The 72,089-nt window shown below is 42.4% G+C and overlaps 1 protein-coding gene across 1 annotated transcript; it reads right to left on the reverse strand.

Annotated features, from left to right (window-relative positions):
• Positions 1-26,865: 26,865 nt before the first annotated feature.
• On the reverse strand, positions 26,866-59,121 carry LRRC28 (leucine rich repeat containing 28). The gene is made up of 10 exons (XM_075273212.1): positions 59,034-59,121; positions 51,136-51,357; positions 48,243-48,283; positions 40,418-40,455; positions 38,409-38,546; positions 35,533-35,739; positions 31,492-31,594; positions 30,142-30,317; positions 29,189-29,348; positions 26,866-27,946 (listed from the first exon to the last, which is right to left on the reverse strand). The coding sequence occupies exons 2-10, from the start codon at positions 51,301-51,303 to the stop codon at positions 27,874-27,876; spliced, it is 1,104 nt and encodes a 367-aa protein (XP_075129313.1). The 5' UTR covers positions 51,304-51,357; positions 59,034-59,121; the 3' UTR covers positions 26,866-27,873.
• Between the last annotated feature and the right edge of the window lie 12,968 nt (positions 59,122-72,089).

Here is a 72,089-nt window from a genome sequence, read left to right on the forward strand (position 1 = left end):
CACGCGTATTCTTGATTGGCATCATTCGGCTAAGACTAAGCTCTGGGTTTCCCTCGAGGACTCGTTGAGCCCTGTCCCCCTCACTGCACTTCCCTGGCTCCATGAGAAATATTGGACCGATGATAAACGGTATTCGCTTCCCTATATAGCGCGCCAGACTATGGGAGTGTGCCGTAGATATAGTGCCATGCGTCTCCTCTATACGAACGATGGCCCCATGACTCCCATATCGGGGAACCCGGACTTTCCTGCAGCGTTGGGCTCTTCCTCCTTATCTTATCGCGTCGGCTCTCCCACCCTTCGCTTTAAACAAGTCACTTCTGCCTCTTCGCTTCTTTCCCACTCTGAGATTTTGGCTCAATCCTCTGGTTCAGATACATCTCTCTCCTCTTGGCAATACTCCCAGCTTTCTCATTTCTATTCCTCTTTACGGTCCTCTCGGGATCTTCATAGATCCTTGTCGCTGTTCGAACGTCTCTGTATCTCTTCCACTCCTCCCTCCCATACTGTCTCCCTTCTGTATGGTCTCTTACTGGACGGGTCTGAGGATTCGCTTCCGTCATTTACTGGTGGGTGGGAGAGGGAACTGGGGACCTCATTCCCTCCTGATGTGTGGTCTTCGGCATTTCGTGCATGTCATACTTTCTCTATATCATGCAGGGCGCAGGAGACCAATTTTAAGATACTTTCCAGATGGTATCGAGTTCCAGCCCTCTTGCATGATATCTACCCCTCCACCTCTGATAGGTGCTGGAGATGTCTATCCGACCGCGGCACGATGGCACACGTTTGGTGGGGGTGTCCTCTATTACGCCCTTTTTGGACTGGGGTCAGACAGGTTATTCGGCAGGTGACGGGGATTGACTTGGAGGACGACCCGGCCCCGCTTCTTCTTTCCCTGTTCTCCCGGACGTTTTCTAAACCTACCCGTAGACTTCTTGGATTTTTGTTGGTGGCAGCGCGCTCTGTCATTCCCAGGTTGTGGAAGTCCACGACCCCTCCCTCGCTCATTTGCTGGCTGAATGAAGTGCTAGCTCTTCGAACGATGGAGACCCTGGTTGCTGAGCTCCGACAGGATGATACTAAGCATCGTCAGACTTGGGCCCTTTGGAACCATTTTTACTATTCTGCCGACTTCCGTTCCCTCTTCCCTTCTGTGTCCCCTGTGTAGTGTCCCCCTGTGCGTTTTGTCTGCTCAACGTGTTACTACTCCCTATGATACTTGATTTCCATTTGCTCTGAGATTTTTTGAATATGCTTTGTTCTTCAGCTCTGCTGCGTCAGAGCGTTTGCCTGTTTTGGTTTATTGTTTTTCTTTATTGGTTTTTGACCTTGTGACCCCCTTTTCTTTTTTTTTTCCCCGCCCCCTACCCTCCCTTCACCCCTACGTTCCGCTTTTATTTGACTCCTTTGTTTATTATCCCCCCCTTCACCCCCTCCCCCCCCCCCCTTTCTTTCCCCAGTTTTGTAAAAATTTGTAAAACTTTCAATAAACTTCTAATGTTGAAAAGATATGATTACATTTGTTTTTTTTTAAGGGGCTTTCTGGTAGTTGAATATTGGTGAACTATCCTTAGAAAACTATCCTGGTTGGTTAGGGGCGTTCCAATACCTGGGACCATCACAGATCAGCTGCTTGATGCAGTAGCATTGCTCAGGTCAGCGTCACTTGCACTCCTGTTACCTATTTGCAGTTCTGTCATATTTAAGTGAAAGAGACAAAGCTGCGATTCCAAACACAGCCCCTACATAAGCTATGGTGCAGCGCTGACCCAAAGACTGTAGACTCTTCAATTAGTGGACCGGCAAGGGGCCTTAGGTCTCGGACCCCCACTGATCAAATATTCAGGAATATTAAGGATGGGTTATCAATATTCAACTCCTGGAATTTCCCTTTACGTTAAGGGAAAATGTCGAACCCCCACAACATCGTGGAAATCCAAATTTGTCACCCACTAGCCATTGGCCTCAACTTTTGGACACAAATTGAGGACTAATGAGGACTACTTCTATAATAGTTTTATATGTCATAAAAGTAGATTTTTTTTTACAAGACCTTGCTGTGCTTTATCTTATTACGTATAGGCATATCACTTGTGAATAGGAAACATTCATGTACACACATCTGCTCTACATTAAGGAGCCCATATACAGCACTGATCACATTGAAAGCTGGGCACTGTGAAAGAGTTTCCTTCTGTAGCCAGGCTAGAATATTGCTGGAGGTGCCGCCATGAGGCAGGTGTTGATACTTCTGAGGAAGCTGGCCAATTCCTCTCTCATGTGCTCCACACCCATATTTTACCACAGGGAACACTCCAACTTTGTATATTCTGGAGTACAGCCCTCAAAAACAGCTGAAGAAGCACATTTTGCACTGAAGTTGCACAAGACGTGAAAAGAAGACTTAGGCCCTAAAAGTGAGCTTTAAAGGGTTATTCCTATCACATTCTGTGGAGCACAAGCCCCAATTCTTTATTTACCTAGAAAAACAATCTTTATCTCCCTGGTACTTCAATGTAAAGTAGACAAACCCGTAAGTGATGTAGTGTCCTTGTAAATAATGTATCCACTGGGATATTAAAAGATTACAATTATTAGAATATCAGGACTGTATATCCACTATACTTAACAATATATATATATATATATATATATATATATATATATATATATATATATATATAGTGAGAAGGTGACAGGCAGAGTGCTGGAGTCCCAATATATCAGCCCATATGTTTGGTGCAGGGCAGGTCTTGTGTAGGCCTCAGCCCAGGTGTGGGTCCTAGGCATGTTACTGGGCCACAAAAGGCTGCAGAGCCTGGACTTCAGGGCAGATCCTGGGAGTGAGAGGAGACGCCTGGGTCTGACCTGAAACATGGAGAGACTGGTGACACTGTACTGTGCTACTTTGTTTTGTTTATGTGGTTGGTAGTAAGCCACACGTATAGTTAGTTTTTACTGTTTAGTTATTGCTCAGATGAGCAGGGATTTGTTTGACATTTTGCCTGAAGTTAAGGCTGAAATTTTTAATTTGCCGATTCTGTGCCGGACATGAAGATTTATTTTTTTGCCGTTTTCCAAATAAACCTGTTTGCACCAGACATTGTGTCCCTGTGTTTGCCTGGTTGGGTCCACACCATTGCTGCTACTGAGCTACCTTCCCCACAAATATATATATATATATATATATATATATATATATATATATATATATTCTCAAGACTCTCCAACTGGAAGGTTGGTATTCACTTTCTTTTCTCTCTAAACTAAATGACCTCAGTTTTCCTGGTTTTGCAATTCAGCCATTTTCTTAAATGGGATGTCCAGAGAGCAATTTTGTGTGAAATAATAATCATCATTGCATTATAAAATATATAACAGTGATACTTAACCTCACAGATTCCCTGCTGATCTTGAGCACCTGTGCGCTTGCATGACTGGCATTCCATTCACTTCTATGGGGCTGTCTATTTATGCTTACATTTACCTATATAAAACTTAATTTCCAACATTGGCAACTAGCTTCCCTAAATCCCTCTGTAATATTCCATGTATTATTGCTCAACAGAGCTTAGTATCAGCAAATTCTGAGAAGGCATCTACAATGTCATTAATGTATAGAAATAACAGCGCTCAATACTTACCCCTGTGGTACCCCATTAGTTATGCTCCATTAATAACCACCTTCTGTTTCCTATTCCTTAGCCATATATTAACCCAGTTGCACTCACTTTCCCCAGATTCCAACATGAAACACTATCAGTTTATTTAGAATATAAACTAATCCATAATAGTATGAAAGGACTTTCATTTTTTAATAAAACATGCTGTATAGTATCTTAATAGTGCACCCCGAGGCACATCGCAACAGGTCATTATCAAGAAATAACTGGAAAGAGACCGTAAAGGGGCATTCCCATCTTCTAATGTGATAGCACACTGCTAGGATATGATCAGTCTGTATCTGAGCCAAGAATAAGAGGTTCTAGTTATACGCCATCACTTTCTAAGGTAGGAAAACCCCTAGAAGAGTCTGACTTTCAATTTCGCAAGAGAAATGTGAACATCTCCTATCTCTCACTCAAAGTCTCTGCTTAATATTTTTTGTATGGCAAGTAGTATTAAAATGCAGCTATCTCTGAAAGGAAAAGCTTTGGGTATAGCTGAGAGAATATAATCAAAGAATTAAGTAATAGTAATTTGCTTAAAGGGGTATTTCCACATCGCATACTCACCAGTCTTCGTTGCTGTAAAATCTTCTGTCTTCCTGCTTTGTTGCGTCATTGGTGGGCGGGGTTACATATGCAAAGCCAGCGGCGAGATGCAGCTGGCCCTGCGTGCACGCTCATAGACCAGTCTAGCCTTCACAATGCGAATACAGACCCGGCATCTGCCTCTTTCTATTACAGCGGATGCCAGGTCTGTATTCGCATTGTGAAGGCTAGACTGGTCTCACCATCTATGAGTGTGCACGCAGGGCTAGCGGCATCTCGCCGCTGGCTTTGCATATGTGAATACAGACCCGGCATCCGCTGTAATAGAGAGGCGGATGCCTGCAACATCGCTATGCTCCTGCCCTGCATGAATAGCAGCATCGCTCCTGCAGCTACTGGCTTCATGCAGGGCAGGAGCATAGCGATGTCGCAGGCATCTGTGCCGGCGTCTAACCGTCCCCGGCATCCGCCTCTCTATTACAGCGGATGCCGGGTCTGTATTGGCAGCCCCTTCCCCCAAAGGGTAAACTACCCCCCCTCCAGGCTCGCTCCGTGCACTTAGCCCCTCCTCCCTCCCCCCTCAGAGCAGCAGATACATCACTTGACTTATGACCAGATAAGTCAAGGGATGTGTCAAAAAAAATGAATAAAGTAATATAGTGGAAAAACAAAGCAGTTTTGCTGAAGCAGTGTATTTAGGAAAAGTCTTACATTCACATTAACAAGCATTATAGATAGGATCCTTGTGATGGGACAACCCCTTTAATCTCAGTTTTTAATGATAATGACCTTTTGCAGGGTGACTTGGAAAGCAAGCTGGCAATACACATTAGATATACAGTATATTGGCTGAACACACGTATTTCAGGTGGACCAGCCAACCATCTAATGTGTATGGAGGGCTCCTGTTCTATGTTCTATAAACTGCCATCAGGGGTGCCTGACAGCGGCTTGTCCCTCGGCACAGATGGCCAAGGTGAGAATGCATATAGATGGAGAACGGGAGAGCTGTCAGCTGAACGATAAATCAAGTGTGTAAGGACAGTCGTAGAGTAAAAGAAATGTAGGAAGATGCCTCAATTAGATCAGGTGGATAGGATTCCTATAACTGCCAATGCAGGGGCGTAACTTGAGGGGGTACAGAGGATGTAATCGCAACCAGGCCCAGAAACCTTAGGGGGCCCATAAGCACTGGTATAACTTATATAGTTCACATCTATAAGCCTGAGGGTCTGTAAGTCCCCTTCACCACACATCACCTTTCTGAATCAGAGGGAACACTAGTAGTTTGCACATTATAAATGTATTACCTATGTTCTCTGGTGAACTGGAGTGTGGAAATATATGGTACCTAGCCTTCAGCTGTCAGAAAAATAGAAAATTAACCTTTTCATATCAAATGGAGCAACTTGTCTGAATACAGTCAAGGACATATTCTTTGGGGAGAAGGTTGTACCACAAAAGGTGAGAAAATTGCTGTGGGGCAGGGGCCAAACTGGACTTTTGCACCAGAGCCCCTAAGCCTCTAGGTAGCCACTGTGACAATGTACTAGCATTATTATAGTATTTTCAATATTGAAGGTTTTTAGCAAAATGAAGACTGCTGGGACCTGCTAACTCTTATTTAACCTTGAGTGATGCCTACTTGAAATAAACAACTCACACACCATTAGTGGTTAAGCTGGGATTGGCCAAAGCATTTATAACATTTACAACTTAAAACGTAACTAAATATAATTACAATCTCCATAGAAACTTCCATGCACCGCTTCTTCCTCCACATCTTTACCCGGATGTTGCCCCACTGCCCGACAGCGGGCATGTGGGGGCCAATCTTCCTCTCCCAAAGGGCATGAACCTTCCAGCGCTGTGACAACTGTAAAGATAAAGAAAAAAAAACAAAAAAACCCATCCGTGAGGGCAGGGTGGGTGGGAGTTCCTCTCACCACTGTTCCTAATGGTAGAAGGTGGTGCTTTGCCCACGTGCCCTCGGTTTTGTTCCTTGAGCACCACCTCCATCACGTGACCTTATTTATCACGTCAAATCAAAACACTTAGATAAAAACACCCGCCCAACAGTCTCTGCCTTTATCAATATGCGCTTCAAGGGCACCAATACTTATGTAGGCCATGTCATATCTTGCAAATTATTGAAGGAGCAAATATACGATATGTGCAACCAAGTACTTAGGACAAGAGAGACCCATGCCATCTTCATATATATTGAACTTTGCACGTTCTGATACATTAACTAACCCTGCCATTACCAAACACAGTGACAGATGTGTTATTCTCCAATACTTGCATTTACAAAGATTAGAGCATGCACAGTAAAGTCCATGATCAAACTAAAAGAACGGGCCACATGGTGGCTCAGTGGTTAGCACTGCAGTCTTGCAGCACTGGGTCCCAGTGTTCAAATCCCACCAAGGGCAAAAAAACATCTGTAAGGAGTTTGTATGTTCTCTCCATGTTTGCATGGATTTCCATCCCATATTCCAAAAAGACATACTGATAGGGAAAAAAATGTATATTGTGAGCTCTATGTGGGATCACAATCTTCATAAAAAACAATAAACTAAAAGAATGGATAACAGTAACAGATTATGTCTCCTGAGCGGTGGCTGCACAACAATGGAAATGTTGGACTAGCTCTGTACTTTCCTTATTCCTCCTGATCATGCAAAGCTATTACCTGTTGATTGATGAATATTAAACGTTTTCTTCAAGACCTATATATCAATGCCAAACGATTGTAATATTTCTATTAGTGCGGTCCTTCGTGACTTTATGTTAGATTTTGTCGTGCTTGTTATTCCTTGAAAAATTTCAATAAAAACTATTGAAAAGAAAACCACTGTGCACATACAAGAATATGCTAGGAAGCCACACAGCCATGAGGGAGTTGCATACTACTGAGTCTAAGGTCCCTATATATTTTAATACACAGGGGCCCCCTGCAGGGACTGAATATCCCTGTATAGTGGCATCACTTGCATAATTTGTTTACTGATCCATTAAGACAAGCATTACAGCAATTGCTGATAAAAACATTTCTAGAAATCTGGATTTTTCATTACGCATTTCATTGTGGCTACAAAGAAGAAATTCCTTATTACTTGTAGATTCCTAACCTGCATGGACTGATGTGTTATAAGACATGCTCTACATAACATTGGTGCTATCTATATATTAGATTACAGAGATCTGCAGCACTTACCAATGTTATATCTTGAAAATATCTAAGTACCGGTATAAGAGAATAAATAGAGTAAATGAATCCTCTGTCAGCTTGTTATACAACATTGAAATGGTTCATTTAAATAGATTTTTCGCATTTCAGTATTTTTACCAGCTGTATTACAGTACTTTCCTGCATGTAAGCATACCAGAATCAACAGGGGGTCAAAAGGCCTCTGACCCTCTGTACACGGGGTCAGTTATGGAAGGGTGTGGGACAAGTGTAGGGTAACAGGGCATTACATTTCTTGAAGGATGTTAGAGTCCTGACTCATGTTAACCCCATAAGCTTCTTAGGATTCTCTCAATCACAAAATAGTATTACACTACAATGAGCTTACATAGACGGTACTTGTACTTGCCATATACAATAACTATGGGTTACATGGATAGATCACGGCATCAGTGGCATAACGAGGAATGGCGGGGCCCCATGGTGAACTTTTGACACTGCCCTTTCCCCTGTAAGACCCCGTCTGACTGAGCCCCCACCCCCTCCACCCCCACATTACTGCACACACTACTATGCCCCATGGTGGCCCCTGTACACAGTATTATGCCACATTGTGGACCCATGAACAATTATTATATTCTGGGATTTTCAGACCTCAGAGTATAATGATTGGAGACCCAGGGGAGGATACAAACATAAAAAGCAATGTTACTTACCTCTCCTGGGTTCCGGCGCACTCATCACTGATGTTGGCTATCTTCAATGATGGAAGTGACGTTACTTGAGCCAGGGCTTGTGTCATGATGCATAAGGACGCAAGCCCCAGCCCACGTGACGTCTGTGATATCACCAAGTAGGTGTGAAGCCTTCTGGAGCCAGGAGAGGGAAGTAACAGTGTTTTTTTTATGTTCCCTCACCTCTCCTAGCCTTCTGATTATTATAGTCGGGCATCTGATAATACCCCCAAAGTATAATGATAGCGTTTGTGGGGTTCACAGGCCCACAGCCCACAGCCTTACTTACCAATCCCAGCTCTTTCTCACAGCGGCCTCCGCAGAAGGGGAGGTGCCGGCGGCTGTGAGCAGGAGCCAGGATAGGCAAATAAATATGGCCTGTTACCTGCTGGAGTTACTCCAGGCCTATTTAAAAAAAATATATATATATCTGCAACGGTAGCAGCTGCTACCAGGCCCCCTAATGTCCCGGGCCCTGTTGCAACTCTGCACAGCGTAATAATGACAGTTGTGGGCATAAATATCTCACACTTTATTACTCACTACCCAGAAGTATAGCTATGTTAAAGACAATTTCTGATGACTCCTTAAGAGGCGCAGTGTACAGCTTGGCATGACACAACCTCCGCTCATCTCACCATGGGCATGACTCTCACCTGTCTTCTAGGAACTATCCCACTGTAACTAGATGGCAGTGTCAGATACACTAAAAACACAAGTCATGTGTGGTAGATAAAGAAATGCAAAAACTACAGTATATGTGATTTTATCACGCATTGCTGTGGTTTTGCAATACGTTTTTTCGGTTGTGGAACTTAGGCAGGTGAAGTACAGAGAAACTACTGTATGTTTCCTGTATCCAAAAAACATGGACAAACTCCATATCACAAAACGGTGACAATCTGTAGTATGTAAATGATATGTAGTGCTGTCAGTCACATGGCACAAACAAATACTGAATGTATACCAGCACCGTAAGATGAACATGCTGCAGAATTTCCAGGAACAGCCGCAGTGATAAAACCACCCAAAGACCAGGCCCGCACTGCATTTTTGTTGTGGTCCACTACATGGGGCCTTAGCCACAATAAGATGTCTCTCTGCAATATAGCTACTGGAATATCTGTGGATCTCCTGCAGCTTTCAACGTTTGCAATGCAAAGGTAAACAACAATGGGTGAAACTCGCAACAATAATTTACATGCTGCTTGTTTCAATCCTGCATTTTAGTTGCAGCATATGGATGGGATCATTTTAATCTTATTGACTGTGCTGCTACTGTAGCTCACTGCAGGTTAACCTTAGGTTAACTGATAGATATGGAACTTTCTAACATACTTTATGTTTCAGTTCCTCTCCATTATAAAGTTTGCTGTGAGTGAAATAGAACAAGCGTAAGGAAAGGACACTGGACGAAAAGGTTTAGTAAGCAAAATATTCCGGAATTCTGGTGTCACTTGCACTAAAAAACTGTCTAAGCGCTAGTTCACACGGGGTTCCGTGTGAACACATTCACACACTGCACCAGCATCCCATCGCGGCCTTCCGCTCCGGATTAGGCCCAAGTGAATGGGCCTAGTCCGGAGGGTGCTGTTGCGATGCAGACACTGCGTCTGAATGAGCCGCGGAATCCGCCTGAAGAAAGGGCAGCTCACTTCTTTTTTCCATGGGCGGGAACAAACCGCTAGCGGTAAAAAGAAGGAAAGCGGTCTACATAGACCTCGATTGTGAGGGGGCAGATTTTGAGGTGAATAACGTGTCAAAATCTGCCCCTTCTTGCCCGTGTGAACAAGCCCTAAGGCCTATCTAACGATCCTCCTGAATGGACTAACAAACGCATTGGCAAGCAGTGTGCAGTGAGAGCACATGGACCCCATAGACTATAATGGGGTCCGTGTGCTTTCTGCACGGTCCCCGAATGGAACATGCATACAGAAAAGTAGTTCACAATCTACAAGACTCATGTGGACACTGTGCAGAAAGCACACCAACTGCATTACAGTCTATTGAGTCTGTGTGCTTTCACTGCACACCGCTTGCCAATGCGTTTGGTAGTCCATTCAGGAGGGTCCCCATGCAGACTCCCCCGAACGGACTACCGATACAGATGTGAACCAGGCCTAAAGCTAAGGCCCCCACTTTTTGGCAGCCACTGTAATGGGGTGTATAATACTGTATGGGGGTCACCATGGAGCATGTAATACTGTTTGGTGGCCACTGTGGAGATGGTAATACTGTTTGGGGACCATTGTGGAGCATGTAATACTGTATGAGGGTCACTATGGAGCAGATAATACTGTATGGGGGTGACCATGACTGTTTGGGGGCCATTGTGGAGCACGCTGTGCTGCTTACTCACCGTATTCTTGATAGCTGCAGTTGTGAGTACTAAAGCTTTATCACTTTCAAGTATCTGAGATATCGCTTTAGCGCCCATAACCGCCACTATCAAGAATTTGCTCTAGGAAGGGGATAGGGGACCACGGACAAAAGTTTGCACCCGGGCCCGCAAAACTTTAGTTACACCAATGGCAACTGCCCTGGGCCGCCATTAATATATCTTACTTTTAACTAGATTGACTGTGCGGATATACAGACGTCCTGTGCTTGGACGTAAAGGAGGCGGTGACTCCGTTCATCAGGATCGCAGGTAGGTGAGTATAACTTATTTTTTATTTTATTTTATTTTAGCTTAGTTGTGGGTATTTTAATAGTACAAAGGGTTGTTTGGAGGGGGAAATTATAACTATAAGGGGGGGGGGGGGCATTATGAACATAAGGGGAGGTCATTTATATAAGGGTTATTAGTAGAGATGAGCGAGTACTGTGCGAAAAAAGTATGTACTGTATATCACAGTCAAATAATAAGGGTTCACATGTTGTTGCAAGTGTGGCAGTTCCAAAGCAGATAGAAATATCCCATAGGTAAGAATGCACATCAGAGAGACAGATGTGAAAATTATATACATAGAAGGTAAAGCACCAACCCTAAGACCATAGTTATAGTGTGAAGCACCTACCACCCGTACCGCGCGCCAATTATTATTATTTGACTGTGATATACATACTTTTTTCACCCTAGACCTATATACTATTTATTACCACACACCACCCGCCTTTTTGTGAAGCATTTACCCCCTGTTGTTTATGTGTAATTTATGTTTTCATATTTATTATCACTTAATAAAAATAGTCATTTTATTTATTGTGTTGCTTCTGTTCCTCCTGAGTCCGATAAGACTATATTGTGCCTGTTAAGGTTAGGTTATCAGTTCTGTTTAGTTAGTTGCTCAGACAAGCATCTCTTTCTTTTCTTTTTGCCTGAAGTTAAGGCTGTATTTTGTTTTGTTTATTTTGTGCCTAAAGTCAAGGTTTATGTATTTTCAAGTTTTTTTTTTTCTAAATAAACCAGTTTTTGCTGTATATATTGTGTCCTTGCCTTGACTGTTAGGGTCCGCACCACTGCTTCTACCGAGCTAACTTCCTCACAGTGTGTAATAAATAAATATATATATACACTACTCAAAAATAAAGGGATCACTCAAATAACCTCCTAGATCTGAATGAATGAAATATTCTCATTGAATACTTTGTTCTGTTCAAAATTGAATCTGATTGCAACAAAATCACTCAAAAATCATCAATGGAAATCAAATTTTTTAATCAATAGAGGCCTGGATTTGGAGTCACCCCATATATATTATGTCTCAGGGTAGCCCCTGCACACAGTATAATGTCCTATATTGGCCCATCCACACAGTAAAAGGTCCTGCTGTGGCCCCTCCAAACAGCATATTGTCTCATAGTGAACCCACCTCTTAGTAAAATGTCCCATTTTGGCCCCTCCACACACTATAATGCACTATAATGGCCCCTCCATCCACTATAATGTCCCATAGTGGCCCATGCAGTTTTCTTTTTAATGTTCCAAAATTTCAGACATTCTCCCCAAATTTTTGTGGGTTCATCACCCATAACCCATCATTATACTCTGGGGTCTGTTTAGTGTTACCCCTCTGGGCTCCGTCTTCTGACATATTCATAACTTTGAAGCATCCTGAACCTGGGGTGCGACTGATACCGCTTATAGTTACGCTTGTATATCTCCCTGATTATTACATACCTAAATACACCATAAATGAAAGTAACCAATATTATTATCTGGGATTATTACATGTCACTTATCATCGTTTCACCCAAAAAATACTCTGGCCATGGGTCCGCAGTCTCAATTACTGATCCTGCGCACAGCAGCCTCCGCTTCCCCTTCTGCCTTTCAGGGGGCCCAATTAACGTGATATGAGATGCAGAAGGTGAGCAGAAGTGGGGATCGATAAGTAAATAGGGCCCGTCACCTTCTAGGGTTACTCAAGCAGGTAATGGCTATTAAAAACAAAACAAAACCTGAGGTCCCCGCCCCTGTGGCAGCCGCTACTGCTTCTACCGCGGTACTTACACCACTGGCCTGTCTCCATACTATGCTGCCACTAAGGACCATGAAAATAAGGGTTAGAACACATATGTGGATATCTGAATGTTAGTCTTGTTACTGGAGAAATAAATGAGACGACACATAGTTACTGTCTAATAATAATAAGTCATTATTTATTTCTAACAATTAATATTATTACAATCTCAGGGAAAAATAACACTAAACTAGATCCCTATTCCTAAAGCTGTTGATCCAGAAGAAGGCGAAAACCTCTGGACACGTACAGCCAATTTGTGTCACAGAGGGAAAATTCCTTCTTGACCCCGGGAAAAGGCGATCAGTCCTAGGACCCCGGATCAAAGCTGCTGAAGGCTATTGTCATTTATTACTATACTTAGTTATCCTATATACTGATATAATGTGTTTGATGCTTTTTTAGATTTTTATTATTACAACATTGTACTATGTTTACTTTTATTACTATACTATTAGTACTCTTAGTATATTATCTTATGTATATATTTACTACTATTATATTATTATTATTATTATTATTATTATCCTCATTACTAATATTTATTTTATATATCTACTATGAACTCTAACCTATCCCTATCCCTAAAGCTGTTGATCCAGAAGAAGGCAAAAACCTCTAGACACATTCAGCCAATTCGTGTCACAGAGGGAAAATTCCTTCTTGACCCCGGGAAAAGGCGATCAGTCCTAGGACCCCGGATCAAAGCTGCTGACGTCTATTGTCATTTATTACTATACTTAGTTATCCTAAATACTGATATAATATGTTTGATGCTTTTTTAGATTATTGTTATTATTACAGCATTGTACTATGGTTACTTTTATTACTATACTATATGTACTCTTAGTATATTATCTTATGTATATATTTACTACTATTATTTTAATTATTATTATTATTATGATTATGATTATTATCATTACTAATATTTCTTTTATAAATCTACTATGAACTCTAACCTACACTCACCGGCCACTTTATTAGGTACACCTGTCCAACTGCTCGTTAACACTTAATTTCTAATCAGCCAATCACATGGCGGCAACTCAGTGCATTTCGGCATGTAGACATGGTCAAGACAATCTCCTGCAGTTCAAACCGAGCATCAGTATGGGGAAGAAAGGTGATTTGAGTGCCTTTGAACGTGGCATGGTTGTTGGTGCCAGAAGGGCTGGTCTGAGTATTTCAGAAACTGCTGATCTACTGGGATTTTCACGCACAACCATCTCTAGGGTTTACAGAGAATGGTCCGAAAAAGAAAAAACATCCAGTGAGCGGCAGTTCTGTGGGCGGAAATGCGTTGTTGATGCCAGAGGTCAGAGGAGAATGGCCAGACTGGTTCGAGCTGATAGAAAGGTAACAGTGACTCAAATAGCCACCCGTTACAACCAAGGTAGCCAGAAGAGCATCTCTGAACGCACAGTACGTCGAACTTTGAGGCAGATGGGCTACAGCAGCAGAAGACCACACCGGGTGCCACTCCTTTCAGCTAAGAACAGGAAACTGAGGCTACAATTTGCACAAGCTCATCGAAATTGGACAATTGAAGATTGGAAAAACGTTGCCTGGTCTGATGAGTCTCGATTTCTGCTGCGACATTTGGATGGTAGGGTCAGAATTTGGCGTCAACAACATGAAAGCATGGATCCATCCTGCCTTGTATCAACGGTTCAGGCTGGTGGTGGTGGTGTCATGGTGTGGGGAATATTTTCTTGGCACTCTTTGGGCCCCTTGGTACCAATTGAGCATCGTTGCAACGCCAAAGCCTACCTGAGTATTGTTGCTGACCATGTCCATCCCTTTATGACCACAATGTACCCAACATCTGATGGCTACTTTCAGCAGGATAATGCGCCATGTCATAAAGCTGGAATCATCTCAGACTGGTTTCTTGAACATGACAATGAGTTCACTGTACTCCAATGGCCTCCACAGTCACCAGATCTCAATCCAATAGAGCATCTTTGGGATGTGGTGGAACGGGAGATTCGCATCATGGATGTGCAGCCGACAAATCTGCGGCAACTGTGTGATGCCATCATGTCAATATGGACCAAAATCTCTGAGGAATGCTTCCAGCACCTTGTTGAATCTATGCCACGAAGAATTGAGGCAGTTCTGAAGGCAAAAGGGAGTCCAACCCGTTACTAGCATGGTGTACCTAATAAAGTGGCCGGTGAGTGTACATCCCTATCCCTAAAGCTGTTGATCCAGAAGAAGGCGAAAACCTCTGGACACATTCAGCCAATTCGTGTCACAGAGGGAAAATTCCTTCTTGACCCCCGGGAAAAGGCGATCAGTCTTAGGACCCCGGCTCAAACCTGCTGATTCCTATTAAAAATATAATACATATTATGTGTATTAGCAAATTATTATTAATATTTTCTTATTAGTAACTGATACTATTTTATACTTATCATTATTACTAATCATTCTATTGATACATTGCTATAACTAGAAACTATTGAAATAATATTAATATTCTATGTTAAATTCTAATTATTGCTATCAATATTACTCTAATTATATATTACTGTATCTATAATTTTTTTTTTTTTGCTATTATTATTTCACTACTTTTATAATATTACTTTTATTATTGCCATTCAATTTTTTTGGATTTTTTTTAAAATTATTCTTCCTAAAGTTATTGGTTTTATTTCTATATTACTCTAATAATACATTAAGTCCTATCCCTAAAGCTGTTGATCCAGAAGAAAGCGAAAACCCCTGGACATATTCGGCCAATTCATGTCACAGGGGGAAAATTCTTTCTTGACCCCGGGAAAAGGCGATCAGTCCTAGGACCCCGGATCAAAGCTGTTATAGATAATATCTAATTAAACTTAATAATGATATTATTATATACTATTTTTTTCTAAGATTACTATTATATTATATTATATTATATTATATATTACTATTATCCCTATTCTATAATTGGGCCCTAATTACTATAATTGTTAATGTGACTATAATTAATATTAGGTGCTGCTGGTGTTATTACAGGTTGGAGGGCTTATACATTACCTGCACCATTGATGGAAGAGAAGGTTTGCCATTATATTCTTCTTTCTTCCGAGACTCCTGTGGATGTAGTGGAGGAGGGAATGGCGCTGAGTCCTTGGTCTTCTGTCCTCTCTCTGGTCTTGAGGTTTCTGGCTGGTCTCTCCCTCATTCCATGTCTCTTCATTTATCTTCTTCTTCCTCTTCATCTTTTCTTCCTCTTCACTGGACTTCTTAGGGGTCTTCTCTTCTTTTTCTACCTGCTTCTTACTCACCTGACACTTTTGTTCCCCTATTTGAATCCTCTTTGTCTTGTCCTTCTCCTCTTGGCGCAGCTCAGGTTCTTCCTCATCCAGTGGAAAGGGCAAGTATTCCTCCTGGGCTTTGCGGTTTGTCGGCATGAGGCGCTCCTTCTTGTAGAGAGGTGACGGCAGGAACATCCTGGAATAAGCGAGGATTTGTCTCTCTCTTTGAATCCTCTTCGTCTCTTCCTTCTCCTCTTGGCGCTGCTCAGGTTCATCCTCATCCAGTGGAAAGGGCAGGTATTTCTCCTGTGCTTTGCGGTTTGTTGGCATGAGGCGCTCCTTCTTGTAGAGAGGTGACGGCAGGAACATCCTGGAATAGGCGAGGATTTGTCCCTCTATTTGAATCCTCTTCGTCTCTTCCTTCTCCTCTTGGCGCAGCTCAGGTTCTTCCTCCTCCAGTAGAAAGGGCAGGTATTCCTCCTGGGCTTGGCAGCTGGTTGGCATGAGGCGCTCCTTCTTATAGAGAGGTGATGGGAGGAACTTCATGGAATAAGCGAGGATCTGTAGGTTTCTCTGCTCCATGTTGCAGGCATAAGCTGAAGAGAGAACAAAACCAGATAATGGGATCAGTCATAAGATATACAGTAACTTTTATGCACAAAAAAATTACAGCAAAATTCCTTTAATCCACCAGCAATGCAGCCTGCTAGGTGCTGGATTATCAGATATGCTGAGTTATAGGATTAGCATTAAACACATATAAATAAACAATCAGTTTCATCAATGACATTATGGAGCTAAAAATACTCACTTGAGAAGGGTCCCAGTCCATATACGCGCTCCTGGCGGCGGTAGATGTGCTAAGGAGAAGAGAATACAGTAAGTGACATTGATCAGGGATCAGGGATGGAGCAGAGGACAATAGGACAAGGGATCAGGTTATAATGAAGACACTGACCTCCATATATCTGCGATCCATAACTGTCCAATCCGTAGCAAAATCTGTAACCTCAAAAACAGACTTAGTCACAGATCTGATAAAGACTCAAACACTGAAGTTTTCCTCATGTCCTGATAGGGGGTGTATGTCCAGGTGTCACCCCCTGTAATGAAACGCTGATATACTATTAATGCTCCTATGACACCTATTAATGCTCCTTAGTAGCCCCTAGACACCTAACAACGGCCCCTAATGGCACCTAGGCAATTAATAATGCTGCCCAATGGTTTTCACATTCCTAATAATGTTCCCCAGTGGCCCTCACACACCTAGCAATGGCCGCAGACACCCGGTACAGCTCCTCAGGGGCCCCCAGATAATGTTAGGACACAGATAATGTTGAATTAAGACATGCGGCCATCTTCCCACCAGCAGCACTGTGTTTGGAATTCTATGATTTATCTCCATGTCACTGCAGAAGCCTAGTGTATGGTCTACTAGGATGGGAGCAATATCAGTACATATACAGCTAGCTCCCCCTAGTGGTGGCGTATGTCATGTCCCATATATTAAAGCACTGAGGTCCTCATCAGGTTCCTGATCATGTGAATGAGGCCTCATGGGAGATAAATCCGGGCCTGTCCTATCAGATGATGGGGTGTCAGATCTTACCTGTGTCCGGCGTCTTCACTTGCGGTTGTCTTGTAACAGACTGAAGGCAACTGGCAGTTGTTTTTTTTCAAACTCTTGTCCAGCAAATGTGATATTTTAGATTGTGTATGTAGTAATACAGACAATTTGTTGTTGTTTTGAGAGAAAGTTTTTTTTATTTCAGCTGGTATATGGTAAAGTTGATGGGGGTGGTGGTGGTGTTATAGTTGGTGGGAACCTGCAATCATTTGATTGCAAGTGCCCATAGATGGCAATCCAAGTGTATGGGAGATTGCAGCTATTAGCATCGGGCCTCCGTGTGTAGCAGAGAGCCGGTTGCTATGGTGACCGATTCGCAACAAAGTGGTTGGCTATACTTTTACATTCCCGGAGGATGTCGTGGAGGGCCGGCCGCAGCATCGCTCCACTCCTGCCACTGCAAGAAGCCCGCGGTGGCAGGAAGGTTGCGATCGTGCTCCTCTACCCCTTGCCCCACCGTATAACCAGCATATAAGACGACCCCCAAGTTTTCTGAAAAGTTTTGGGAAGGGGGGGGGGGAGTCATGTTATACGCTGGAACATGCAGTGAGGTTGTATGTGGTAGTGGCTGGAGGAGTAACTGAGGAACAGGGCACTGCAAGACCCTCGGCAGATGGCAGCTAATGTAATGTTCCGGCTGTGTTGTATGGCTGGGGCGGAGGACACAGGACAAAGAGCAGGGCAGCTTATATATGGAGCAGCTGTCCATAGAAGAATGTGTGCTGCGAACTTACCGCTGAGCGTGGAGATCGTGGAAAGCAGGAGGATCGCGGAAAAAGCAAGCCAGTTAAGGTAAATTCGAGGGTTGGGGATGACTGTGGAATGCCGGCGTGCGGCCCAGGCTGTGTGTGCGCTGTAGTGACGTGTACGCAGGAAGTGTGCATGCGGCCTCCTCAGTGCAGAGTAGTTCGTCTCACTACCCAAGCAGTGTTGCGCTGATGTTCAGCAAACATGGAGGTCCCGGAGCGTCGGCTTTGGTAGGCTGCTGAGGTATATTACCGTAACGTGACTGTGTAAGGTCAGCAAATACATGTAAATGTCATTGAGTGGGGTTAGGGCTACCCTTGAGGCGATAATAAGGAGTGTGCAGGTAATTTGTGGCTGTAAATGTGAGGAAGTGTGTGTGTGATTCTACAGCTGGGGTTGGTAGTCCTGCTTTTGTGACTCTCCTGGAAGAAAGCATGTTGTTTAGCAGCACCAAAAGTAGCCTATGTTTCATTCCCAAGCGAAAACTATGTTTGTGGAAAATTTTAATATTAATTTTAATATTAGTAATATTAGTAGGATTAGTAGTAATATTAGTAGGATAAACACTGTCGGTTCATACTTAGGTTGTCAAACCGATTTTCTTTTACAGGCCTCTCCTCCAGTCCCTGATGCTGAATTCCTCAGGACCAGCAAGCACCAGATCCTTCTCTTCTCCAGAATGCTGACTCTCCAGCCAGGGCCAATTTTAGACAAAGTGGGGCCCTGGGCAAGTTTACAAGTGGGGCCCTAAATTCCAAGGAGTAATCTAAAACACATAATCACTATAAAGTACTTTTCTCTCCACATGACTTGTGCTCAAACTGTGCGGAAAACACACGGATCCTGTTATAGTCTATGAGGTCCGTATGGTTTCCTTAGGTAACCGCTTTTTTAATACGTATAGGTTTCCATTCAGGGGGTCCCCAAGTGGACTCCCTGAACGGAATACCTAACCTCTTGGGTCATATGCGGTTTTATATACCGCTAGAAAGCTGGTATTGACCAGCGTTGATTGGCCGAATGCTATACAGTGTACAGCATTCAGCCGATCAACTGGTTCTGGCGGAGGCTCATCTGTGAGGAGGCGGAGTCTAAGATCGGACCACAGCAGTCTCCATTGTGGTCCGATGTTAGACTCCGCCTCCTCACTCACAGAACCAGGGTTGATTGGCCGAATGCTGTACATTGTATAGCATTCAGCCAATCAACGCTGGTCAGTGCATTCCTATGAGAAAAAGTCAGCTCCCGCATAAACACAAGTTGTCGGCTCTCCCGACTAGCAAGGACGAGCCTGCTGCAGAACCAGCGTAGATTTGCCGAATGCTATACAGTGTATAGCATTCGGCCAATCAATGCTGGTTCTGAATCGAATCTTTACTGCGAATAGCAATAGTATTCGAACGAGTACGAGTATTTCATATACCGTAGTATTCGTTCAAATACCTACTACTACTCGCTCATCTCTACTGGTATTGATACTGCCGCCTGTTTAGATAGACCACCCAGTGGAAAAGGAAACAAACAATGTTGGCATGGGGGCTGCCACTATAATTGGTGGTGTTATCATATCAGGGGACTTTGTGTCTGTCACTGTGTATGGGGACACTGTGGATATCATTGTACTGTATTTGGGGACACTAGCTGTAGTTATTATATATCTCAGAGTAATATAACTGCTGCTACTTTAAACTGTTTGCTAACACATGACTCATTTAACCTGAATAATGTAATAGAATTTTTCCTCTATTTTTACTACAATTAATACATTTAGTGATTTAAAGATTTCCATATTTAGTCTATTCTCTAGATCCCCTGAACACTGAGCTGTAAGAAGCCATGGGGCTATATGCAGTGTTCACATGAATTAGTCTAAGAGAAGACATCAACCAATATAAAGCTGTTTGTTGCAAATGTTGCTCCGTTTTTTTTTTTTTAGCTAAAGCCGGGAGTGGATTGTGCAGGAGGGAGAAGGACAAGAACTTCCTATATATTCCCCATTCCTTTTGAAGCCAGTCAGGGCTTTGGTTAAAATCTGCAAAAGAAAATAAATATGCATCTTTTCTGCAACATGTGGCCTGAGCCTAAGGCTGTCCTGTTAGGTCTCCTTTACATATGGTCATGATACACGATTGTCAGAAGGAAATGGATGACAAAACTGATTCTATGGTTTTCTATGTGAACCATGTTGTATCCAGTGGGATTACATGTTTGGCACAAGCATGCAGCACATTTTTCTCCAGTCAACTATTCTGTCATCAACTATGTGCAATGTATAACATAACTGGCCAGTCATATATGTAAACTAACTTCAATATAATAACATATCAGCACAATGAAGCATAAACCACCTAGATGTATGGCTCCTCTTCACAGGTTTTCTGTGTCTTCTGTAAATATTCTTCCCTGGGTAGGAGGAAATCAATAGCCATTCTTCCTGTGATTAATAATGCCCTTGAATCGTTCAGCATTAATAACCTTCAGATTTTGTCATTTTTACGTAAAGCAGGAAGACGCTTTAATTGTAGGCTGAGGGGCGCCACAGGCCTCCGAATGATTTCATGTTCCTGCATACAAATGTGTGAACTAATAATTTTCAGCAACAGTTAATGGAAATCTGCACGTCACTTCATCTCGTGGACGTCAGCCACATCTGTGTGATCGGGGAGATAATGAAATAGTCCCTTCCCTTTCTGGCACATTTTTGGCTTAATGAAGGAAGGTGTTGAAAACTGAACAAATTATAATTTTACTGTGCGAAGGTATATATCTCTATTATTATATGAGCACCGATTGTGCAAAAATTAAAAAGTAGTAATTTTGGAGGGGGAACTCAGTAATCATGCCCCCTTTTGTGTCACATTGAACCATAGTTGGCGCTGCGGACCATCTAAGGTCCGCACTGGAACAGGAAGGACAGAAACCCTGCCCACCTAAAAAAGTGGTTGCCCAATTTCGGCTGATTTTACACTGAAATATCTCAACTGATTTAAGTGGAAGCACAGGCGGATTCGTCCAAATGCTAGTGTGAACCTGTTTTTTATCACTAAGGGCCGTTCACACGGAGTAAACGCGTGTATTCTGGCAAAATACACGTGTAAAAAATACACGTGTACAAATAAGATTCCCATTGACTTCAATGACATTTTTTACACGTGTAAAAATACATGTCAAAATGTCATTGAAGTCAATGGGAGTCTTATTTTTTACACGTGTATTTTGCCAGAATACACGCGCGTTTACTCCGTGTGAACGGGCCCTAAACGTTTCTTTGTCCTGATAGTGAAGGCTGTGTATCATGCATCTTCTCACTCTAGCTCGTCAGAGGATAGGGATCATAAATTTATGATGTACAAATTGTCAGCCATCAAATAAAATAAGAAAGGGGCTCAAAGAAGTTTATCCAGGTGAGAGTGACTTGGATGTCTCCTTGGTTTCTGAGCTCAGTCCTGGTTGTCAATACTGTGTATTATGCCAGAAGGTCCGACACCTAACATCCCACATCTGATCAGCGGTTCTCAGGAGCTGGAAGCAGACAGCTCTACTCACTGTGTAGTGGCAGCGACAGGTTACTACAGCACAGTTCACATTCACTTGATTGGGAGCTGAACTGTAGTAAAATCAGAAACTGCTATTTATTCCAAAATAGTGGCACACCTGAGGGCAACTTGAGGATGACATTAAACTAGACATTAATGTCCCCCTCCAGTTGCCCCCATGGTATAATGTTCCCCACCAGGTATCCCCACGGTTTAATGTCCATCTCTAGCTGTCCCCACGGTTTAATGTCCTCCACCAGATAACTCCACAGTCTAATGTCCCCCTTTAGTTGCCCCCACAGTTTAACTTCCCCCATCTGCTAACCCCACAGTTTAATAGCCACCTCTAGTTGCCCCCAGTTTAAACTGGGGCAGTTGAGGGACATTAAACCGTGGGGGCAACTAGAGGGGGACATTATACTGTGGGTGCATCAGAAGAGAAACTTAATACTGTGGGGTCAATTTGAAAAGAACATTATAATGTTGGGGCATATAACATTAGGATTATTGTGTAGGGAGCACAAAGAGTAATGGATCGGAATGGGTAGAGTCAATTCAGAAGTAGGTGGAGTTATATTTGCATATTTTGTCCCTCCTTCTGTCTTTTGAAAGTAGGGAGGTTTGTACTAAAGCTAAAAGATGGCCCAGAATTACAGCATCATAGATCAATAAAAGTAAAAGGAACCCTTTATCCGGGTAAAATCTGACTGTGTACGCACCAAAATTTCTGGACTAGAGGTTCAAGGTCTGAAACCCTCATATGATCGGAGACTACAACTAGAACAATGCAATACATCACATATAAAAATATACTTTGTTTCTATTTGTTATTGTCTGTACTACATGCGCCATATTCCTAAATGCAACTTGTATGCCAACTTTTTAACATATGTTAAGTGTTTATAAATGTTCCTCACGATCTTCTCTATCACGTGAACGTTTTTAATGCTGTATATTCATGTATGCAGTATATCGAGTGACTACAGTGTAACAGACTGATGGCAGATATCCAGTCAATATTCATTTAAAGTAACCACTAGACCTGTCTCTGAATTTTTGGGCAACTGCCCAGAAAAGAAAGCGAATTCTCTATATTCTGAGAAACTGTGGTTTCTTCTATAAAGCTAGTTTCACACACATTTATCTGTGTTTTGGTCATTTTTGCACAGAGGCTACATTTTACATTCGGGTCTGTTCGCATTTCTTTTTACAACATGTTCAGATTACTGTATGTCTGGGGAAAGCTCCCAGAAGACACACAAATCTTTACATATCTTCCCAAGTACCCAGTGTATGCCAAAAGTGTGTCCTGTTGGCGGGGTGTGCTTTGTTATGTGTCAGCATCCTACTATACTAGTACTATATAGGAACCCCAAGTCTGCTGTGTAGTGTATATAATGCCATGCGCAGTTTATACTGGACAGTGTCTGGGCCGTAGAAACTATCCACAAATTCTGGAGCGGGTGCTACTCATGTCCATACTTGTGGCACAGACTCACAGATACAAGTCTCTTTGCAGATCAGTGATTGCAGATGACATACTGATACAATGAAAACATGTTTTTGTGGACATTAAAAACCATGTCGTGTGTAGTCTTAAAGGAATTGTACAACTCATTTTTACAAGGTTTATACATACTGCAAACAGGGTCACACAAAAAAAAAAAAGGTTGTCCTGCATTGGCTGCTCCATGTAAGTCCCAGCTCATGTCTGTTTGTCAGGTGACCATTGTAGCCAATGACAAGCTCATCACTGCTCAAGTCAGCCAGTCATGTGACGTATGCGTCAGGACATAAACTTTTTATATATATATATATATATATATATATATATATATATATAATATATATATATATAGTGAGAGAGTGAAGAGTGTGGTCTGGGAAGACAAGTATGTCCCAGCCAGGCAGCTAAAGGGTGTTTGGTAAAGATTCACACCAGGGAGGTCAGCTGACTAATCAGGCCCTAATAACAGTCTGTCTGTGAAGACTAGCAGTATGGCACCACACAGACAGAGTTGAACTGTCCAGACCAGACCTCCACAGCAGGTACTGTGCCCCATCAATGTGTGGCATTATATACCGCTAGAAAGCAGTGCTTTCCCGGGAGCTGGAGATATTGGTACCATTAATTGCAGCACCAATGTCAGAAGGGTGGGCCTTTCAGTATTGATTGATGATATTGGTGCCGAAATTAATAGCACTGATATCTCCACCACAATATTGGGAAAGTCGACAGTGCGCTGAATTTAGTGCACCGTCAGCTTCCTAGGCCCTATATTGAGGACATGAAAGGTAGCCTTTAATACTAGTGATATATCCATCAGGTTATGGGGTTGTGGCAGGTAAACAATGACACAGCAGCTGATTGGTGCTTATAATTTAAAACTGATGACCTAATCCTAAAAATAGGTCATCGATATTAACCCCTTAGCACACCAGGACATTGAAGTACAATGTTCTTAGGTAGTCTATGGGTAAGTAACTTCATATACATTGGGTGCTGGTTGTTTAACATACATGAAGTCTAACCCTTCATATGTGATAGTCAATAGTGACAGCAGCAGCTGAGTAGTTAGAGGGAGGGCGTTTCTTCTCATGATTCATTGTCTCTCCATGATGATATTGCAGGGTGAGCCCAAGTTTAGTGAGAGTTCCCCAGCCTGCCATAATAGTATTAAGTTCTGCCACAGGGATGGCTTAGGCTAAGACCTCACGTTGCAGAAACGCAACTTTTTTTGTTGCAGATTTTGCTGCATTTCTTTGAACCAAAGCCAAGAATGGCTACAGAAGGAATGGGAAATATATAGGAAGTTCTTATACTTCTACCTTCCGCACAATCCACTCCTGGCCTTGGCTCATAAAACTGCAACAAAAAAACTGCATTTCCACACTATGGGGCCTCAGCCATAAAAGGGCTTTTTAAAAAATGTATTTATTATTGATGACCCTTCCTCAGAAACGCAGCTATGATTTGATGACAGGGTTATCAAAGAGGGGCACTAAATGCATGAAAAGATAGCAGATGGCTCTGTACATTATATAGTACGACATAACTGCAGATGAGCGCCCATTCACTTAACCTGAGGAAATCATGGCTGGGATTCTAACAAGTACCAGACCATAGAAAACTCCTGCATTCATGGTTGTATCAATTGGCAGTCGATGAAGAGAAAGGCTGTCACCATTTAGACGTTAGGAAAAAAAAAATCTTTAAAGCTGTTTAATGAGTGTCATTAACCTCAAGTATATGTTACGTCTTATTGCCTTTCATCCATCGGAGCTTCAGGTCAGATAGAGATGTGCGCCAGAGATGCAGCACCTCACATTTTTACTGAAAGCTACTGTATATGCCATTTGTATGCCTCTATAAATAGTGACCAATATATCATTATGTGGTTATGTGGAGCACACAGTCAGCACTAGCTGTTCTGTTTGCAGACTGCTTACGGAATAAAAATAGAGTGGCCATTCATGGTTTTTAAGGTGTTTTAGTCACAGAGGTGCTACTATCTCAGTGTTCCTCTAAGACATCTGTTGATTTATGATTTGATGTTTTCAGCTTCATTTGCTTTCTGGGTATTTTAGCACAAACTGCACATATGCCACACACATCCTGCGAGATCATTCTTTGGAAAGGCATACATATGGCATGGAGTCAATTACAAAAACCTAAAGAAATTACAACTATGGTTATAACACTGATACAGTGTTTCTGCAAAATTCCAAATTCATACTTATATCTTGGTTAGATTTTTAATAACTACTATATTTTGCTATGGTGGGTGTGATAAGACCACACAATGGGGTAGTTACCCCTAGCAACCAGATTGCACCTCTCATCGCAAACAACAACAAAAACCTAATGGGGTATATTTATTAAAGGTCTAAAACAGACCAGTCACAGCATAGCCTAATTTTTCTATTTTGCTCATGAAATATTAGTTACATTGTGATTGGTTACTATTAGAGATGAGCGAGTAGTATTCGAAACGGCAGTTTCGAATAGCACGCACCCATAGAAATGAATGGATGCAGCTGGCACGCGGGGGGTTAAGCGGCAGGACGCCAGCCCCGTCTGCCTGCCGGCTGGCTCCATTCATTGCTATGGGTGCGTGCTATTCGAAACTGCCGTTTCGAATACTACTCGCTCATCTCTAGTTACTATAGGCCACCAAGATAATTTTTAGACCATTTTAACAAGAAGTACCTTCTCTGTCATGTGGCACCCCCAACGCCGTAGCCAACTACTCACACCCCCTTAAAGGTCATCTTCCTGATACTCACCTACTATCCCAGTTCCCTTTACAGGACATCATTGGGGGGCAGGGCTTTTACAAAAGCTCAAAAAAAAAATCAGTGAACTTAAATACCATATTTTCATATTGAACATGGATATTCGGGGCTTCAGAACCAATTACTATTTGTCCTAAGCTACAATGTTTCCAACTTATAATGGGCATCCTGGAACAGGTCAAATGGTTGTCCACCATTCTACTTAAGCTCTACTTCTCACGGAGTAGAGGACCCATTATAGTGATGGGTAGAGGTCCCAGTGGCATGGTCCACAGCCGTTCTATGTTATCACCTATTCTATGGTTGGTTTGGTGGATATCTCCTTTAATTTTGATACATCAGAAACCACCCTATAGATAGGAATCTTCTTTTTAGTACAGATGAGAAGTGTGTATGCTCTTCTATCAGAAGGCATCTGAGAACATAAGGGAAAATATTCATATCAGGTTCCAGAACATAAACCAAATGCATCAGGAGACCCTCATTCATAGGTTGAAAGCTAAAAGTCTCCTTTGGACCTTTCTTTTGTCAGTGTACATTAGGGTTGTAGTGTACGGTCTACTGTACTATTCCATACAGAGACACCTAGCAAAAAAAAGTAATGTATACCTTGTTATAATTTATAAAAATATGGGCACCTATAGGTGACAAGTGCCACAAGTGTCATCCATTAAATACATAGGTCCAAGGTTTCTGTCTAAAAAGACTCCCAATAGAGTCCTTGGATGCATACTGCAAAGCACAGTGTAAATGGAGCCAAACCCTCAGTGCAAATAACCGGACACGCTGAAGTTTCACATAAAAAGCAGCTTTATTTCAGTCCATATTTTGTTGAGACGTTTCTGGGATGAGGTCATTAGAGATGATGATCTATTCCAGTGCCTTTAATAAGATGTCTGGTCAGCAGCCATGGTGTTCTGCTTAACACGCAGCGCTGAGAGATTTGCTGTCGGCACATGTGATCCAGAAAACATCTGCAACCCTTCCGATCCCAGGTAAAAGCTATGGTGTGATGATGTACATCCACTAAGAAAACCTCTCTCAGTGCATCATTAATAATGGATTTGCTCTCGTCAGTGGCAGTGAAATAGTTAAAAGGCAAGATTTTAAAATATTTCATCTTCGTGAAGCACCATTGTTACAGTCAGGGGATGGAGCATTCAAAGGCTGCCCCAGTACTAGGAAACTGTCCGGCAATGCCATCATATACAAACACACACTGGTTTTGCTTTTTTTTGGAAATTCAGTAAAGACTTTCTTGTACCTTGTGTTATGGTCATAGACGTACAATACATAATAAGCCGTACCAGAAGAAGGCCGTGTGTGCAATACATACCACAGAAAGGATTTGTTACTATGGAGGTGTACAATAAAGTCTACTCTAGCTGTAGACTTTAAATAAGTTGCCAAATGGCAAGAATATAGTTTTTATTTTATATTACAAGTAGCCTCGTCTGCTCCGTCATCCTTTAATATTTATGGTGTCAGGTTTGAGTAATGGTTAAGGCCAGCGTGGGCCTGTTTGTTAAATCACATCTTTCATAAGTGTTTTGGATGGCGGATTCATCTCCCTGTGGTATGTATGATTCATCCATAAACACACAAGGAGAAGAGAGTCTTTATTGAAGAACCTGCGGGAAAGGACAGTAAGTGTAAAGGCGTCACCAACCTGAACACTGTCAGCCTGCACATTCCTCAAACTAATTTGCACATTTAGGATATATCACTGCTGGTTGTCATTTGTAAATTAAGACGATGGGGCAAGAGAGGATAGTCCAATATTGCCGGTGAAAATAAGTATCAACTTAGTAGATCGAATGTCTGGAGACACTGGATGGAGCAGCAGTAGGCCACAAAACTGACGGCCGTTCTCCTGAAAGAGAAAGCAAGGGATGTGTCAGGAGTCAAGGTATCACCTCACTATATACATACACCTATGTATTTACCTTAATATGTGCTGTTATTAAAGGGGGGTTCTAAGCGGTTTGGTTTTTTCACCCCTTAAAATAATATATATTAGATCAGATCATAAGGTCAGAAAAACTGGAGACCCGAGTGGAGACTTTATGCTGAATCCCCAACCGAATGAGGTTAGTATACACTGTATTATTTTACACCTTGCTGGGCTGTTAAACAAAAAAATTAGAACACCCCTAAAACTGTCAGAAAATGCTTAAAAAGGAGTCGTCCCTTCCTATTACATAAATAAAAACAGCTAACAGTTGTGTAAAATAACCAAAGGCGCAGCTGCAGGGCTGGTACACTGGCTGTGACAGTCATGTCGACACCACTGAGGTCACTGCTGCAACAACATTGTAATACTACAGCAAGAAGAACAGAGACTGATGGGGGACCAGGAAAGAGTTGCATATTAGTGGCAGAAGATTGGCAAGTTTCTTCTAAGCTTTCATGAGGTTGGACAATTCCATTCAGTTAAAGTGTTGGATCAGTCTGAAAATGACTCAGAAGAAGTCGATTTACCCAATAATAAACACACTGTAAATTCTATACAAAGATACATTAATTTTGCCGCACCACTGATTTTCTCAACAAGTCTGAATCTATGATCGTTTGGCATCCTTGGATTCATCTTCATGCCACAATGTTGCAAAAATTAGATTCTGGATAAATACCAACACCAAGGATTAATGGAGTCAAAAATGTCCCATAGACTTATATCCTGCATTACTTCATAAACTGGACACTTTTTTTTTTTTCATATTTGCAAAGAGAACATTTGGTCAGTTTTGTATATGTTAATGAGCTTCTGAACTTTACCTGTCTCTTGCAGTATTATATCCAGGTTTGTATGGCTACTGACTACAGGACCATCCTCTTACATGCAGTAAGTGGGCAGTTCGGATTACAACACCAGAATGCTATGAAGCAACCCAGCTGTAGGTGCAGTAAGTATACTATATATTTGTTAACCTACACTTAAGAACCCATCACATCTTGTTTCTACTATACTCATTACAATACCAATGACTACTACACCAAAAAATACATTAGATAAAGTGCTGCTAATACTACTGAGCCTAGTTCTATATCTGGGATATCCTACACTCTTAGGATCTACAAATATTGGAGCCCATTATTGAGATTTATGGATTACCCTTGATGTAGTCCAGCCATGGGGGTCTCTCTCAAAGGAAAGAGCTTTGGATAAACGATAGTAAACATGGACTGGCTGCAGCGATGGCAGTGCCCTAGAGGACATTGCAGTAACTCCAACAGACTTCTGGGTAATGAGATGTGGGAAAGGCAGCTTACATCTAATAAGAGAGAAGCATAGTAGTCAGGTTATAATACTCCATATAATATACCCCATTGAAAATTAGCATAGCAAGCTTCTGCCCTTTTATTATAAACAACTTTCTAGAAATCATTTACTGATATAGAACTACAACAGAGACCATTTACTTGAACTAGGGTCATCTGCAAGGTAAGGCCGGGGCCTCAAAGGTCAGACCCCCCACCAAACATAATAATATGGCATATTTTACTGATATGCTAATACATTATAAAGTACGTAAAACCTGCTAAAATAGTATAACCATATACTTTTGTGATTCAATGTGATCAGCAGTCTACCAACACAGAAAAGGAATATATTTTATAGCAGACAAGCTCTCTGGATGTCACCACCGTTGCACTCCTTCCCTTTGGGGTCCAATAAGTGGATGCCACTATAACCACCACTTTATTAACACTTTGAGAATTATACCAAAATCTTCATTTATACGGTAGTTATTTGTCATACTAATCCATTACTCTAAAAGCTGGAGTGGCTGGGTCAGAATACACATGGTAGAATGTATAGAACCTGGGGGCAGCACTGCTTTATAGCTCTTCTTTCTAAAGAACATCAGCCTATGCCAGGATCTGGACGCAACTAACATCCTGTACAAACTCATTTCCTAAGTTTAGTATTTACAAACCAAAGCTCAATGCCAATGTGTAGGTGCTAGAATTAAGCTGGGAGTCGCCGTTTTGCAGGCTATAATAATATTCATGGAAAGGTTTTCCTGTTTTGCTAGTAACTGTAGGCAAAAAGATCAGCGTCACCTGGTAAGACCGAGCAGAAAGCAGCATGGAGGGAGCGCAGCGCCAGTTCTTGTAGAGGCAAAACTGAGTCAGTGGACAGACCTATGGACTTCACCTCTACTGGGAGGTGGACGCTCAGTGGCCCAGAGGTGAAAGAAAGCAGCTTTGTTTCAGATATGGGAACAGGCGAGCCACAGCTGTGAGGATGGAAGGAAGGAAACTGTTAACATCACAAGGTGTCTTTCTTTCCTGGAATTCTCTGACAAAGGCATCTACATGTCTAGAACAGCTAAAAAATATTAAACCACGCTCTAAGCAGGCAGCCATTTCCAATCACTTAACAGTGGAAAATTGTGATCACAGCCTGGCACCTATCCAGAGGGACATGGGGCTGAGGTTTATACAAGACAAGATACATCACACAGGGACTATTCAGCAAAATAAAACTGGGCCGTATTGTTTGCTACACAGTTTAATATAATGACATTATTGCTTTATCTGTCTTGTTCTTCTAATGTACTTTTTTATCTATTAAAGAATATCTGTATGACCAGAAAGCAGCAAGAGAGATGCCAGGGTGAAAAGGCTGACCAGGGGTCCTTACTAACCTCAGACCAATGAATTTAAGGCAAAATAGACAAAATATCCAACAAATGCAAACTCTAGATTAAAATTGGTTTCCTATTTATATCTGTATCTAGGGAAGTTGAGAAAAATAAAGTGAGGCACCCAGAGACTTATGGACCCTAGTGCAAAATTTGTAAGAGGGCGCAAACTTACTAAGTGCCATCTACTATACTTGAGTCTTAGGTGGTCTCCCTCAGGTATCAGGGGTTGGTTGTGACTGCTCCATGTGCATAACCCTACAAGCACCACAACAGCTCTCTCTGAGGCCATCACTCAGCTTTCTCAGACTCCTGCCTGGCAAAGTGTTGTAGTCTCCTTATCTGTTCTGTTGCTAAAAAAAGGAAGCTGGACTATGACTAGTTGGTGATCCATACAGAAGTCATAATATATATGAACCAGCTTTCCCTGGATCACGTATATAATGACTGAATAGGATTTTTAACAACTTGAAAAAAAAACTTAAAGGGTTATTCCAGCCTGAATCAATAGATAAAGTGATAAGCGGTGTATCAATGACGGTTCTAATGCTAGCCTTTAGCCACAAGCCCGCGGTATGGAGGAGTTTATATGGAGTGGTGCTCAAGTACTCAAGTATGTACCCTGCCATTATAAGCAATTCAATGCTATGGCACTGAACCGAAACAGCCAAAGACAACGCTCCCACCGCTCCAGTGATAAGTGCTTCAGGCAGGAATACCCCTTTAAGTCACTGTAACTTTACTCCAGAAGTAAAGCTGGACTTACCCACTGCAGCCAATGACTTTGTTGTAGAGATAAGAGGGCAGACCCTTCAGCTGAATATTGTTGTCCACATAAACATACTGTAGCTCCCGGGATCTTCCCAAGTCTGGACATGGAAATAAAGGAGACAATAACATCGATTAATTAGAAATAAAATTGCAATAAAACAAAATTACTGCACGTGGGAAACCTTCGCTTGCAAAATTCAATGCATGGAAAATGCAAAGTCGAATCTTACTCAATACTTGTAAATGGCAAAAACACATTGTTTTCCTGTAATTTAGTGCGGTATTAATAGAGGTTGTGACCTGCCCTAATTATTAAAGACTGAAGACAGGTGAATTTTTAACATTCCTGGTTTATATGTCTGCCTGTAGCTGGTCCATGAGTTCACTGAATCTCAGCCAAGCAGAAACATTAATGTCACTCTATTATACAACATTCCCACCAGGGTATCTGCTGTGGCCATCCGCCATCTTCAGGCTAGAGGGGGCAGAGAGTTCACTCCATAAGCTGCTTGAAGGCACAGTGCAGACCCTGTCAGCAATGATATAACCGTGTGTTAACCCCATGCATGCATTTCACCAGCTGATCCTGTATGGAGAAGCTTCCCCTGCTCTCGCGCGGTGTTGTCACTCTGCTGGCCCCTTGGCCGTAGCCCAACACATTATTTTTTATCACCGCAGCTCAGATGTTGGCAGCTGCAGTACTATTGTCTGGAGAGTAATGCTTGTGATTTACATTGAGCTATGGACTGGTCTAGTGGTGATAGCCAAACTCACACAAAGTCCAAATATGGGAACTTCTGCTAACTGTGCAGAAGGGACAAAACTAAGTGATGTTTGTACAGAGGCAGCACCTTGCCAAGAGCACATTGATGTGGTACAATAGACATTTCGGAGGGGAGGAGAAGGTAGCGATAAAAATGACTCATGCATTAACTCCTGCACTTCACATGTCACAGCAGTAAAGCATCATGGTGTACGGTTAATGTTAAAGCAAGGTTAACCCTTATTGAAACTTGGACATTTATGGATCCCATGATATTGTAATATTCTGCATATACCGTATTTTATTTCTAGATTTCTATTATTCTGGTCTTACTTTTTCTGCAGACAAAAAAGGCTTACAGGAGATTATTTACATCCCTACAACGGCAAAAGATATCACACATGGAGACCCTATAGCTCAAGAGAACGGCATTGTATTCTGTAGTATTGTCTGCCAAAAGCAATGCCCGTGTAGCACAACATCTGGAGATAACAAATGATCATTATTGTCAGATTCAGACATAATCCAACACTAAAAACTTGTTATGCCTCTGTAGACACAGTTGTATGGAGCTATAATATATTCATGTGCATGAGCCATAAACTGTTCCCATCTATCCAAGGGTACCAAACATGTAGCAGTGTTAACAAGGCAGCAGGCATGGGATTTACTAACAGCGTAGAAATTGGGCACTGAATGCCAGTAGTTAGAGTAATGCAAAGGCGCCCATCTCTGCCATTAACTTGGTTTAGTCTGAATATTACACATTGCAGCCAGGGAGGAGATATATGTGAACGTCCTTGACACTGTATATGAATGGTGTAGTTCATGGGCACATAAACACTATCTTTAATGGCCGTTTATAGACGTCTAAAGGAAGAAGTGTCACATAATGTTGACATTTACAAGCATACAATTGGCAGATGAGTTCAGAACGAAAGTAGATTCTACAGGCAGAGCTTAGACTATGTCCTTTTAGTATTTCTATTTATACACATTTCTAGGTTTAATACATAGATATAAGTTGTAGGCTAATCAGAAATATGCACATTCTTAACCCATGCTGTGCTGCTAACTACTGGCCCGTCTGTAATCTCCCCCTTATGTACAAAATCTTTGAACACTTGGTCTATTCTCGTTTAATCCGCCATCTTTCTGCTCTCTTCTTGACCCCTTACAATCTGGCTTCCGCACTCTGCACTCTACTAAAATGGCCCTAATAAAAGTCTTCAATGATCTCCTGACAGCTAAATCTAATGGGGACTATTCTTTTCAAATTTTTCTGGATTTCTCAGCAGAATTTCACACCATAGACCAAAAACTCTTCCTCCCTATGTTCCGCTCTTTCGCCTTGCGGACACTGCGCCATCTCACGGTTCTCCTCTTATCTCTCAGACTGCACTTTCATTGTATCATTTGTGGGCTTTGTGTTTCCCCTCTTCGCCTTGCTGTTGGGGTCCCTCAGGGCTCAGCTCCGGCCCTTCTATTCTCACTCTGCACAGCCCCTATTAGACAAATCAACAGCAGATTTGTCTTTTGGTACCATCTTTATGCTTATGACATTCAACTATACACCTCATCTCGTGACATCACCCCAAATACAGAACATCAGTGACTGTCTCTCTGCTGTCTCTAATATCTTGTCTTCCCTCTATCTCAAACGGAATCGCACATAGACTAAACTACTGCTGTTTCCCTCATCTATTAACCGACCTAGCCCTGTTATTTCCATTTCAGTCTGCGGTCTTACCATAACACTGAGGCAGCATGCCCACTGTCTTGGGGTTACGTTTGGACATGTGGGCGTGGGGTAAAGGAAAGCTCTGAGGCAATCACACGCATGCTCATGTCATCTGTACCTCAAAAACATCTCTAGAATTCGCCCTTTCCTTTCCATGGAAACATTAAAGACTCTTATTGTTCACTGACCATTATTGACTTGACTACTGTAACTCCTTACTAATCGGTCTTCCCCTCACTAAACTCTCCCCTCTATAATCTATCCTGAATGCAGCGGCCAGGCTCATCTATCAGGCTAGACGCTACAGCGATGCCTCTTGTCTGTGCCAGTCGCTACATTGGCTGCCTATTCATTACAGAATGCAATATAAACTTATCACCCTCATCCACAAGGCTCTCCACAATGCTGCATCTCCTTACATTTCCTCCCTCATCGCTCTCTGTCACCCAGCCAGTGCTCTCTGTTCAGCCAGTGACCTAAGACTAACATCCTCTATTATCAGAACCTTTCACTCTCATATCTAAGACTTCTCCCGAGTTGCACCACTTCTCTGGAATGCTCTACCCCAGACAATCAAATTGACTCACAACTTCTACAGCTTCAAGGGGGTTTAAGCTATAAAGGGGATTACTTATACAAACACTTACTGTATACCCTATCTAGAGAATAACATACAAGTGTCTGATCAGTATGGTTTGCCACCAATCACAAGAATAGGGGTACTTGAATGGAGCAGTATTTGCACATGAAGGGTAATGCTTTATTCCTGTCTGTGACACTTCTGGAGACATCTTATCTTTATGGTGGTCCCATAGCAAGTCCCAGAGTATATGCACCACCTGTCACTCCACTGATATGGGGGTACAATGCATCCCTGTTTTCATAACTTGTGGTGACCCCATCGATCAGAGAGTTACACCCTGTACTTTTGAGAGGTGGTGGAATAATGGGAAATTTAAGTGGCGAATATGGTTTTATCTACTTATAATCACGTGAATAAAACTAGATATTAATATTTTTCAACAAACAACAAATGTGGACATCACCTTGGGATTTAGATCAGTCTAGACTTGGTCATATACAATAATGTACACAGGATTTGTTCCCTCAACTAACCAGAAATGTCTGATTATGCAGCAGAGAAGTCACAGCCTTTACTTGCTACTCCATTGTATGACTCTATAGTGGGCACACGTGTACAACTGTGGCCAGTATATTACCATCAGTAGGATACGTGCAAGATGTCCTAATGTATAATCATCCTGTACCATTAGGAGGTTCCCTTTTGGAAACAAATCATTTGTGTATTCTAGATCTCAGGTTTGTCACAAAGTGCTTTCTGTAACTCAGCTTATGTGCTCATATCAGAAGAGTTGGAATGCTTAGCAACAATTCACATTGGAAGTATTTTTGTCTGTAATTTCTCTAAAGAGTCTGTGTGACGTTTGTCATGATTTCTTAGGCAAGTTAACTTGTGATCATTAACGTTTATGAAAAACACATTGGTTTCCATGTTTTTCTACAACACTCACCTAAAGGCAGAGATGCCAGGCGATTCCCAGCCATGGAGAGCTCATTCAGACTGGCTAGCTGGCAAAGGTGGCGGGGAATGCTGCACAGGAAGTTCCGATCCACTGTCAGGTAACGCAATGACTGGCAAAGGTGCAGCTTCTCTGGTAAAGTGACCAAGTGATTGGTGGAAAGGTCTAATGTTTGCAATTCCTTCAGCTTACCAATTTCTATAAACATGAGCACAAGGAGAAAATAAGTCACAATGACACAACTGTTCATTCACAAAAGAAGCAGGTGGAGCCTAAATTCACTTCACTGATGTAAAGAGATTCTGTAGTTGGACTTCAGAACAATACAATGTATCTTGGCTCTATGCAAAGTAAATGGTAATGGGGTTGATCCAAAAATAAAAAAATATTAAATTTACAGATTTGGAATTTATTTTATTGCTCGTACACAATACTGCTGCATACCATCGAGTGTCAGTGGCTATGTATACTCAGCAGATCAGTCCCTTAGCCTGGATCTTCTTGTACATTTGTGTCAGACTGATTGCTGCTACTATGCAGGTCAGCCAATATGGGTAAGTGAACTTACGGTATCTTTCAGCACAGCATAGCACAGGGCACCAGAAGTGGACATACTGAAGAATTAATAGAACCAGGCACCTATTACTCCTACCCTCCGGTCACACACTCCCCCATTTAGTTTCTGTCTGATCTTGTCCTGCTTGCCAGCGGATTTCTTTTGGGCTGGAGTTGCACCTGTCCCGTGGGTGACAAATAAATAGTTGGACTTTATTGTAATCGACTAACCCAGTGGTTCTCAACCTCTTCAAGCAAAGTTCTCCCTCGTAAGAAAACGTGACCGGCTGACGTCATCTCTGTATGCCTTTGGAGCAGGGGGAGCCCAGGACAGGTAAGTAACACTGTATTTCTTCGATTACCTCATCGTGGCCTTGACTAATTATATTCTGAGGGTCTGAAGAGACCCTCAGAGTACAATTGTAGTTCGTAAATAATGAACCCCACAAACTACCACTGGTAGGGGTGTTAGGTAGGGATTAGATTCCCAATGGAAAATTTTATTTTTTTTTGTTTCACAATTAAAAATGTATATTTAATCGTGGAACAACCACTTTAGTGTTGAGGTAGCAGTACATAACACAGGCTGCCCTACAGCCTATACTAGATAAATCAGAGCTCAGGTAAAACAAGGATCTGACATATGTTTCAGGAGATATGCTGCAACCATGTCACTCTATTCCCAATGTTACCCAACAGCTACTATATGTGCACGGCCGGCTTCTGGCTGTTCTAACTACATACTAGAAAGAATTAACCTGAATTGAAGAGATTAGTGTGAGTTTGGGATGTGTCTTATAGGCAGCACTGTGCACCACATATCTGTTTTACACAGATGGAGGGGTGGAAACCAAATCCTCTAGTACAGCTACCCCTCTATTAACTTTTACTAACTCTATAAATACCAGGAATATATCCATTCAAGTAACTTAAAAACTTTCATCTTATTAAAGGTGAACCTTCATACAACAGGGTATTGCTTAAAGAGGTTGTTCCATTACAGACACTTATCTCCTATCCACAAGACAGGGGATAATTAAAACATCACTAGGGGGTCTGACCACTGTATTCCCCAGCGGTCAGGAGAATAGGGGATCTACAGTTCCCCCATGAATGAAGCACCAATTCGCATATATGACGGGCCCTCCATTTAGACAAGAGCGATAGTGCTTCCTTCACAGGGTTAATGTAGGGAAACATTCAGTGACACTTATTCCCTATTCTGTTTAGATTAAGGACAAGTGCGTGTAACGGGACAACCCCTGATATATAACTTTACAACCGATTTAGAAGTAGGTGCATATTGGACAATGGATGAGAGCAACTGAAGCAAAGTTTCTGTGCTCCAGCTGCCAGCTCTGGAATCTGTGACTTATATCAGCAGAAGGTTCTTTACGTTTGCCAATAATTGGCACCTTATTCTGCTGATAAAAGGCAGCAACACTGAATTCACTTTGGTTGACTTGCTTGAGTACCCAAACCACTCAGGCTTGTAAAAGGAAAGATCAGAGTAACAACAGATTTAAAGAGGTCAAGACACCACTCCAGATCGGTTATGTTTTAGTATATACTAGGATAAACTGTTTCATATAAGAAATCTTTTGTTAGGACTCTGCATGGTGTTCTTCCACTGTTAGCAATGTCTGAATAAGTTGGTAACTGGGTCTTACCATTCACCTTGTCAAAGGTGCGAGTCCCTATGCAGTCTGGCGCGGTAAGTTCTGTTTGCTCCGAATCATAGTGTATAAGGGCACATCCCCAAATGGTAACACCCGGGTGTCAATTTATTAAACATTAATATTCAGGAGGAACAGAGGAACACTGCAACACTGAATATCATAAAAATATGATCCAGAATTGTTACTTTACGAGGAATACCAACAGGTTCTTTTTACAGCTCCTCCAAGGGCGAGGTTCACTTTAATACCATGCAATGGTTTTAATTCCTGGTAAATAAAGTAGTTTCATTTTACAAAATGCTGCTATTGTTCAGTCATTTAATACAAAGTGTGCCTGTAATGTGGTTAAAAACCAAAATGTTCAGAAAAATGGTATGTACATTTTAGTACAAAGGCATTACGCTATCAGTCTTTTATTCTCCTCCTGCCGCAATGAACAACAGATCAGGGTTAAAAGAACTTCCAGGAAATCAGACTGTACCTGGACAGTTGCAGTATTAATCACACAGCATTTCCTTTCACTACTACTTCAATATTACAAGAAGACGCAAGGTTCTGACTGGCAAGATCTCGGCGATCTCAGACACCTGCTGAGGCTCTGTGACGCAGATGTTAATGTAGGTCACAAGTTACCTGGAGGAAGGTATTTCAGGCGGTTGTTTGTTAGCCGTAAATGGCGCAGTGATTTAAGTCTTCCAATGTCAGGGCAGAGGATTTCAAGGGCATTATCACTGAGGTCCAAGGACTGCAACTTCACCAGCGAACCAATGGCTGTAGAGAAAGTTAGAAAGAACTTTGAAACTGCAAATGTGCTGAAACCTTCTGACTTCTAATCAATTCAATATTTGTGCTGAGTAGACAATGGTATAGATTTACTATTGAAAATGCACCAGAATTTTGGCCCAATTTGCACCAAAAAATAAATAAATTACTACAAAGTATAGGAGCCTTGAGAAAAACTAAGCAGACTCAGAGATGGTGTAAATGTAGAAGAGACAGGCTAAAGGTATGTTCACACACACACAAAAAAGTCTGCTTCAGGTTTTAGAAGTAGGTTATCAAAGTGTTTTTTCCAAATACTTTGTGGCTTTTGAAGTAGATTTTGAAGATTTTTTTTGAAGCAGTTTTTTTTGTTGTTGTTTGTATTTTAAGGGATTTTTCCTAGAATCCAGCGTTCGGTTTTCTAAAATTATCTTTTTCCCCAACATTTCATTGACTGTCAGCTGAAATCTACGTGAAGATGGCACATGATGCTTCTTTTTTTGCCACTGCATCCAACTGAAATAGGCAGATTTTGAGATTGAAAATGCCTCAAAGTCTGCTGCAAACATCCTACCTATACGCCAGATTTGTCATCCAGCATCATTCATTGTGATAAATCTGGTGCATTTTTAAAGCAGTCTATTGCAATTTTGCACAATTACCGTATTTTTCGGACTATAAGACTCCACCCAAATATGACAGGAAATGGGGGGGGGGGTGTTTTATAATCTGAATGTAGTGAGTGGGGTGCCAAAGGAGGAGCAGGGGTCACATCGGGCAAGAGCAGGGTTGCTCGAAGTGATATGGTTCCCCAACTGCTACAGTCAGCCCAGGTGAGGTGAACACTTCTACTCACCTCTCCTGGGCTTCTGTTCCATCCTGTTCGGGGCACTTTCGGCCTGTAATTGAGGTCACGCATTACAGACGTCACTGCTGGGACCTGTGATTGTGCCCCAGCATAATGACATCAGCACACCCCATGTGACCACTGAGGCCCAATAACAGGCCCCAACAATGAAGTCTGGGATGTGTGACCTTCGTCGCAGACTGAAGAGGACCAAAGATGTTGAAGAGAGTCGGATTGAGCAAGGATGCCCAGGAGAAGTGAGGTATGGAGTGTATAAGTGTTTTTTATTTTCCCATCACCTCCCCTGCTCCTCTGATTATACACTGGGGTCCGAGGAGACCCCAGTGTATAATAATAGCACCTGGTCACTGTGGAGCAAATTATACTGAATGGGGGCCATTCAGGGGAGCATATTGTTGGGGCCAGGCAGTGCAGGCACATTAAGAGAAGAAAGCCTGTGCCGTCCGAATGTACCTCCATCACATGACTGGAGTGTGCCACAACAACATAGTCAAATTCCATTGAAGGGCCAATGTGACCTGTCAATATAGTTTTGCAACAGATGCAGGGTCACAACTCCCATCATGTGTGGGCAGGTTGGGATGATGGAGCTATAGTTTGACAACAGCTGCAGAGCCACAGTAGTTGTGCAAAACCGCTGTCCCCAAACAAGAGTCTTACACAACAAGTGGCCCTCTAGCTGCTGGGTTTCTACTGGCTGCTAATTGACAGTTTCTCCCTATACACAGTAAATGGAAGATGCTGTCAGTCAGTGACTCAAGAGTCCACCATTCACATATGCAATTTTAGGAATGGAAAAATATAGATGGTCAACCGACAACACGTGGAAACTGAAATTGCGATTGTCACTTGTGAAAAGCCATAAGGAAAGCATGAAATAAAAGAACTGGCACACATATTTGTGACACCTACCAAGAGAGAGATGGCTCATTTATATGCTACATTTTTTTAACAATAGGTGTAACTATGTCATGCAAGCATTAGGCCACATTATAACATAAGAGACACTTACCTTCTGGGACAAATACAATGTTATTTGAGTGCAGATACCTTCAGAAACAAGAAAAAATACAGAACAGCTGTTACCCTGAAGGACTTGGACGTACATTTCCAGACATGTTAATACACTAGAAGCATCAAGGACAAAGAAGAGACACTGTTCCTGTATACTACTGAGAGGCAGGCAAGCAGAAGTAAAAGCTGTCACTTGGTTAACTCATTCTCGTGCCTTAGCACTTTTTAGACTCTTAAGTACCAAAGAGCTCATCATACAACAAGCATTTCGGATCAGCCCTATTTCACACCAGACTTCTGGGCAATGCATGCCTGTCCTATTGGAAAAAAATGGAAAAACCGGCGAATATATGGTTTCTATATGCCTGTCCTATGTAACGTATATGTGGCCTAAGCAAATGATGTGATTCTGACATGGCTGGCCACACTTACGACAAGGCTCTGTGATGTCAGAAAACTTTTCTGATAGTTGATTTTATAATATACAGTGATCATTGGCTCTGTCATTTACTAAAGCTGAAAATATATTAATATAAACCAAACCGTTTCATAAAATAGAACCCATAAGAAGAAAACTAAGGGCATGAAGCATCAAGAAACTCGTCAATACAGTTTGCTCTGACTCAATAAGCAGTTTCCAAAGTAAAAAAAAAACAAAAAAAACCTAGGCGCCATGGGCTCCTACACTGGAAGATTTAGGAGCAAAAATACATTTTTAGTTGCCAAACCGTATAAAGCTTGCCAGTGGTTCCTTTTAACAGTAAAATGCTCTCATCAGAGCACCCCCACCCAGTAGAATACTCTTCCCTGTGACATATAGTATAATGGCCTCCACCCCCAGAATATATGTGACTCACCCCAGTGCCCTCCTTCACTATATACGATACCTTCCCTAGTGGCTCACACCTTTTATAATCCTTTCTCCAGTGGACACCATCCTTTACAATGCTCTCCCGAGTGGCTCAAATACTTTATAATACAGTCCCTAGTAGCACAAACGCTTTATAATACAGTCTCTATTAGCCCTCACCCTTTATATGGCTCTTCCTAGAGACTCCCATGCATTATAATACAGTACCCAGTGGATCCCCTTTATAACGTTCTCTCCAGTGCCCCCACCCTTTATAATGCAGCCCACAGTGGCCCTTACACTTTATTATATGAAAGCACAGGCCGATTAAGATGGTTCATCCACTCTACCAGGTTTCACACAGTATGTAACCTGCCACACAAGAGACAACAAAACACTAGACTTGCTCTTTGCCAATGTAAGGGATGCATATAACTCATCTGACCTACCACCCCTAGGTAGATCGGATCACAACCTGGTGCATCTGCGACAGATTTACATGTCACTTGTGCGTAGAGAACCAGCTGTTACCCAGACAGTGAAAATTTGGTCAGAGGAAAGTGTCGAGACTCTGAGGGACTGTTTTAATATTACAACATGGGAAGTGTTGCAAGAGTCATTTCCGAGTGACATTGAGGGACTTACACACTACATAATGGACTGCATTAATTTCTGTGTAGACAGCACGGTACTAACTAGAAGGGTGAAGTGTTTCTTCAATAACAAACCATGGATCAACTCTGAGATTAAAGCTCTTCTCAAGGAGAAAAAGAGAGACTTTAGATCTGGTGACAAAAATTGCCTGGGAGAGGTGCAAAAAAGTTGAGATGGCAGATCAGAGAGGAGATGGCCAACTACAGGCGGGAGATGGAACTACAGGTGGGGCAAGGAAGGCTCAGCAAAGTGTGCAATAGCCTTAAGGCAATATCTGGCCACAAGCAGAAGGAAGGTCTCCAGATAGAAGGAGATAGGAAATGGCTTAACAAGCTTAAAGGGGCTCTATCAGCAAAATCATGCTGATAGAGCCCCACATATGCGTGCATAGCCTTTAAAGGGGTTGTCCCATCACAAGGATCCTATCTATACTGCTTGTTAATGTGAATGTAAAACTTTTCCTAAATACATTGCTTCAGCAAAACTGCTTTGTCTGTCCACTATCTTACTTTATTCAATTTTTTGTGGCCACAGCCCTGACTTAGCTGCTCCTGAGTCAAATGATGTATCTGCTGCTCTCAGGGGGGAGGGAGGAGGGGCTAAGTGCAGGGAGCCTGTGTATCTAGCTAATCCTGTGTCTACACCATGTGACCTAGCTTCCTGTTAGCAGATAGAGGAGAGGAGCTGCTTTCATTTCTTCTGTTCTCCCAGTTATCAGGCTAGCTAATTCAATTGTGTTCATTATGGCAGAGACAGGCAGTCTCTGTATGTAACACAGAATGGAGTTGCTGCTGCCTGTACTTCATAGTCCAATGTGGGTGGGCGGAGCTACACTTGAATTTGGGGGCGGAGCTAAACGGCAGGTTGCCTGTGAAACCCCGCCCACCAAATGATGCAAGAAACCAGGAAGAAAGAAGATTTTACAAGAGTGAAGACTGCTGATTATGTGAGGTGGGAATACCCCTTTAAAAAGGCTATTCAGGCACCGGTAAAGTTATATTAAACTACCCCCCCCCCCCCCGTTTTAAAATAATAACCTAAAAAAGATCGTGCACGCTGGGCGGGAATTCAGGTTGCGCTGTCTTCTTCATCCACGCCTCTTCTTCCTCCAATGTCTTCGGGTCCCGTCCTCCTCTGGCGCTTGCTCGCGGACAATGCTCGCGGGGGGGGGGTAGTTTAATATAACTTTACCGGTGCCTGAATAGCCTTTTTAAAGGCTATGCACGCATATGTGGGGCTCTATCAGCATGATTTTGCTGATAGAGCCCCTTTAATCTATTCTTCAACAGATTTGACTCCACCCCAACTATGCCCTCACCAGCAGGTTAGTTAAGCCCCCTCCCTTCACACACCAAGACCCCACCCTCATTGAGTCTCAAGCATGTAGGGAAATCAAGACAATTAAAGACAAGGCCAGAGGACCGGATGGGATAAGCACAAGAATTCTTAAAATGTGTTGAAACCAGCTGTGTGGTGTTATTACACACACGTACAATACGAGCCTGAAGCTGGGAGTGGTACCACAACTGTGGAAAACATCTTGCGTGGTACCAGTCCCAAAGAAACCCAACCTGATGGACTTCAATGGCTACCGACCGGTAGCATTGCCATTTCACCTGATGAAGGTCCTAGAGAGACTGGTCCTGATACATCTACACCCTCTAGTGTGTTCTGTTATGGACCCCCTCCAGTTTGCCTATCGGCCGGGCATTGGGGTGGATGATGCCATCACCCACCTTCTTCACCTACAAAAGTAGGTGAAGAAGGCCTCTGCAATAGTAGGCCTCATCACTGATGGTGACGATAGGGAGTACAGAGTCTTAAACCGGGATTTTGTAGACTGATGCCAGCAGCAGCACCTCAGGATTAATGCTGGGAAGACCAAGGAGATGGTCGCAGACTTTAGTAAGCAGAGAAGTGCTCTGAACCCGGTGAACATCCAGGGCACAGGCATTGAGATAGTCAAGACCTATAAGTATCTGGATGTGCTCCTCAGTAATAAACTGGACTGGGATGATCACTTGGAGTTGCTACACAGAAAGGTTCACAGCAGACGCTACCTGCTCAGGAGGCTCAGGGCCTTTGGAGTCCAGGGGCCACTTCTTAGGGCCTTTTTCAATTCTGTGATTGCTTCAGCCGTCTTTTTCGGAGTGGCCTGCTGGGGGGAGCAGTATATCAAACAGGGACAGAAATAGACAGGCTGATTCATCAGGGCCAGCTCTGTCCTGGGGAGCCCCCTGGACCCAAAACAGGTGGTGGATGACAGAAGGATACTCTCTGTGGTGAGCTCCATGCGGGAGAATAAATCCCACCCCATGTATGAGACCTTGACAGCACTGTAAGTGACCGTCTGCTTCACCCAAAGTGTGAGAAGGAGCGCTATCGCAGGTCCTTCCTCCCAACCATGGTCAGGCTGAATAATCTACATCAGACCAAGCAAAGAGAGAGCTAAATGATCCTGAAGTCTTCTTTTTTTTTTTTTTTTTACTTAGCTGCTACTGATTCCTAGTATTTTCTCAGCCTGTGTGTGTCTCCTGTAATATATTACTATTATTATCCTGTATTATCATGCTGCTGTAACACACTGAAATGTCCGCACAATGGCACTATTAGACTATTAAAGGATTACCTTATCTTATATTGTGCAGAGAGTGGGAAGGCTGTGGGCACACCTTGGCTCAGAGGCCCACTAGGGAATTTATGTGCTCACTTTTGCAATCCTGTATAATAAACAAGGCAATATTCAGAGTTGTTTTGCCATGCAGTACTTTGTGATGCTATTTACATCAAGTGGTCAGATCTGTCTATCATAAGGGTTTTGCAGATACTAAAGAAACTTCAGATCATTTTACCATGTCAACGTAGCTAGAAAATGACACAGCAAAGTCAGGTAAAATAGAAAGTGATTTCACAGCAGTCTTCGCATTCGTGCCAGAGGCATGTCATGGTAACTTTTCTGCTTTGCTTAATGTTAGGGAGGGTGTTCAGGCCTTGTCCTCCTATGCCTGCCTGCTGAGACAGTGCCCAACAAGATACCCAGGGAGCCTCTCACCCTTATGAAGGGCACTTTGAAAACCTAGTGTCTGGGATCTGGCTGGCTTCCTGCTGGCGACAGTGCCATGTTCAGATACTCGATCTTGCCTGCCCTTCACTTGTCTTCGGATGGGACAAAGCTGACTGCAATTTGTCCTACCAGTCTGAAGGACAATCTGCGATCCTCAATCCTCCTTGTCTAGTGAAGATTGTGATTTTAACTCCCGGCTAGCCATGAAGTTAGTGTATCAGGTTTACCATATGTTTTATTAGCCAAAGTTCTAAATTAAAAGCTACAAATCTTATCAGATCCGCAACTCATTGGTAATAAAGTTTAAGTGTTAATACCAACAAGACAGTCCCTTTAAGGCACCAGCTACACATTATCCAGGGTTACAGCCATGACTGTGTAGCTTTTTTTTTTTTTTTTATGGACACGTAAAAGTCATCAGCCTTAAGCACACGACAGGTGAGTGCAAGTGCAAACATTGAAAGTGAAGATAAACTTTTGTTGCACTTCTTACCCAGACAATATAAAGTACTGTAAATTAATTCCAGGCATGAAACATATACATAGCATTGTAATTCTTACCAACCCAATAATGGAAAACCAATAGTCTGAAACTAGTAATATTCCTGATCATATCATAGTTAAGGTAAATGGCATGCCAATTTTATTTTTGGGGTCGTTATGGATGTGGCAATAACAATTGTAATTTTGTATGGCAAGTATTCTTTCTGATTACGGTAATAATGGGGAGGGGTTACATCATGAACAAAGGTCCATGGTACCCTCTTCCCTGGAGTCATCTGAGGACAGGAGAATAAAGACATAATTCTCCTGTGTTTTGCACTCTGATTGGAGTGAAGCTGCGAGTATTTGCAGCTTCGCTTTAACCAGTGATATTGCAAAATCCAGGTGGGCTACATGGGTGGTACAGAATTCCAAAATGGAAAGTAATTTTACTGTAGTGATAGAAATAATCAGATTATTCTGTATAGAAATGAGTGTAGGGGGCTACCTGGAAAATGTTTATTCATATATACTAAACATGGTGATCTCAAACAGGGCTCCCCAACCGCCGGTCCGCAGATCAGTACCAGGCCGCGGGGCATGTTGCACCGGTCCGCGTACCGGCGGCGAGGAGTCAGCAGCTGACGCTTGGCTGTTGCTCATCGGGATAAGGTGAGCAAAGTGCAAGGTTGAGCCGGGACCCGCTGTATATCCGGGATTTTAGTACTATGCAGGACATGCAGCGGGTCTTGGCTCCACCCCGCACTTGCCTACCAAACTTTGGGCAACTACATTACATGTCACTTGTCCCTGTGACGTGTAATGTGGCTGTAGTGAAGTTAATAGCAGCATTAGGACTAATATCCATTATCAGTATCCATCTTCATAACAGTGTGTCATCAGTAGCCATCTTCATAACCTGTAGTGTCCGTCATTAGTAATCCACACCCCCATGCTTAACCCCGCCCCCATCCACACCCCCTTCTCCGTCCCCACCGGGCCATAGAAAAATTGTCTTGCTGAAACTGGTCCTTGGTGGAAAAAAGGTTGGGGACCACTGATCTAAAAGATAGAAATAAATAGATAGATAAATAGATAGATAGATAGATCTGCCAACAACTTGTGTAGATGGAAAATGTCCTTTTTTTGGAAAAGCAGTAAACCATGTATCAGTTCTCACAGGAACCTTTCTCAAGTGCAAGGGGTCGATATCATGAACCCCCTTTCCGCAACTGAGACAGGTTCCTGTGAGGACCGATACGTGGTGTATTGCTTTTCCAAAAAAAAGGACATTTTCCATCTACACAAGTTGCTGGCAGATTGGATTGTTTTTTACTATTGGGAACCCTTTTGGCTGGAGTAGGGTTTCTGCCGTGCAATTTATGGGTCGATACCCAAATTTGCTGGTGCTGCTACAATTTCTTTTTTAGATAAATAAAATAGAGATAGATATAGATATCGATCTATCCACCGCATATTTGTAACATGTGGATTCTCCGGCATATTCAGCACAGATTTCTCCTTTGCAACTTTGGAAATGCTAAAAACCCACAGCACAAATTGACATGCCACAGGTTTAAAAAAGCACTGTTTTAGGCATTTGAATGTGATGCTCAGTATGCTCAGCGCTCCTAGAACTACATGAGCGTGCTACGCCTGCGCAGTACATGTACAGTGCATTCATGAAGAAAGCACAGCAAAGAGGATTCATTTTCAAAAAAGGGGCATACCTGAGACGAGGAGGCAGAATGCATGATAATGCTGTGCTCGGGTAATGTCCCTTGTGCTCCGTGAGCTGAATTTACATATCAGTAAAAAACGGCTGACAGGAACAGAAGGAAGGTGGGACTAGAATAGCCTTTCTGAAGGCTATTTCAACATTTGCTTATATAAAAATGTATTACTCCAATGACAGATCCCTTTAAGAAAAAATAAATAAATTGCATTTTTTGAACAAAATCATTCAGATTTAGCCAGGAAACTATCAATTCATGACAACTATGAAAACAGGTCTCAAAGGTGAAATGTGATAGGTGCCACCAGCCAGATATCAACATTCATTTCTAATCATTCCCACCACCATAATAAGCGATGAGATGATCCCAATATCACAATGTAACTGATAGAGCTCTCCTTTAAAACAAAGGTCATCCTGTTGGCAATCTAGAAAGACCTATTTGGTACAGACCACCTGTGGTGTCTTCTGGGGTGGTCCCTCAATGAACAGGAGGACACTGCATTACTTGCACAGAACAGCTGTTCTTTTACAATGCAGTCACCCCTTCCAAATATCATGTCAATGCTGCTAAAGAAAAATAAATGTCCCCCTAACACTGTACTGTTTAATTACCCAATTAATAGGTTACTAAGGTTAATGACATGTCCAGGTTTTTTTTTATGCCGTTTTTCTTCCATTCTGATATCATTTTAGCTTTAAAAACTGCATTAACAAAGGCTGAATGTGTTTACTTACCCTGACTGCATCGGCAGTACGTGTTACATCACATAACTACAATTGTATGTAAGAACTGTGTATCCATACATTCCCAGAGCCCTACTTGGGAATAATAGTATTAATTGTGATCTTCCATCCGTCAAGGAGGGTAATGACTAAAATGCAAAGATCATAAACCAATGCTAGCCATGAAGAGTAAAACTGCTTGTGAACATATTCCCGTATAGGCTAATAAAAGTGCTTCACATAAGAAAGACTTTACTGCCCTCTACAGGACACAATGGAGTAAAATGGCTGACAAAAAATGAGTTACTTACAATTCCACAAGATTTGGTAGCTTTTGGGCAAGATTTTCTGGCTGTAAAATATAAAACACACAATATAAATCTGCAGATACAAAGAAAGATGATGTCGGGTTTTAAGCCTTAAAACACAAGTTTACACCTACTCTTATATGGAGAGGAATAGAAAGGTATTAAAGTTGGCATGTCCTATACTAGTTTAAATAAAGTCCTTGACTAGTACAAGATGAGACTGAATTATTAAGAGGTTGTGGTCTCTCAATAATTCAGGTAAACCCCTTTAGTATAGTAAATGTGTTGGGCGCAGGCTTCGCTCCATCCTACTCTGCTTTCGGTACTTTTGTAAAAGCGGTAAAAAGCTCACAACCACCAATGTGACGCATCTTTGGTGCAAAAATGGGTTGTGCATCAAACATACTCCACATTATGGCTTTGTTGCATAGATGGGGGTTACACTAGTAAAAATCTTCCTATTGTCTTTAAAACCACTAGAATTTGTTATGTTGTAGTGGACTGGATGGGGAGGGGGTTGGTCACATACTGAACATAACTTTTTATGCCAAAGTGCAATTTTACTGACAAAAAAGTCAACTTTCATTCTGCATGCAAAGGAGCTGAACCAGGGGCATGGTTTCGTCTGTGGGTGCCACACATTAGGACTTGCCAAATTTTATGTTTGGTGGCAGGACTGGATAGTGACCACAGGCAAAAACTAGTGCTTTAGCAGAAGATTTTTTTTTTTCCTCGCTAACACATAGAAATAGCCTTAAGAAAGGCTATTCGTCTCCTACCTTTAGATGTCTTCTCTGCGCCCGCCGTTCCGTAGTAATCCCGGTTTTCGCCAGTATGCAAATGAGTTCTCTCGCACCACTGGGGGCTGGTTCCAGCACTGAAATAGCATTGGGGGCGTCCCCAATGCTGCGAGAGAACTCTCCAGCGACGCCTCCATCTTCTTCAGGAACAGACTCTTCATGAGTCTTCTTCCGGTGATTGGCTTCAAACTTCTAGGCCTCGGTCAAAGCCGACTGCGCATGCCGACAGGCCACAAGAAAATGTCCACTTACACAGTATTGTAAGCGGCCAATTTCTTGTGGCCGGCGGGCATGCGCAGTTGGCTTTGCCCTAGGCCTAGAAGTTTGAAGCCAATCCCCGGAAGAAGACACATGAAGAGGCCGTTCCTGAAGAATATGGAGACGGCGCTGGAGAGTTCTCTTGCAGCATTGGGGACGCCCCCCAGTGCTGTTTAAGTGCTGGGACCTTCCCCAATGGTGCAAGAGAACTCATTTGCATAGTTGCGAAAACCGGGATTTCTACAGAACATCTAAAGGTAGGAGACGAATAGCCTTTCTTAAGGCTATTCCCACGTGTTAGCGAGAAAATATTCGATTTTAGTAGTAGAATCCCTTTAAATACCCTAGGAGTATATCTTCAGGGTGGTGGTAGATTCCTTTAACTTTCAGTGATCTGTGGAGAGCAGGGCTGTAGAGTTGGTACGCCAAAGAACCGACTCCCACTCCCATATTTCCAGATGTACAGTTACATATTTATTTTCATAGTAATTCAATCATAATTAGAAATCATCATTTTATTCTTAAAACATTAAAAAACCCAAAACCTCAACATACTCACTTGTCCCTGGTGTTCTAGTGTCTCTGGTCCGGTCTTGCAGCTCCATTGTCTTCTTCTGGCAGAATTCTCTGCCGAACATAACTGCTGAGGCCACTCAGTGACCTCAGTGCAAGGGACCAGAGACTTCACAGCCCATGAGGAGCAGCAGGACAAGACTGTGCTATGACAACACTGGTGCACCAGGAACAGGTGAGAGTGATTTTTTTTATGTTTTTTTTCACCTCCTCTAGCCTAATCAAAAAAAAAATAATAATATTGTTGCCTGGAAAACTTTTTTTCCAACTCTACAGCCCTGAAGACCACCATAGCTATAAAATGCCTGCTTTATCTATAACAATGTGAGTGGCACATCTTTGAAGTTGGTGCAAGATTGTATAAATGGAATATAAGCAAACTATGAACATAAAGTATAAGCCACTGTGAGGTGCCAGAACCACTAAGGTATGGCAAAAAAAAAAAAAAAAAAAACGACAATGCCAATGTGTGCTTTAGAAATCTTGGATTTTCAGAAATTAATTTAAATTGATCAATTTCTAAGAAAGTCAGCTATAAAGTCTCACCAGATGGTCGAAAGATGCACCAAATGAATCATCCAGCATCAGCCAATGTAATAAATCTGAAGATTTTACAGCTGTTTAAGTTTACATTGTCTATTAGCAAATGTGGGCAATGTGTTGGAATCAGGAAAGACGGAGCAAACATAAGCATATGAGTGACTTATGGCAAGGGCTAGATGGTGAAGACTAGATAACTGGGTATAAAATGGTAAATTCCTACCAAAAGTGGTCAAAGGAGGGCTATCCAGTGAGCTGATGACAGGATCATGGTTGTCCAGTGCTCATTGATGTGCATGGAAAAGCTAACCCCACCTGAACCCATAGCACAAAAATCTGTATCTGTGCAACATCCTGGAAAAACAAGTACAATACACAGAGGTCCCACCAAACAGTGGAGAATGAGGTGGGGGTGGGGAGGCACTGCTCTGGTGAATTTGGTGGACTTAAGTCTATATATTTATGTCACTTGTGGTTCTTTGTTATAATGGGCAGTAATATACAATCAGTCTATAATGTGAATTTGCTCTGAAGACCAGAACTTCTCTCCTTAATCTTATTAAAACAGTGGTGCATGTGTTGAGATTGTATCATAGAAGCAGATTTATGGATGCCAACTCATCTAACTTCCAGCTGGCATCTTGTATACCGTTGCCACAACTGACCCTACAGAATGGTGATTCAACGAGGGACTTAATACTCTGCTAAATATTACTTGTACTCACCAGTGTGGTCAGAGAGTTGCGCTTCATGTAAAGTCTCTCAAGATACTGAAGCCCTTCATCCTTTAGCAGCTCTAGAGGAAAGTGGTTGAGATTTCGGTAATTTAAGAAAAGATTCTTGTGCCTTTCGAGCTTGGCCACAGAGATGGTCTGGCAGAGTTCAGAAGCCATGTTTGGCTCGGGTCCATCCAACTGGACAAAGTGCAAGTCAACATCTCAAATCATCTATACAGAAGGACATACAAAAAACGGATATATAAAAATGACAGGATGAACCATTTATTTACTTATAGCTAAAAAGTAGCTGTAAAATCCAGGCAGTACCACTATATTTATTCAGGAGAAAATAAAGGGAAAGGGCTAAACATAGGGTGGGGACAAACTATGCTCCGCTTCAAACATGTCTGCCAATCTTAAGGTGCCTAAAAACATAAAGGAGTTTTCAAGGACTACAATATTTATCACCTGTCTTTAGAATGGGTCATCAATATTAGATCACTGGAGGTCTGGCACCCAGGACCCCTAGGGATCAGATGTCCGAATTGGCTGCAGGACTCCTGTGAAAGCATGCACAGTGAAGTCAGGTGTACTGACCTTAGGGGGCATTCACACAGAGTAACGCGGTGCTGATTCTGGCACAATAACTCACGTAAGAATCATCGCAGCAAAACAGAATCCCATTGACTTCAATGGGTTCCATTTAACGTGCGTAACGCATTGAAATCAATAAGTTAAAAAGCCTCCCATTGATTTCAATGTGTTACGCACGTTAAACGGAATCCACTGAAGTCAATGGGATTCTGTTTTGCAGCGTGGATTCTTATGTGAGTTCTTATGCCAGAATCAGCGCTGCATTACTCCGTGTCAATGTCCCCCTAACTTTGCTTTCCCGCGCCTCTTCAAGCTTTGATTTCTACAGATGCTGACAATGGATAGCGGTATTTTAAGGGACTGGGACATTAACTCTAGCTGCTTAATAGCATACTATACTACTATACATACTAATATATAATGGTCCCAATAATTCCGTTTAAGGCTCTACGCTGCAGAGAAGCTGCTTTTTTGTTGCAGATTTTGCAGTTTTTTAACTTTTTGAGCCAAAGCCAACAGTGGCTATAGAAGGATGGGGAGATACATAGGAAGTACTTAGAATTCTCCCTTCCGCTCAATCTAGTCCTAGCTTTGGCTTAAAAAACCACAGCAAAATCTACAACAAAAAAAGCAGGTTTTCCTAAGGCCGAGGCCCCATGTTGCGAATGCAGAATTTTTTTTTGTTGTTGCAGATTTTGCTGTGGTTTTTTGAGCCAAAGCCAGGAGTGGATTCAGCAGAAGATAGAAGTATAAGAGCTTCGTTCATATTTCCCAATCCTATTGTAGCCATTCAGAAACTACAGCAAAATCTGCAACAAAACAAACCCCCCCCTCCCAAAAAATAACCCAGCATTTTCGTAACATGTGGTCTCAGCCTAAAGCCCCACACATTTTTTGTTGCAAATGTTGCTGCGGTTTTTTGAGCCAAAGTCAGGAGTTGCTTGAAAAAGAATGGGAAATATAAAGGAATCTCTTTGTGCAGAACTAAAACATCTAAGTGATTCCTTTAAGTTTCCCATTCTTTTTCAAGTAACTCCTGACTTTGGCTCAAGAAAAACGCTGCAAAATTGGCAACAAAAAAATGCTGCGTAGTGGGGCTTTAGCCTTAGGCCACATGTTGCAGAAATGCTTTTTTTTGCAGATTTTGCTGCAGTTTTTGGAGCCAAAGCCAAGAATAGCTGCAATAGGAATTGGAAATATATAGGAAGCTCTTATACTTCTATATTCTGCTCAATCCATTCCTGGCTTTAGCTAAAAAAATAACGCAGCAAAATCTAACAAAAAACGCTGCGTTTCCACAACATGGGGCTTTATCCAAAAGTGGGATTTGTAAACCCCACCTTTGTAGGATTTCTAAAAATCCTACATCCTATTCCACACTGTGCAAGCAGCTTTTTTACTTTTTGCTTATTTTATTCATTCATTTTTAGATTCCTATTAAAATTAGGAGAACAAGGTTGCTTTCTTCTAGAAGTAGTGTCGCACATGTCCATGGGTTGTCTGGTATTGCAGATCAGCGACATTCACTTCAATGGAGCTGCACTGCAAAAACACATAAAACCAAGGACAGGTGTGGCCCAGTTTATGAAGAAAGCAACCAACCTTGTTTTTCTAGTCTTGGACAACACAAGTTGCTACAAAAACTGAAAATAAAGAATAAACATCAGGCGGCGTCCACATGAGGATCAAGCATGGTGCTTATTTTTTCTGCTAAATGAAAAAAAATCAGCTAGAGGAAAACAAAAGTCAGTGTCTGCCTCACATTGAAATCAATGGATGTTGGTTTCAGATGGAATTTGGAGCCAATTTTAAGGTGGAATACGCCACAAGTTCAGCGCCAAATTCTGCTGTGTAAACATACCCTAAGTATGTTCTCCACTCTCAGAAGCATATTATTGTGAGCATGCTTATTACAATTTTGTGCAGTTTAATAGCACCAGATGTGAGCATTTATGGGAGATGAAAGCAGCCACCAATGATCATACAGTAAAGTTATTTATCTGGCTAAAGGTGCAAGCAGGGCCTTGTTCACTTGTGGCTATTATGAGATTAGAAAGCAGTCTTAGAGTGCATTCACACTGAGTTTTGTGGCGCTGCTTTTGCCACAAAACTTGTGTAAAGAAACTAGGCTGTAAAACAGAATCCCATTGATTTCAATGGGTTCCGTCTTACGCGTTAAACATTGAACTCAATGGGAGGTTTTTTTACCCATTGATTTCAATGGGTTCCATTTAACGCGCGTAACACATTAAAATCAATGGGTAAAAAAGCCTCCCATTGAGTTCAATGTGTAGCGCGGGCAAGACAGAACCCATTGAACTCAACGGGATTCTGTTTTTACAGCGCTGCTACTTCACACGAGTTTTGTGGCAAAAAGCGCCACAAAGCTCTATGTGAATGCACCCTTAGGCTTGGTTCACATCTGCGCTTTTCTCTCTTCGCATTTTTTACCCTTTTTGGGTGGAAACCACGTGGACCCCATTATACTCTATGGGATCCACCGCTTTTTTTTATGCGTTTTATTAAATCCAATCACAGATGTGAACTTAGCATTAAGTAACTGTTTGGGGTGCCAGACACTGACTCCCCCCTCTCCCGCAACAACATTTTCAGACAGATCTCAATCATATGTCAGAAAATGTCTAAAGCTGATCCATCACTTTAATTATAGAGTGCCAGAACCTTTGGCAGTCATATTTCAGGATCAGCACTGGTGCCAACAGACGGACTTCTATATCAAGTGATGTCTGTCTGTTGTGAGGGATTTGCTTTAAATTAGATAAATACAAAATCCACGCATACGCAGATCCCCATATACATGGCACGTGTGAAAATGACCACATGAAAATATCTCAGGTCGATGTACCCATGATCAGCCATGCCCATCATATACAGTAAGGGGATCTGCTGTGGAAACCGTCACATCATTCCTGATAATTGTTTGTCCCCAAAAGCTTAGCTCATAGCAGTTTTCACAACGTCAGCCAACAAGTCACATAGAGGCGAGTATCAGATGTCGAAATCGGATCACAGCTGAGGAAACAGGTGCAGGTTACAATATTGTGACTGTGAGTCAGTCCACATCAATGCAAAAGTGCAATGGGCTGTCATAAGGCAGAAAACCATCGTCCAGCTTCCAAGAAATGTTACAGAACATCCCGGACCCTTCCATAGTACAATGCCCTTGTGTAAAGCATACCTGTTATGTATATTGCAAAATTACCTACATAGTAGTCCCTAATATACTCCGCTATAAAATGCTCCACCTAGGGCTCATGCACACAAGGGTATTCAGGATCCATACCAGCGCCATGTGTATAGATCTCTATATAGTTCTAATGTCATTCTATAGAGTTAGGTATATCACATACTTCACACTGCATGGATTGTCTAGGATTAGAAATACGTGGCTTCCAGAAACACCACCACACTTGTCCAAGAGATTTTTTTTTTTTCTGGAATTGCAGTTCAGCTCTATTAAAATGAAAAAAGCTGAATTTTAATATCACACACAACCTGTGGACAGGAGGGGTGCTATTTCTAGACTAAACAGTTTTTCTAATCCTGCGTGATCTCTAAGCAATATGGTATGCAATTCAGTGTACAGTTCCATACTCCACAGCAGAACAGAGGGGTTTCAGCACACAGGCTGCCATGAAACAGCTTCTCTGCTGAAGGGCTGTAGGAGGCATTCACACGGAGTAAAGTGGCACTGATTCTGCTATGATAACTCGGGCAGAATCAGCGCTGATAAAAAGACTCCCATAGACTTCAATGTGTTCCGTCTTCCGCGCAGAACAGCAATGATTTCAATGTGTTCTGCGTGGAAGACAGAACTCATTGAAGTTAATGGGAGTCTTTTTTTTATCAGCGCTGATTCTACCGCGAGTTATCGTGTCAGAATCAGCGCCACTTTACTCCGTGTGAATGCCATCTCCTGTTCTGTGAGCAGATCGCTTTCACTCATAAAGGGCACTATGTTAATGGGCTACAATCGCTCCCAATATGTAGCCCAAGGAGATCTGATTTTACCAGGTGAAGCTGTAGCCATTCTGGCAATTCCCCTGCAGCGGCCGCTGCAGGGAAAAAGTAGTCAGATAAATGTCCGAACAAGATTTGCTTTAATATAGCTGCTCTTTTCAGGCTCATAGAGGTGGGTACCGAGCTGGGGATCCCACCTATATGATATTCATATGCTCTAATAGAACAGATCGACAGGGACAGTCCTAATGACACATTCCCTCTGCTCTTATTTGAGTGACAGGGCCAGGAAGTATGCTAGTATCTCACCAGGCCCTGTGTTTTAGTCAGCGATTAGAGCAGTGTGGAGCAGAGCAATGGAGCCGCCCTCGATACTCCGTATTGCTCATTTGCACAATCTTAACGAGTATCTCAGCAATGGAAGCATGAACTTTCATGGGGACAAGGATGTCACATTCAGGTGAGTCTGACCTGTCTAAATGTGTTGCTTGTTTAATATGCTACCCTGGTGACAGACTCGCTTTAAGTGGGAACTGATAATGAAGTTTTGTATTTTAGTTCAGCTGATTGTTCAGTATATATTACACTACAATACTGTGTAAGCGGCCATTTTCTTGTGGCCGGCGGGCATGCGCAGTCGGCTTAACCCTAGGCCTAGAAGTTTGAAGACTGCGCCAGAAGAAGACGCGTGAAGAGGACGTTCCAGAAGAAGAAGGAGGCGGTGCTGGAGAGTTCTCTCGCAGCACTGGGGACACCTCCAGTGCTGCGAAATTACTTATTTGCATACGGACGAAAACCGGGATTTCTACCGAACGACGGCGCGGAGAAGACATCTAAAAGGTAGAAGAATAGCCTTTCTTAAGGCTATTCCTACGTGTTAGTCACAAAAAATTGAGTTTTAATGATAGGATCCCTTTAAGGTTGAATATGTTGTATAGAACTTAAAAGATGTAAGAAATACCCCAGAACTGACAACCTAGTCATGTGACTACCGTATGTAAAGTGGACCTAAGATTTTACGTCGATATGGAACGTCACCGCAGCTTGCTCGAAGTCATAGGATTCTTTTGACAAGTATTCATAAAAACCCCATGGGGTTTCCAGTTATCAGGTTGTTCCTTAGGTTAGTTTAAAACCCTCAATAACTGCCGCTCCAATCTCCACTTTGTGTTGACATCCATCTTGTCATTCATGTAACTACTGCAGCCAATCACTGGCTGCCACAGACATGTGAACAAACAGAACGTGACTTCTGAGGTCAACTATTGGCAGAGATTGTAGCAGTCATGTGAACAACAAATAAGAGATGGCAGAGACCAGATCAGCGGTGCAAGTATATGTCATTTCACTAGGATTTCATTACAAAAACAAAATGAGAAACCTTACACAAACCCCTTTAAGATATTTAGGCTATATCTAAACAGCCAGGATTTGCATTAAGCAAAACCACTGTAGATTTTTAGGAATCTGTCTTTAAACCCAGACAGAATCTACAACGTTTGAACATGGCTTAACTGAACGTGTCACCTACGTGGCCATCTCTACAAATACGACATAGTGACACGACAAAGTCGAAAGCAGCATTATGATATAACAAACTGCATGTGCAGTCATCACATGTGTATAGACACAAGACAAACACCAAGAACAGGCAAATCAGAACCAGAAACACAACAATGGACACAGATACTGGCCTAGATTTACTATCATGGTCATGACTGGACACTGGCATAAATATGCCCCATCTAGTTAGGGGGAAAATCTTTCCTGTTGCTGGCTGCATTGGTGTGAACTCTCAAAGTGTATGGAACTTAAATGTGCCACGATTTTGTTGCAATGTAAGCCAACTAAAAGGTGGTATAAACTGACACTAGATATTCTATAGATAAGCCAGATATATCAGCTAGCATCAGACTATGATAAATATGGTGTATTTTTCAGACTGTCTACATTTAGACGTCTCCTTATTAGTTAATCTGGGTCACTGAAAGGTTAGAAAATCCCGAAACTGTACAATAGACACCAGTATAGATGAGTTATACCCTGGATATAAAATTCATGGCCTAACTATAGGGGGCCTATAAAACAACTCTGCCCATTAGAATATGGCTATATGCGATAGTGATAATTGTGAATTGACTAAGCTTTAGTGCACATGGACAAAGTGTTACTGAAGTGACTCTCTACCTAACACATGGAAACGACTGGTTCTCCAAAATAACCTGTCCAATTTCTAGGAACAAAGATTGTTTACAGCAACAAATCTCCCAGTATTCATGTAAGGCAGATCTGTATGGTGCAGTTAGTTCATATGACTGCAGATATGCAAGTATTTATGTATAAATCCTACAATGCACATTGCAATCCATGTCAAATCTGCAACAAATCTATTATGAATTTCACTGCAAACTTTTTAGAAAATCTGCAATGGATATTTTCCACTGCAATGACATCCTGTGTGGGTGTAGCCTTAGAGAATTAATCCTCTAAAGCATTTCCATTTGTGAACAATTGTGCCTCTGTATACACAGCGCTTGCGGCTTCTGCCTGACAGCTATGCTGTGATCCATGCCATGCTATACTTTACTTGCAGTGTTCCTATCTACTGTGTTTACGCAGTTGAAAAAAGTGCAGGTCAAAGTATACTGGACTGACGGAGGCCAAAACAAAACACTTGTGGCCTGCAATGTGTGAATAGGATCCTATGGATATATGTAATGTATACACCATGTCTGTACAAGGATTAGAATAGGGATCTCCAGCAGCCACACAGAAGTGGAGGGAGTGCTGGGAACACATACATGAATGGGTTAGTCACACAAAGCACAAACACAGCATGAATAAGGCTTTGTATAACCCTGCTGATCAGCACACTGCTGCTGTTGATGGATCCAGGCTCTAAAGAGTTATTTCTCATTTCTATCAGGGGGGCACCACCAGCCTGCACCACCATCTCACTCAATGGATAGTTAGTCTGTGTGGCATGTGGGCAGGTTGGTGCCCTGTAATGTGGCTGATCAGGACATGTAACCGGTCTATGAGAAGATCAGCCTGAGCCCTGTACATGCTGATAACGTAGCTGCTGCTATACAGCCTGCATTACAGATGTCTGCACCAATACGTGTAAGATAAAGCGTGCATAGTAAATGCAGGGGCATCAGAGCACTGCTGTAACCCTATGAATGCCCAGTGCCTGCCATGCTGCACCCCGCTGATGTCACCAGATGCACCCCCTGCCATGCAGGACGCACACCGACAAGCCCCAACCACCCCCACAGCCCCGCGCCGGTCCCCGCACTCACTCCCGCATCACTCATACATCTACTCACCTTTTTATTGCTCTTGAAGTCCTGACAGATAAATTAGCACCAGCCATGAAACCCTCATCCTGATTGGCCTTGGGGGCGTTATCGTAATCTGATTGGTTGGAGCATAGACTGGGCGGGCCATCCACGGGTCAATAACTCTCAGGATAACAAACTGCCCGCAGATAACTTCATGCTGATTGGATGCAGCTCACAGCGGCGCTTTGGATTAGCTGTTCCTGATTGGTCGCCGGTCTCTACCAGGTGTTTTGTTTCGCGGCATGTAATTGGTCGAATTTTGATTGGCAGCCTGTGGAACCTATCAGAAATTACAATAATAATTGGCAAAACAAAGCGATTTTGCAGCCCTGCCAAGTCACGTGAATGTGGTCGGCGCTCTAGATAGTGGTGCTTGTTATCTGGCTGTGGCGTCACATGCTGTGAGTAGTAGCTGTAGTAGTGGAAGTTACACTGTAAGTGAGGCACGGCACATATAGTATAGTTCCATAGGGTTCTGTGCTCAGGCTCTGTTACCTCCTCAGGCCTGTTTTCGTCTAGATCTTGACCTTGTTTTGAAACCAAAGAATCTTGCCTGCACCTCCAGTACACCTCACAGCTTTCACTTCAACTACTATGCGGGGGAACAGGTGCAGCTGCAGTCTCCTGTTGTGATTTCAGATAACTCAAGGGGTGGGGGTGCCATTGAATTTTGTTTATGATATTACCCCCCCCCCCCCTCCATTATTAACTAGAAAGCATACTTGCACCTTAAAGGGGCGCTATCACCTAATTTCAGCAATGTGAGCTGGACATATTGCTAAATAACCTTTAAAAAGGCTACAACGGCCCCGTTAATCATTAATTTTAACCTAAAAACCGTATATGTAAATCATACTTCCCATGCACGGTGAGAGTTTCGTGCACCCCTCCACGTCATCCATCGTTGACGTCCTCCTTCTTTTGCCATCTTCCGCCTCCATCTTCCTTTTGTTCCGGCGGTTTTCAACTAAATCCCCTGAGAACTACACAAAAATGGCGCTGGAGCTGCTGATTCAATAAAGGGTTAAAATGTACATAAGACACCAGAGAGATGTGCCAGCTATATTTCCTTGAACCATTAATGATCAATCTGTAATTTGAAAAAAAAAAAAGTGACATTTTAATGTACTTGTAAGGGCTCGTTCACATCTGCGCCCGGTCTCCGTTCTGCAGGTTTCCGTTTCCTGCACAAAACAGAGCAGGAGACGGAAACCTGCAGGACTCTTTCATACCCATTCATTTGAATGGGTTTGAAAGATGTCCGGCCGTGAGCGCCGGTGAGCGTTTTATGCTCTCTGCCGCGAAACCGTTTTTTTTAAAATCGGACACAGAGTTGGACATGCAGTGCTCTGTGTCCATTTTTAAAAAACTGGTTTTGCATAAAACGCTCACGGCCGGACCCGCTCTAACAGCTTTCCGTCTTCTGCCTGCAGAAGACGGAAAGCTGAGAACGGAGACCCGAACGCTAGTGTGAACCTAGCGTTAGTGGGTTCCAATTCCTTTTTATTGCCAACTATAGATTATGGCCCAGGTGTATTGATGATTAGCTTCTCAAAGCACTACAGTCGGTGGAAGTCATTGCTATTGACTCCTCTTTACTGCTCATTTATTTATTTTTTTGATATGCCGATTAGGGGATTATTTCAGCAAGTAACAGGCGTTTTCACTTGCCCATCCCCACTCCTGTCCAAGGCTACCTCTGTGTAGTCGTCCAGCGTCGGGACATGATGTGCAGTACCTCCTGGAGACCTTAGCGGAGGAGGATAGGAGCGGGAATAGGTGAGTGAAAATTGTCCATTACCTGCTGGAGTAATCCAGTAGGTAGTGGCGTAAAGTACCTCTTTGGGGACACTATATTGTGTTCCTATAAAGGGGACATTTACTATTTGGAACCTGTAAGGGGCACTTACTGTATAGGAGCCTGAATTGGAAACAGTATACTGTATAGGGGCTAATAAAAGAGGCGATATATCATGTTACGATAAAGGAGGAATTATGCAGTGTGGAGGTGATTTTACTATGTGGGGGGCAGTCAAGGAGGGATTATACAGTGTAGGGGCCAATTAAGGGACTATAATTCCTTGTATTTGAGGGGTTAATGCATGACGAGGTTAATTGTTTATGCTTGAGGGATTATTGCATGTTTGCTGGAGAACTACTCATATCTGAGAAGTTATTGTATACCCTTTACTGATCTGAGAAGTTATTGTATACCTGAAAGAGATTGCTGAGTGTCTGAGCGTACTTGGAGGATAATCACTTATGATTTGCCAATGATGATGAACTAAGCCGACCTCTTCCTGATATACCAATTTTACCAGACACACCTTTGAGTGCTGACCTACTCTTAAATAACCTGCGGAACAGCCGTGCACATTATGCCATTGCATAGTAGATAAAGTTGGATAAAGACCATAATACATCAAGTCCAACTTATAAACTTAAAAACCTGATCCAGAGCAAGGCAAAAAAAAAATAAAATAATAATCCACAATTTGATGCCAATTGTCCAAATAAGTTCCTGGGTCAGCATCCTATCTCAAAAATTTCCAGCTCCATGCCCCTCTTGTTATTATTCATCACTGCATTCTATGGCAGCGAGTTCCATAGTCACACTGCTCAAATTCTTTCTTGTATCAACAGCCAACCCTAGTCCTGTCAACAGCTTCATTACTACTGGTCTGTAGTACTGACTCAAGTAGCAAAACAATTTTGGCACACGGGGGTCCAATTTGGCCTTAAAATTGTGTACTTAAAGGATATACTGGGCACTGTGAGAGGAGTTCAACTGCTGGTCCCCATGGGAAAGGTTTTCTTCCATAACAAGTCAGGATCTCTTAGGGTCAGTTCACACGTGAAAACCGCCTAGCTTATTTGTGCGAGGTAAAAAACCTCGAGGAGTTTTTTTGACGCTGTTTTTTGCATTCCACGCGGTTTTTGACGAGGTTTTTGACGCGGTTTTCGCTAGCGGTTTTCGCTAGGTTTTTTTTTCCTATATGTGCTATAGAAACTGCAGGCGAAAACCGCGCGTTTTTTTGCAAAAAACCGCGCGGTTTTGTGTGTAAAAAACCGCGCGGTTTTTTACCGCGCGGTTTTCGCCTCCCATTCACTTCTATGCAATTCTTCAGGCGTTTTCCGCCTGAAGAAAGGTCATGTCGCTTCTTCAGGCGGAAAACGCTAGGAGGAAAAAAAAAGCTAGTGGTCTACATAGACCACCATGTTAAAGGAGAGGTTTTTGAAGCGAATTCCGCTGTCAAAAACCTCCCCTTTGCCCACGTGTGAACTAGCCCTTACATACAGCAATCCCCAAGTCCCACTCTTACACTGCCATCTGTTGTCCACAACTTCAATAGCAGCTACAGTATATCCCTCAAACTTTATGTTAGCGCAATGCAATATTAGAGAGGACTTTTCATGTCCTCATTAATGTACGGTTTTATATACCTCTAGAGAGTCAACAGCGCACTGTCATCTTTCCAGCGATGCACCCTGGTGCTGGAGATATTGGCGCCATTATTTCAGCACCAATATCTCCCCACTGTCAGAAAGGCAGGCCTTACAGCCTAGCGTCATTACTGAGCTGTGAGGAACACCCTTCCCTGGCAGTACTCTTCCATAGACTTGTATTGGGGTTGTAGTAAGTAACGCCCACTCTGACAGTACAAGGCAATGTAAGCCTACAGACAGGGAGCATTCCTCACAGTCCAGTGATGACGCTAGACTGTAACGCCTGTATGCCCTTCTGACAATGGGGAGATATTGGTGTCGAAATTAACGACACCGATATCTTATGCCCTGGGGCTCATACCGGGAAAGCCGACAGTGCGCTGAATTCAGCAAACTGTTGGCTTTCTAGTGGTATATAAAACCTCTTTAAACTCTCAAAGAGCATTGGCGTTACCATGTGTCATGTTAACATGTGCTACATGTGTATGTGTGGGCACAACAGCACAATGCAGAAGGGAAGTAGTGCAATTTGGCGTTTGGATGCCATATCATGTTTGCAGAGCTCCTGGGGTACCAGTGAAGTGGAATTCCGAGGGAAGTGAGCATTAATTTTGTAGATGTGAATGCACATTGGATGGTGAAAAGTGAATAAGCTAAGCAGAGTACATTGGGTATACCTGATTCCCACTATTTTTCCACTAGATCCTAGAACTGGAGGTCAGTTCTGGTCTTTTCCTCATCCGTCGTATTGGGTATTTAAATATGGCAGACCCTCACAAGAATTGCTATGCAATATTTTGAAGAAATAAAAAGGACAGACACGGACCGCACATCCCAATATTACACATTGATCTTATGTTTTGCAGCAAAATCTACAAAATTGAACATGAAATTCTTAGTATACATATCGATCAAGGTATATAGGCCCACTAGGCACTTCACGGCGACCTCTTTGATATACAGTCCATGGTCATGTGATGAGTAAATAGGTGTTTACCTCATTACCAGATAGATAGATAATCTGATTTCTGTGCTGTGACTGTAACAAGTAATGCACCTCTTTGTTTATCATATGACCATGAACCAGATATCAAATGGCCATGGACTGTATAACCTATGGCAATGGTCGGATTTTTAGCCACTGGAGTAAGCAGAATGAATTACAGCAAGCTGAGATTTAGAAAACTGTGAGAAATTGATACAGAAAGGTCTTCTGACAGTGGACAACCCCTTTATTAAAGGGATTCTATCATTAGAAACCCTTTTTACAATAAATACACATAGGAATAGCGTTAAGAAAGGCTATTCTTCTCTTGCCTGTATTATTCTGATCCGCGCTGCTGTTCCTGAGGAATTTCTTCTTTCTTCCTTATCCAATTGAGTTTTCTCATAGCACTGGGGGTGTCCCCAATACTGCTTGAAAACTCTCCAGTGATGGCCTGTGTTCTTCACCGCCTCTGCGTTATTCTCTCACTCTCCTTCTCTAGGTCCAAAAGCGCCGACTGTGCGTGTCTGTCAGCCATTTTCCTGTGGGCCAAATGGGAGAGGCCACAGGAAAATGGGTGACTGCTCGTGTCTGTTGGCCATTTTTCTGTGGCCTCTCCCGTTTGGCCTACAATAAATGGTCGATGGACATGCACAGCCGGCACTTTTGGGCCCAGAGAAGGAGTGCTGTGTGAAAACTCATTTACATGAAGAAGAAAGAAGATATTTTAAGGAATGGTGGGGCGGATCAGAGTAATAAAGGTAAGAGAAGAATAGCCTTTCTTGAGGTTATTCCTACGTGTATTTATTGTAAATAGGTTTTCTAATGATAGAATCCCTTTAAGTCCTATAAGTTGCAGTATGTAACATTCATCGATTGGAATTCATCCCACAAAAACTTGATATGACTGAGATCTGGGGAATTTGGAGGCCAAGTCAACACTTTAAAGGGAACCTGTCAAGTGTTTTTTTTCACCTTAAACTGGTTCCTTTTAGGGGCACCATCGGAAAGGTTATATTCAAGTAATGAGCTTTCCTTTTCTGTCCCTTACTGAGCTTTCTGTTGCTGAAAAGTCAAGTCATAAGCTTTTAAAACCTTAGTTCAGAATACGCTAATTTACCTTAACTAGTCACAAGGACGGAGCAGCTTCATCTAGTCATACAGTCTTTTTCCTAAATCAGTAGTTCTCAAGGCGCAGTATGCGTACCACTAGGAGTACGTTCAGCTATCATTAGGGGTACACACCATGGTTAGAGCTCCCCCGGTCAGTAATGGTAGTTTGTGGGGTTCGTTATCCACAAACTACTGTTATACTCTCAGGTCTCTTTAGACCCCAGAATATAATTAGTGGAGGACCAGTTAGGTGATTTAATATAGCAAACAGTGTTACTTACCTTCCCTGGACTCTAGTGTTGCTTCCCGTGCTCTTCCCGCGCCTCCACAAATGATGTCATAATGTCACACGACCTACATGATTACTGAGGAGTAGGTCCCTGATGAGTAGGTCCATTAATGACAATTAATGGAGGCTGGAGCAGCGCCAGGGCCCAGGTGAGTAAAACTGCTTTTTATGTTTATTCACCTCCCCTGATTCTCTGCTCATTATACTCTGGGATCTGAAGAGATACTGACACATTATACTGTATGGCGGCCACCGTGGGACATTATACAGTGTGGAGGGGCCACTATGGACCATTATACTGTATGAAGGGCTGCTATGGAACATTATACCCAGTGAAGGGCCACGTTGAGGCATTATACTGTATGGAGGACATTATTGGACATTGTACTATGTGGAGGGGCCACTATAGAATATTATACTATATGGAGTGGCCCATATTAAACACTTTCAGCAGTGCAAATGGGCAGTCTGATGGGTCTGCAGGTACACAGTCCTATACATAGCAAGCTACGTTGCATATTGTGTTCTTATATTGTACTATGATAGACAGGAATTTGTGATAAAGTAGTTGTTCTAAACAGGTTAGCCTTTGCCCCCAATGCACTTCATTGAATCATAGGCACCCATGACCCCTCTTATAATAATGTGACATGAGAGGTTCCATGCTTTGTTTAATGCTGCAGAATATATTGACTCTACACAGTGTATGCAATGGGAATTTAAGAATTGTACTGAGCAGTTCACAGCTGCAGAATCTGGAAGTAGATTTTCATTTGTACCAGAAATATTCAGTAGAGGGCGCCGATGGCTTATGTACCAGAGTTCTGCTATTTATAGGGATTGCATACTTTGTTCCTGTGTTTGATGGGCTTGGGCTGGCTGTTATAAACAGACTATTAATGTCCGGATTTCTTCTTATATAAGAAGGCTGGAACTGTATTATTTATATTGTAAGGATTGTTTCCGTGTGCTGGTTCTCTTCAACTATCACACAGCATAAGCTATAGATGTATATACTGCATGTATGTACAGCCTATACATACAGTCCTATGAAAAAGTTTGGGCACCCCTCTTAATCATTTTTAGTTCTAAGTATTTTGGTGTTTGCAGCAGCCATTTCATTTTGATATATCTAATAACTGATGGACACAGTAATATTTCAGGATTGAAATGAGGTTTATTGTACTAACAGAGAATGTGCAATATGCATTAAACCAAAATTTGACCAGTGCAAAAGTATGGGCACCTCAACAGAAAAGTGACATTAATATTTAGTAGATCCTCCTTTTGCAAAGATAACAGCCTCTAGTCGCTTCCTGTAGCTTTTAATCAGTTCCTGGATGAAGGGATTTTGGACAAACAATTCAAGTTCAGTTAAGTTAGATGGTCGCCGAGCATGGACAGCCCGCTTCAAATCATCCCACAGATGTTCAATGATATTCAGGTCTGGGGACTGGGATGGCCATTCCAGAACATTGTAATTGTTCCTCTGCATGAATGCCTGAATCGATTTGGAGCGGTGTTTGGACATTGTATTGCTGAAATCTCCATCCCCGGCGTAACTTCAACTTCGTCACTGATTCTTGAACATTATTCTCAAGAATCTGCTGATACTGAGTGGAATCCATGCGACCCTCAACTTTAACAAGATTCCCGATGCCGGCATTGGCCACACAGCCCCAAAGCATGATGGAACCTCCACCAAATTTTACAGTGGGTAGCAAGTGTTTTTCTTGGAATGCTGTTTCTTTTTGGACGCCATGCATAACGCCTTTTTTTTATAACCAAACAACTCAATCTTTGTTTCCAAAATGAAGTTGGCTTCTCCAAATGTGCTTTTGCATCCCTCAGGCAACTCTATTTGTGGCGTACATGCAGAAACGGCTTCTTTCTCATCATTCTCCCATACAGCTTCTCCTTGTGCAAAGTGCGCTGTATTGCTGACTGATGCACAGTGACACCATCTGCAGCAAGATGATGCTGCAGCTCTTTGGAGGTGGTCTGTGGATTGTCCTTAACTGTTCTCACCATTCTTCTTCTCTGCCTTTCTGATATTTTTCTTGGCCTGCCACTTCTGGGCTTAACAAGAACTGTCCCTGTGGTCTTCCATTTCCTTACTATGTTCCTCACAGTGGAAACTGACAGGTTAAATCTCTGAGACAACGTTTTGTATCCTTCCCCTGAACAACTATGTTGAACAATCTTTGTTTTCAGATCATTTGAGAGCGGGCTATCCATGCTCGGCGACCATCAAACTTAACTGAACTTGAATTGTTTTGTAGAAAGAAATGGTCCAAAATACCTTCATCCAGGATCCAGGAACTGATTAAAAGCTACAGGAAGCGACTAGAGGCTGTTATCTTTGCAAAAGGAGGATCTACTAAATATTAATGTCACTTTTCTGTTGAGGTGCCCATACTTTTGCACCGGTCAAATTTTGGTTTAATGCATATTGCGCATTTTCTGTTAGTACAATAAACCTCATTACAATCTTGAAATATTACTGTGTCCATCAGTTATTAGATATATCAAACTGAAATGGCTGTTGCAAACACCAAAATATTTAGAACTAAAAATGATTAAGATTAATAGGGGTGCCCAAACTTTTTCATAGGACTGTATGAATGTTTGCGTCCCTTGCTGTGTTAATACCATTGACTTTGCTTGGGAGGCATTATTTGCATCCATGCAGGTACCGTATTGAGATATGGCTTAAAGTAGTTGTCCAGCAGGTGTGTGATGTAATTACAACATCATCCCATTCACTTCTATTACATTGCATGTCTGCTATGAAAAGGAGAGTGTTCATTGTAAACAGAGAAGATGTCATGAGCACAGCGCTTACACGATTGCTGCAACTCCTTCAAGCAGCTGATCAACAGGGGTCACAGGGGTCAGATCTCCGCTGACCTCTTGTAAATGACCTATCCTGAGGGGACTGTGCTCTTCGTTTGATTGGTCCATTTCTGGGGTCAGTCTACCTTTAAAGGAAGGTATCACCTATCTGAATGGGGCAATGGTAGGGAGGTGTCCATGTGGCTCCTTTAATTTGGAAGCGCCAGAGATAGCGAAGTCCTGTACTTCGGCTTCTCCAGCATTCCCATTGAAATTAAAGGAGCGATGTAAACACTGCCCTACCAGTGCGCCATTCAAAATGGGAGGTGAAAGTCCCCCATTCTCCTGACTACTACGTAACTATGTAGTATTCTATGCACTTGTAATGCCAAGGCCCTTTGTTACTTTCTGCCTTTCCCTTTTAATTGGTTCATGCCAGCTTCCCCACAGTTTTAATGTTACTTACCTGTTTAAAGTTCAGCTGTGGTCCAGCACCAACAGATGCAAGAACCAAGCTTCCCTAGCTAGCCCACCCACTACAAGCCCTTCCTAACTAACTCATCCCCCCATCCCATTATACTCAGCTTACTTCCAGGCAGAATCTTCTGGGCACGGGACTTCACTTCTGGGCGTCAAGAAGAAGAGGTGCCAGCCGCCAGCTCCTGCACAATAGAGCCAGAGTAGCAGCTACCACACATACCAGCACTCCGGCTCTATTGCACAGGCCCAGAAGATTGTACCCAGGAGACAGGTAAGTATGATGGGGTGGGGTTAGTAGTGGTGAGGTTCTGTTTCTGGGAAACAGAACGTCATTGGAAAATGTACCTGGGGCAGTCACATGACCACCCCGGCAATCTAGGTAAATAAAGATTTTTTGGTTCAGAAAGTAATTTAGATAGTAGGTGGAGGGGAGATGTTTGGATTAGAGAGATCGATTTATCCCAAACCACCCTTTTAAACAGCTGCTGCATGGACCATTTTTGGCAGTGGTGGAATTATTTGGTTTCTGTAGGAGGACTCTTAAATCCAGTAAAATCTCAAAATGTGACATACCGCTAAGATGTACTATCGCTTTCTGATTCTTGGGGGTCAAACTGCCAGGACCCTCAAAAATCCTGGAAATCAAGGTGCTGCAGCACTAGCACTTTGGTCTGAACAGTGGCATGGTTGGCTTGTGCATGGAACTAATACAGTGCAGCTCCAGTCAAGTGAATGGGATCTGGTTGCTGGGATCTTCTCAGGACCCTGAAAATAATAATGCAGCCACAGAGCTGCTTTGGCACTGCATTAGCACTCAGCTACTTTCAAGGTTTTCCCTGCACGGTGCCCCTGGCAGTGCTAAAGCAGTGCCAATTCAACCCCGCAGCTGCTGGATTCTCAGGTCTGTGTGAGACCCAGCTGCTGGATCCCGATTGATCAGAAAGCAATGGTGTAGCTAAGCCCTTTTTAATGCTGGGTGGATGTGGCTTCATCTGATGCTAATATCTGATTTAATAAAGTTCTTGTAGTATAAGTCAGTGTCAACAGTGTCACCACTTAGGTGCTAGTCAATGCCTTTAACCCCTTCACGCTGGTGGCAGTTTTTGTTTTTGACTCCCTGCCTTTCAAACCCCTTAACACTTTTATTTTTCGGTTCACAGAGCAATATGAGGGCTGTTTGCGGAGCAAATTGTTCTTCATACTGGTATCATTTATTATTCTATACAATGTACTGGGAAGCTGGAAAAAAAACTCAGAATGGGATGGGAACTGGAGAAAAAATGCATTTGTGCAACTTTTTTACGGCTTTGTTTTTACAGTGTTCACTCTTTAGCCAAAATATATAGTTTATTTACTTTTTAACCCCTAAACAAAAATCCAAAACTTTGCAAAAAAATGTTTTTCTTTAAATTTGCCATATTCTGAAATCTGTAACTTGCTTATATTTCTGTGCATGAGGATTCATAGGGTGTCTTTTCTGTGGGGCCTGGTGTATTTTTTAGTTATAACATTTTTGGGAATGTCTATTGCTTTGATCACATTTTATTAACATTTTTATCAGAGGCCAAACAGCAAAAAAAAAAAAACCACGGTTTGGCACTTTTGATTTTTTTTTTTCCCCCCAGATGTTTGGGAGGAGTTTCCTCCTAGTATTACTGCTGTCATTGTGAGAGTACAGTAGTGAAGCAGGGAGTCTTCAGCTTCTTAAGCTACCATTCAGCCCCTGCTAGGGCAGTGATGGTGAACCTTTTTGAGACCGAGTGCCCAAACTTACCTATCTCCCGTTCCGCTGCAGTCTTCAGTGGTTTTGGCCTGCTTTAATGACGTCACACAACTAGGCCCGAAGTCTGCCCGGAGAGTGGAAAGGTAAGTAACATGTTTTTTTTTATGTTTGTATCCCCCCGGGTCTCCGATCATTATACTCTGGGATCTGAAAAGACCCCAGAGCATAATAATTGTTCATTATGGGGCATAATACTGTGTGCAGGGGCCACTATGGGGCATAATATTGTGTGCAGGGGATAATACTGTCTGCAGGGGCCACTATGGGGGATAATACTGTGTACAGGGGCCACTATGGGGCATAATACTGTGTGCAGGGGCCACTATGGGCATAATATTGTCTGAAGGGGCCACTACGGGGCATAATACTGTGTGCATGGGCCACTGTGGTGGATAATACTGTGTGCAGGAGCCACTATGGGGAATAATACTGTGTTCAGGGGCCACTATGGGGGATAATAATGTGTACAGGGGCTACTATGGGACATAATACTGTGTGCAGGGGCCACTATGGGGCATAATACTGTGTGCAGGGGCCACTATGGGACATAATACTGTATGTGTAGGGGTCACTATGGGGTATAATACTGTGTGCAGGGGCCACTATGGGCCATAATAGAGCGCGTAGGAATGCGGCAGGGAGGGTCAGTCGGTCAAGGTCTTTGGTGTCAGTCAGGAAGGGGGGGGCATGTCAAAAGTTGGTCATGGGGCCCCGCCATTCCTAGTTACGACACTGATAACACTATATTATGTGAGGGCCACAAGGGGAATATTATACTGTGCGGTGGCCAGTTTACCAATTTCTTCCCTCTATCATGTAAAAATTGAGAGGTATGAATAAGTGACAGACTATATTTCACTAAGTAACTTTTACAACTTAGCATGCACTGCAATCAGAAAACCTGTAGGTGGAGCCAGAGGAGAGGCTGGGGTTTTAATAAAGAATGTATGTTTCCTTTAACAGAACATGGGCGGATTTCCATCACCGTTACACAGTAAGCTTTTTGTTGTCATCCTGGGACCTATAAACACATTATCATTGTAATATTATCCAGTGCTAATGTGAAAAAGTAATTGCCCCTATATAGTAAGTATAATAATATATTCCAGATGTTGAATATTAGGAACTACAAAGTGCAACATATCTATCACAGTAATGCTAAAAATTGGTTTCTTCTGAATAGATGTTGAGGTGCCATGTAAGTGGAAAGAGGACATTTACCAACTTGTCATACCCCTGGACTATACGTAACACTGGTGCAGCCAATATTTACAATAAAAGTGGTAAACTAAAGTCATTTGGAAAGCTTTATTAATACTGGCGCACTGTGTGAGTGGCACTGGTGCACATGCCAGAGTTATTATAGGAGTGTATGCCCTATTGTACATACTGAATTGTACTGTGCTGGAAATAATGGCACAATGGCTTCACAAGTTTGGCATTCTGGATGTTTTTCAATGTATTTATGCCAGAGAACCTAGTCTAAATACAATGATAAATCCACTCCATTATGTCATATTTATGTAACATTTGGAAGGAGTTTCTGTAATTATAAGATGCAACATTTCATTTAATATGGACAAGAAGAATATGGGGGAACTTCATCAATACTTATTATTTTATTTCTCTTGTAAAGCATCAACATAATCCACAGAGCTTTATAGACATTGTCAGTCGCTGTATCGTATAGGGCTTACAATATGAGTTCATTTTCAGTATGTCTTTGGAGTGTTGGAGGAAGCCGGAGTACCCAGAGGAAACCCACACAAATGCGGGGAGAACATACAGACTCCTTGCAGATGTTGTCCTTGGTTGAATTTGAACTTAGGACTCCATCTATTTCCCCCACCATGATGGTAATGAAGCACTCTTTGCTTGGTCTGATGTAGATTATATAGCCTGACCACGGTTGGGAGGAAGGACCTGTGATAGCGCTTCTTCTCACACTTGGGGTGAAGCAGTCACTTACAGTGCTGCCAAGTGCCATCAAGGTCTCATACATGGGGTGGGATTTGTTCTCTTGCATGGAGAAACCCCCTAACCCAACCCTCCCCAAAGTTCCCCATACCCAGTATTTGCTCCCAGGATGGACGGCCCTGCAATTCTCTG

Source organism: Leptodactylus fuscus, chromosome 5 (assembly GCF_031893055.1).
Source record: "Leptodactylus fuscus isolate aLepFus1 chromosome 5, aLepFus1.hap2, whole genome shotgun sequence".
Classification (NCBI taxonomy): Eukaryota; Metazoa; Chordata; class Amphibia; order Anura; family Leptodactylidae; genus Leptodactylus; species Leptodactylus fuscus.

Coding starts and splice junctions, on each gene's coding strand:
- LRRC28 (XM_075273212.1), bottom strand. CDS start 51,303: ATGGCTTCTGAACTCTGCCAGACCATCTCTGTGGCCAAGCTCGAAAGG. Junction 30,318..31,491: donor AAAGTCATTGGCTGCAGTGG/GTAAGTCCAGCT, acceptor CCATCCTCACAG/CTGTGGCTCGCCTGTTCCCA. Junction 29,349..30,141: donor TTTCTGCTCGGTCTTACCAG/GTGACGCTGATC, acceptor CTCTCTTATTAG/ATGTAAGCTGCCTTTCCCAC.